The following is a 72,089-nucleotide window of genomic DNA, read 5'->3' on the forward strand; positions in this document are numbered from 1 at the left end:
ATGCACGATTCTGTAGCATCCGCTAAACGATCGCATAGCTAATGCTACGCAATCATGTAAAGTGTTTACTTGATCGTGTTGCGTTGACTGCATGTTCGTGTAGGCACCCAAGGGGCAAACAATCACACGGTATTTGATACTCAATGCAAGGCATGCGCGCTAAACGATCATGTAGACCATCATGCTCATCGCATAGTCAGTAGCTACACGATCGCATTGTATATGATACTCGGTGCACGCTACTCGATCATGTAGCCTATAATTCTCATCACATACTCATTAGCTACACAATCGCATGGCATGCGTTACTTGATGCGCGTTGCACGATTGCGTGGACTTTCATGCTCATCGCTTAGTCCAATGCTACGCGATCGTTGCTACATGATTGTTTACACTCAACGCTCGTTGCTCAACGATCAGAGGATTTGCTACACAATCAAGCTGCAAGGCTTCAAGACGAGCAGTTCAAGATCTAGTTCACCTGTTCCGAACTAGTTGACTCAAACTTGTGTGTAATAGATTAGCCTGCATTATAATATAAGAGTTATAATATATGCACGCATTATAACTATCCATGCATAATTTATATTATAAATGTTATAATGTAAGGTTGTATGTTAGCATGGAATGTATTTTTAGTTCATTACTTGTTTATAAGAGTTATATATTAGTAATAAATGAATATTGCATGAAACATGGCACTACCTTAGGTTAATTTATAATCGTTATAAATGCCTTATGTATGTCTAGCTAGTGATCTTGAATGGTTTTAATTGTTTCATTTTTTATAAAAGTTATAATTAATGAAATTAGAATTAAAATCAATAATAAAGAGTTGCATACAAACCTTAGGCTTTAATCATCTTTTAAAAGTATTTTAAAATTTGACTGAGATAGACCTAAGATCACGTTTCTAATAAGATTGGAAATCTAAGTTTAATATTTTAAATCGGTTTAATAGGATTAAATTGATTCCTAATAAAATATTAAATATGTAACAAATGTGTCTATAAAGGACCTTTTGGCTAACACTGGTTTTGGCTAGGCTGGGGTATTTAAGTCGATGGAAACGTCATACCCCTACCTGGGAACCTACCTGGAAATGTGGATTAGATAGATTTGTTACGTGCATGCAAATTTGATGGAAGTCTGCTAAAGAGTTTAATATGACTTGAATCAAACTTGTTTAATCATCAAAAGAAAGTGTTGTTTTCTAGCAAATTAAACAAACCACTTTGTTAAAATCAGTAGCCGGATTTTCTAAGTTAATGAACCATAGGTAGAACATTCAATGGGAGGTAAATGGGGTATATGATACTTCAATTAAACCTCTACACGTTTCTCCCTAAAAGTCACCGTGAGATCTATCCTCAGCCTCAAGGCACTTTAGAAGTGTCCCCTTACGGGTGGCATCTGGGTAGGTCAATACCAAGATGAATGGAGAGAATGTTCATAGTAAGTGGGAGCGGAATGTGTGACAACATATCCCTCGGTCTCTCTCATTAGGTTGGATAAAGTGTTTGTGCATCGCCTCGTGGCATCGTAGGCGTCCCCCTAAAGGATGGTAGTTTTGCATAACTCTTTATTTGATCTCTAGAAATGGATAGGGTTGCTTTAGTCTCTTGTCCTAATCGGATTTTCACTAAGGTTGCTCATTAGGGCGGGACTTTAGGGCCTAAAATGAGAAGTTACATTTAAACAGAATTCTTAAGGATATTAACAAATTATGGGCCGAACAATGATGACTATTAGATTTAGTTACAAGGAGTTGTTTATGTCTAATGGTTAAGATTGTCTCATTCCACTTAAGGGGCACTTGATTACCCTGTAGTGACTTTTGTCCTGCCTCACTGGAGCATCATTGCAAAATAGATGTCTCTTGGGGTACACTAGAACTATTTTGCTAAAACTTAATTGGTTTCTAAAAGTGGTTTAATGCAAGTAGACTCATTTAAATTTTTTCTTTTTTCAGCAATTTAAAAAATGGCTACCGCTACTCTTTCTTTACTTGTCGTCGATAAACTGACTGGTGAAAATTACGCTAGTTGGAAAAATACCATTAACACGATATTGATCATCGATGATTTTAGGTTCGTCTTTACGGAGAATTGTCCTCCTATTCCACCTCCTACCGCTGCTCAAAACGTTCGAGAAGCGTATGAGTGCTGGACACGAGCGAACGAGAAGGATCGAGCGTTTATCTTGGCCAAACTTAACAATAGTTTGGCCAAGAAGCATGAGCCCATGGTCACTGCATGCGAGATCATGGAGTTTCTGAGGGGATTGTTTGGACAACCGTCCGTGCAGCTCAGGCATGATGCTCTTAAGTACATCTTCAACTCATGCATGAAGGAAGGAACATCTTTTAGGGAACATGTTCTCAACATGACGGTCCATTTCAACGTGGCAGAGATGAATGGGTCGAGCATCGATGAGGCCAACTAGGTTAGCATAATTCTAGAGTTGCTACAAGAAAGCTTGCTTCATTTCGTAAGCAACGCTTTTCTGAACAGGGTTGACTATAATTTTACAACTCTACTCAATGAGTTGCATACTTTCCAATCTTTGTTAAAAAGCAAGGAGAAGAAGGTTGGTGAAGCTAATGTTACTTCATCTTCCAAAAAGTTTCACAAAGGTTTGACCTCTGGAACTAAGTCTGCACCTTCTTCCTTCGGCACCAGAAAGTAGAAAAAGAAGAAGGGTGGTAAGGGGAAGGCGCCTATTAACACACAACCTGCTACTCCAAAGGGTAGGCATCTAATGAGGGTTGACAAAGGAAAGATTTCCCAATGCAACCAGGATGGGCACTGGAAGCGAAACTGCCCCAGATATTTGACAGAGAAGAAGAAGGCCAAATAAGGTAAATGTGATTTACTAGTTTTGGAAACTTGTTTAATGGAGAATGAGATTCTGCATGGATTATTGACTCTGGGCCACTAACCATGTTTGTTCTTCATTTTAGGGAATTAGTTCCTGGCGGTAGCTTCGTGCTGGTGAGATGATGATGCGAGTTGGAACCGGGCATGTCGTCTCAACTATGGCAATGGGAGGTCTCCGGTTGACTTTACAGAATAAATTATCATTTTGAATGATGTATATGTAGTACCCGAGTTAAAGAGGAACTTAATTTCTGTAAAGTCTTTGCTTGAATGTAAATATCAACTCTTTTTCTCTATTAATAAAGTGTTTATTTCAAAAAATGGTGTTGATATTTGTTTTGCACAACTGGAAACTAACTTTTTTGTGCTAAGGTCATTAACAACAAATGCCCTCCATAACATAGAGATGTTTAAAACTGTCGTAACTCAAAATAAGAGACTTAAAATTTCTCCTAAAGAAAAAGCCCAACTTTGGCACCAAAGGTTAGGACACATTAATCTTAATAGGATCGAGAGGTTGTTGAAGAATGAACTTCTAAACGAGTTAGAAGAAAACTCTTTACCTCTGTATGAGTCATGTCTTGAAAGCAAAATGACTAAAAGGCCTTTTATTGGAAAAGGCTATAGAGCCAAAGAGCCTTTAGAGCTAGTGCATTTAAACCTTTTGTGGTCTAATGAATGTACAAGACATGAGAGGTTATGAATAGTTCATCACTTTCATTGATTATTATTCAAGGTATGGGCATATTTATTTAATGCAACATAGGTCTGAGTCCTTTGAAAAGTTCAAAAAGTTCAAGGCTGAAGTTGAAAACGCATTAAATAGAATGACTAAAACACTTCGATCTGATTGCGGTGGATAGTTTTTAGATTCTAATTTCCAGAACTATATGATAGAATATGGAATAGTTTCCCTACTCTCAGCACCTGGTACACCTCAACAGAATGGTGTATCAGAGAGAAGAATTGAACCCTGTTAGACATGGTTCGGTCTATGATGAGTTATGCTTCCTTACCTGACTCGTTTTGGGGTTATGCAGTGGAGACTGCAGCTTATATCCTAAACTGTGTTCCCTCCAAGAATGTTACCAGAACATCTTTGGAGTTATGGAATGGTCGTAAAGCTAGTTTACGTCATTTCCGTATCTGGAGTTGCCCAACAAATGTTCTTGAGGCTAATCCTAAGAAACTGGAACTACGTTCAAGGTGAAGGAACTCTGTTAACAGAGAATCTTTAAGTGGAATCGGATCGTCCAAATCCTATTGTGAATGAACGCATACGCTTAGAGTCATACAAACCAGATTATGCACTAAACTTAAATCACAGCATGCTTTCAAATAAAAACAAAAAATCAAGAGACTATACCTTTGAAGAACCGTTCGTCAAGTAAACTGCTCGATCATTCACGAACACATCGAACAACAAGATCTCCCTCGATCAGCAACAGGTAGCAACTCGATCCTCGAACAAACTGGACACTACCACTTGGATACCTTAGTATTCTCAGTGTGAGAATCTAGGAGTGGTAGGCTCTGGCTTATTTTGGTTAGAGGGAAGATTTGGGGTGGAGGAGGAAGACAATTGAGATGAGAACAACACTTTTGTGTAGATGACAAAGTCTATCGCATAGATTATACTGCTCGATCGTTTAGTCTCACAAGTGATCGTATAGGCTCTCAACAATCATGTAGTTAATCGATTGGTTATAACGTCTATTTTTTGAGATTTGAAATCAAATTTTATTTTATCCCAAATTTGCCATTGAACTAAAAAACAACCCACTAAGGGTGATTATTGAGAAAAAGAAGTTAATTATCAAATAATTAATAAATATAAATAAATATGATAACTAACTTATCATATTATATTCATAACCTATAGTTTTAATATTGCATCATACAATATATAAACCATAGTTCTTTTTCTCTATTTTATGACATTTAATATAATTCATATTTATATTAAATTTAATTAATATGAATCTTAGAAATATATTTGAATCATATTCAAATATTTGTTCCTACAATTAAATAATAATGTATCAAATACATTAGATCAATTATATCACATATAATGGAATTAGTTTAATTATATCATATATAATCAAATTTTCTCTTATTAATTTGAACATTTCAAATTAACCCAAAAACTGATTCTCAACTTGAATCCATTGAACTACCAAGGGGACTTTATAGACTTGTAGCTTGAAGTTCCAATGGTACATGAATAACTGACTAAACTCTTTAATCAAATTTTCCACCATCTATTAACTGTCGGGCACTCCACTAAAGACTGACAGCTGCACTCTTCGCACTACAAATATATTTCTGTGCCCATTGGATATAACCAATCAACAGTACGATGACCCTTCACAAATCGCTCTTAAGTACAACTGGGCCAATTTACCCTTTTTCCCCTGTAGTTATATCTAACTCCTTAAGTACCACTAATCCCTCTATTGAACAATAGATCATAGTCCCACTATGACTAAACCCCTCTCGAGACAAGAGAGGGTGTGACGCTACATTGTTTAAGACCCGGAATCAGCACTTAAGGGAGCAATTTATCTACTTACCCTTGCTTCGGGGAAGAAGTGAATTCCATCATGTGTAGCTAAGTTCCTAACCCTCATAGGTAGGAATTCACAACTCACTCAAGATTAAGGTCATGTTACCTATGGTCATCCTAGTGAAATGAAAGTCTCAATTATGAACGGCATTATATAACAAGACTAAACATTTCGTGGTCCAGTCTTATACAAACTCCTTTGTATAGAATATTCCCTCTCGCATGTCTAATACATGAATGATCAGGATCAGATCATTTGTAGCACTTTACAACATTTGTGACACCTACAAAACAGGCCATACTTGTAGTGTCACTAGGATAAAGTATCCAGTCTTATCCATATACTACAAACTATTTAGGTTATTACTTAAAATATGATCCACGTGTATGTCTCCACATACATGTTTAAGTTACAACGATAACCATGGATCTTAGTTTATTGGTTTGTGGTTAATGCAACTAAAATATCATATATTTTATAGACATAAGTGAATAAAATGTCATATATATTATAAATCAAAGAATGTTTGTTCATATAAGTGTTTACAAACTACAGAATCCTACGAGATTTAAGGCATCAACCCCAACACAAGGTTATGCCTATTTGTAGGCTACCCCAAGGGAACGAGAGAAGGTTATTTTTGTGATCCTAAAGAAAAAAAAGTGTTTGTATCAACAAATGCTACTTTTCTTGAGGAGGGTCATATAAGGGAGTACAGACCTACAAGCAAAATCGTGTTGAATGAGTTTTCAAAAGAAACTATTAAATCTTCAACAAGAGTTGTTGAAGAGCCTGGTATCTCAACAAGAGTTATTGAATTAGGTTCATCTAGTAGGTCAACTCCACCTCAAGTTTTGAAGGAACCTAAACGTAGTGTGAGGGTTACGAACCCACCTATTCACTATATGAGTTTAACTAAAATCCTAGCTATGGTAGCTGATGGCGAGATTGAGGATCCACTGTCTTATAAGAAGGAAATGAAAGATGTTGACAGAGATGAATAGATCAAAGCAATGGATCTCGAAATGGAGTTTATGTACTTCAATTCAGTTTGGGATCTTGTAGATCAACTTGATGGCGTTAAACCTATAGGTTGTAAATGGATCTACAAGAGGAAACAGTGTGCTGATGGAAAGGTGCAAACCTTCAAGGCTAGACTAGTGGCAAGGGGTTATACCCAGGTAGAGGAAGTCGACTATGAGGAAACTTTCTCACCTATTGCCATGTTGAAGTCTATTCGGATCCTCCTATCTATTACCTCATATTTTGACTATGAGATATGGCAAATGGATGTCAATAGTGCTTTTCTAAATGTTTCTATGTATGGTTCTAAGGATTTGATCCTTACAGGATACACGAACTCTGATTTTCAGACTGATAGGGATTCTTGGAAATTCACTTCAGGATCATTGTTCACTCTTAACAGAGAAGCAATAGTATGGAAAAGCACCAAGCAAGGGTACATCGCAGACTCCACCATGGAGGCTGAGTATGTAGCGGCTTATGAAACTGCTAAGAAGGCCATTTGGCTCAGGAAATTCCTGACTGGTCTGAAAGTTGTTCCAGACATGTCAAAGCCCATCACACTTTATTGTGATAATAGTGGTGCTGTGACTAATTCCCGTGAGCCTCAGAGTCATAAGCATGACAAGCACATTGAGCGAAAATACCATCTCATTCGAGAGATTATGCATCGAGGGGACGTGATTATCACCAAAATAGCTTCAGAGCACAACGTTGTTGATCTGTTTACGAAAGCCCTCATGGCTATAGTGTTTGAGAGTCACCTGTTGAGTATGGGTCTATAGGACAGACCACGACTGAACTAGGGCAAGTGAGAGATCTTGTATTAGGCATATTATGCCCTAGTTTATTGTTTTGTGTACTTGTAATTTGATTATCTTGTTCATCCCACTAGCTTTAGGACAAGTGTGAGATGGGGTTGATTCCCTAAATCTCATAGGGTCCAATAGTTTATAAACCTTGTATGAACAAACATTTATGTGATTAATAATAGTTGATATTTTATTCACTTTTTCTATGAAATATATGATATTTTAGTTACATTAACCACAAACCAATAAAAAAAATATCCAAGGTTATCATTGTAACTTAAACATATATGTGTAGACATACAGGTGGATCATTTTTAAATGATAACCATGGACAAGGTTAGATACCTTATCCTTGTGACACTACGAGTATGGTCCACTTTGTAGATGTTACAAATGTTGTAAAGTGCTACAAATGATATGATCCTGATCATTCATTTATTAGATATGCAAGTGGGGATATTCTATTTAAAGGAGCTTATATAAGACCGAACCACGAAATGATTAGTCTCATTATATAACGTCGTTCATAATAGAGACTTTTATTTCACTAGGATGACCATATGTAACATGACCTTAATCCTAAGTGAGTTGTGAACTATTGCCTATGAGGGCGATCCTTTGATTTGCATGGGTGAGAATGGCCAGATTGCTGACTAACCAAACCTACCATTTTAGGGATTTTTCTGATTGGGGAGCTAGGAACTCAACTACACAAGATGGAATTCACTCCTTTCTAGAAGTAGGGGTAAGTAGATAAATTGCTCCATTAAGAACTGATTCCGGGTCTTGAACAATGTGGTGTCATACCCTCTCTTCATCGGAGAGGGGTTTAGTCATAGTGGGACTATGATCTATTGTTCATTAGAGGGATCAGTGGTACTTAAAGAGTTAGATGTAACTACAGGGGCAAAACGATAATTTGGTCTAGTTGTACTTATGAACAATTTGTGAGGTAATTTGGTCTAGTTGTACTTATGAGCAATTTGTGAAGGGTCATCATACTGTTGATTGGTTATATTCAATGGAACAGAAATATATTTGTAAGGAGAAGAGTGCAACTGTCAGTATTTAGTGGAGTGCCCAACAGTTAATAGATAGTGGATAAAGCAATTCAAGAGTTTAATTATTTATTCACTTACCGTTAGAGCTTCAAACTATAGGTCCACAAGGTCCCCTTGATAGCTCAAAAGAATTTTGTTGAAAATCAATTTTTGGATTAATTCGAAATGTTCAAATTAATAAGAGGGAATTTAATTATATATGATATAATTGACATAATGTATTTGATACATTATTGTTTAATTGGAGAATTAGATATTTGAATATGATTCAAGTATAATTGTTAAATGTAATATAAATATGATTTATATTAAAAGCCATAAAATAGAGAAAAAGAATTATGGTTTATATATTGTATATGATGCAATATTAAAACTATAGGTTATAACTATAATATGATAAGTTAGTTATCATATTTATTTATAATTATTAATTATTTGATAATTAATTCTTTTTTTTTTTCTCTCTAACCACCTTAGTGAGAAGTTAATAAGTTTTTATGACAAAATGGAATAAAATAAAATATAATTTTATTATTTTGGTGGACAAGTTACACGAATTATGAATCTTCTACATGATTGATTGAGAGCCTATACGATAGACTCCTTTTACTACACGATTGGAGAGTTTATCTATGCAATAGAGTTTTTCCTCCTCCATTCGTCTTCCTTATCCAACCACAAATACCCTCTAACCAAAATAGCCAGAGCCCACCACTCCTAGGTTCTCACCCCAAGAATATCAAGATAAATAGGTGGTAGTGTCTTCTCCCTTTGGTTCGAGTTTGGTTACTGCTGTTCAAGGAGTTCGTGTTGTTCGAAGTGTTCGTGGAAGTTTGAGGGATTAACTTGAAGAAGAGTTCTTCAAAAGTATAATCTCTAAACTCTATTTCTTATTAGAAAGCATGCTATAATTTATATTTTGATGCATAATTTGTATTGTTTACTGTAAATGTTTGTTTCAATAGGAATGGGATTTGGACGATCCGGTTTCGCTCATAGGTTCTCTGTAAAATGAGTTCGTTCAAGGTTACCTCTGAATCATTAAGTACCAGTGCTTATCAAATGATCAACTTGTTTATGGTCTAACCAACAAACAGTAACCCTCTCGGGCCAATGAGAGGGTAGGGTCCTTTATTTAAGTCTCGGAGACACCACTTAAGAGAACACTCATCTACTTACCCTCAAGAAGGAAAAAGTAAATTTCATCTTGTATTATTATGTTCCCAGCTCCCCATGCAGTCTCGTACCAAAATTGTTGGCATATTACGTAGACGAATTCGCCACCCTCACCCATGCAAATCAAAGGACAATCCCTCGTGAACAAGAGTTCATAATATACTCAGGATTAAGACTAAGTTGCCTAGGTCATCCTATTGAAATAGAAACCTAACTAGTCAACAGTGTTATATCTAGTGGTTACTGTTTCTCGATCCAGTCTTATGTAAACTCATTGCATAGGATACCCCTACTCGCGTGTCACCTACATGAACACGTTGGATCACTACGTTTGTATCAAATACAAAGTAGGTCTTATTCATAGTTTTACCAAGATAAGGTACCCAATCTAACCTTATAATATAGACCCTTTAGGCTGTATCTTGAACATCGATTCCTATATGTCTCTATATATAGTTTAAGACTCATAAGGCAGCCTTGGATGTTAGTTTATTGGATTTAGGGCTATTTAGATAAAATATACAACAATACAAACAATAACCTTTATTGATTTAACATCTATAACTCTTTATTGATGACGGTCAATTAATAACATTTACTATCTACGAGTTTTAGGGCATACAACTCAATAATATTCATCTCAAAAGTTGATATTTGTTGATTTTAGTTGATCTTGTTATCTCTGGCAATTAGCTTTGACTGATTTGAAGAATTATTGTTCAACACGACTACATCACCAAATTCACTGCGGCCGCACCAAGAGGCCCTAAATTTTTAGATTTTAACCTAGTCGCTGAAAGTTGTGATTTTCTTGTTGAAGCCCGAAACTACTTGGTAAGGCCACCTTTAAGTTATATTTCCAACATTTTTAATTCGTTTATCTGTATTTTTCTTTTTTTCCTATTTTCTCAACGAGCATCATCTTGTAGCTATGATTTCTAATTTAATGATGGTCATTATTTTATCTTTAGTCATGAGCTAAATTCTTTTAGAGGTTCAACAATGTGGATACCCCAGGGTTCTTATGGCTTGAACAATGCATGTACCTCATACCACCATGTTTCACACGTTTCTTTTATTAAATTTAAGGACAAAATTGTTATATTAAACTTGTCATCTAATTTAACAATCTAGGGGAGTCCTAATATTGAGAAGGTTAAGGGTATATATAGATGTCACAAAGGGATATGAGACTAGGAGCCTAGAAATAAGAATATCACATCGCTTTAGATATAAGGGATACCATAGGATAATGAACTTGTATGAAAATTAATCTAGGATCCAGCTAACCATAAAATATAGGCATTAGCTGTTTAGAAATCCTAAATGAACTTAACACAAGACTGAATAGGAGATGACTTCGGTCCATGAGTAATTCATGATTAATTCACTATCCTAGTATGTTGTGGCTGCATAATCAAGGCACAACACCCAATGGTAAACATTGTTATGCCCATGTTCATCCATTCTTATTTATTATTTTTAAGTAACACCTCTGCCTACTCATTATCTAAATCACAACTTGGTTATTCTTGGTCACATTGGTTCATGGTCTTAAATAACATTAAAATTGATTTTAGTATGGTGGAATTCGACTCTTAGAATACTCCAAGATTTATTACTTCACCAATAGTGTATGCTTGCACTTAGACCTCTCTAGCTTTATTTTTGACCGCTCATACATATTTGGTCTATCAGAAGGTGCTTCTTTCCGTCTGTCTAAGCAAAACTCCATTAAAAAGAGAACTCTGAATCTAACCTACATGTAGGAGATGACTTAGAATTAGAAATATGAAAATCTCGTGTAAAGGTAAATAGGGTGTTAAACAAAAGGGGAAGAATTTTCTATCTTTTGTCATTGTTGTAGCTCTAGATGGGATTTTCTTCCACATTGAGGATAACGTGAAAATGCGGAAATTTATGGTTAATTATTGTATAGCCGTGGAGAAAGAATTATAATAACAAGCACAAGACTGCATTGAAATTGTGGAGTTACTGGTGAAGGCTGATTTGATTAGGACTGTGTTGAATGTTGGACCTTATTATCCCCCAGCTTGTTCGTGAACTTTATGTTAATCTCCCACGTCAATTCGACAATGTTGATAGCCCCGACTATCAGAAGGTTCATGTTAGAGGACATTGTTTTGTATTCTCTGGCAATCCTTATCAACAAGTACCTAGATCATCATGTAGATGAAAAGGTGATTGAGTAGTGTTCTTCGATGTCTGAGTTGGTCTTTGAGCTTACTGGTGGTGTGAGTAAAGATTGGGTTAAGAGTGGGCAGTTAGAAACCTTTAATTTAAGTGTAGAGTATGCTCTCTTGCATAAGATTTGAGTAGAAATTGGTGCCCATCCTCTCACAAGTCTGGCCTTTCCACGACTCTTGCAAGCTTGCTTTACTAGATAGGTAATTATACCAAGTGAATTATCGGGTTTTCATTATCAATCGAATCATCAAGCATATAGGGTCTCAGGCTATCAAACAACCCTTGTGTGTTCCTCGACTGATTTGTGGTATATTGATTGCTCAAAAGCATGATATTTTGTCTTATTTTTATTCTCCTGGTCATGCTCCACCTTTGCTATCCTTCAGTTATAAGTTATACACCAAGGTAAACATGTGTATGATACTGAGTCTCAGGACACCAAGAGTCCTAGTCAAGCTTTTATGAATACCTCTTTCAGGAGGAAGATTATGTTTAGATTTATGTCCAAAATCTCGTAGTCTGTGAGTTTTTTAAACAAATTATTAATTAATAAATAAAGAGTTTATTTAATGAATAAAGTATTCTACATTATTTGCATAATCCAAAATCCAATAAACTAAGATCCGATGTTGTTTAATGTAACTTGAACAATATGTAATTGACATACAATTGGATCGCGTTCAAGGAATAACCTGAAAGGGCTATAGTATATGGATAAGGTTGGGTACCTTATCTTGGTAACACTATAGATATGACCCACTTCGTAAATGTTACAAAAGTTGTAAGTGTTACAAATGATTTGATCCAAATCGTTCATATGAGACATGCAAGTGGGGGTATACTATACAGTGAGTCTGTATAAAATCGGACCACGAAATATAAACTCTTTTTATAACACCGTTAATTGAAGAGATTTATATTTCAAACAATAACAATGTACTTCGATCTCAATCCAAGTGAATTATGAACTTATATTCATAAAGTTCATCTATAATTTGTATGGGGCCTCACACTCTTACAAGCCCGAGAGGGAATTTGTTTATATTTAGATCATAAACAAAGTTGTTCATTAGAGGATTAATGGTACATAAGGTACAAGAGGTAACTACAGGAGTAAAACAACAATTTGACCCAGCCATAATTATGAACAATTTTTGAAGGGTTGACTTAAAAAATATGGTTAATTAAAATGACATATAAATATACTGCAATTCATAGGAGTGCAACTATGGGTCTTTAGTGAAGTGCCCATAGTTAATGAATGATGATTAACTTAATTAAAGAGTTTAACTAGTTAATCATGAATCATTTGAGCTTATAACTGTAAGTCTATTTGGTCCTTTTGTTAGCTCACAAATGAATTAAACAAGGATTTTAAAGTAGAAAGAATTTGAAGAGTTCAAATTATTGTAAAGGAAATTGATTGTATATGATACAAAAAAAGTGTTAGTTGCATGTGATACAATTAATACACATTATAATGTAAAATTAATTTTGAATTAGATTCAAAACTAAATAAAGTATATAATATGAGAGAATTAATATTTGAATAAGATTCAGATATTCAATTAATATAGATTAGATTTGTATTAAAATTATTGGTTATAATTAATCTGAATAAGATTCATATTAAAACTATAAGTTATGTGAGAACTGCACATTTAGGTTACGATCAAAATTATTTAAATTAAATATTGGATATTTCAATTAATTAATTGATTTTATTTATTTAATTAATTTATTAAATTAAATTAAATTATACTCCCCTCAGAGTGGAGAGAGGCTCCCTCTTTGTCTTTAATATGCAGAATAGTCTATAGTTGAAGAAGTTGTTACTTGGATAAGATTCAGGTGAAACTTTATTTTCTCTCTCTCTTTCAAACATTTTCTCCATCTCACATACTCTTACAAAAAACAATTCTTTATTTTTCTCTTGCCTTCCACAAGATTCCTACAAACCTCCTTGTCCAAAGAGGATAGTAGAGAAGATCTCTCGGTAGTGTCCTGCTTGTGGAACCAGTTCATGCAGTGCTCTACACTTAGTGGGTGAAGGTTTTGAAAGCTGATGTAACGACCCGGCCCCTTAGGACTCAAGCTATGCCGTTACTAAACACAAGCATGCATGACACTTAAAACAACACCCTTTTATAGTGAAATAATGCTAGATAATTAAGGTAAATTTAAAAGACCTCCATTTAAAATTCAAATATTAAAAACAAATGATAGGGTACCCATAAATCATAAATGATAATAAATAGGTCTAAAAACAAATCTTAACAGTAAGTTTCAAACATCAAAACTAAAAGTTAAAAAATATGAAAAGAAATCTAAATATCATGAGCGGAAGAATAAAACTGGTCCCTAATGGCTCGATCATGGATTCCGCTTGTCATTCGCTGGTGCATCCCTACTCTTAATTGAAACATCGACATGAGAAAGGATGATTATAAAATACTCAGTAAGTAACCCCACTACTAGGGACAGGCTAGGCATCTATGTCCTCTGGATGCCTATCTCTGGTGGAACGTAAGCACTCTCCTAGTCTTAACGGGATACATACATACATGAAGAACTGAATTTCATCTTGTTGTAGTTAAGTATACCCACTACCTCAAGTAAGTCCTGCAGGACCCACAACTTTTGGTGAACCCCGAAGGAGATACCACCTGTAGTGAATCTCAAAGGAAATACAACCATTGGTGAATCCTGAAGGAAAGCACCACCTCTAGTGAATCCCAAAGGAGACACAATCTCTAGTGAATACTGAAGGAAACCACCACCTCTAATGAATCCCAAAGGATGCACAACCTCTAGTGAATCCCGAACGAAACCACTACCTCTAGTGAATCCTGAAAAACACAGAACCTCTGGTGAATCATGAAGAAAACCACCACCTCTAGTGGATCCCGAAGGACACACAACCTCTAGTGAATCTCGAAGGAAAGCACCACCTCTAGTGAATCCCGAAAGACACACAACCTTTAATGGGCATCTAACTAATTAGTGAGGACACTATCACGATCCCAACATCACAAGTATCATAACATGGTTCTATAACATACATATACATCTCATCATCATGGTTCTACAACATACATATACATCTCGTCATCCTAGTCTCATAACATACATATACATCTCATTATCATAATTTTATAACATACATAAAGATTTCGTCATCATAGCTCTATAACATACATATACATCTCATCATCCTCAGATTCAACAGGATCTCCAAGAATAATAATATACTCAAATCATGCTAGCATTCAAACATCTCTATGCGCATCTAGTCATTTAAATACTCATGTCAGCAAGGCATACATAAACATCAAACCATCAATATATCCTAAGTAAATCATAATTATCAATACTTGGCTCTAGTACTTTCAAATCTCAGTCAATGAAGGCATACCTAAATATCATGCAAACTAATAATTCTCAATACATCATAATTATGATTTACTGGCACCAGGGGAGTTCCAGTAGTAAGATTACTTACCTCTAATGTTGGTCACAAAAATATGGTCCACAAAAATAATCTCCTAAAAAATCTCGTAGGAGTTGAATCGACCCAAAGTTATGGCTTAGTTCGAGATCAGTTCCAAACTGACGCGAACGGCTTTAGCGAGCAGCGCGCAACGACTAGAATTTTAATGCCGAACAGATTTGACGCACGTTGTTGGGCTGGACATGTGACAGACGAGACTTGCGACCCGAGGGGGCTAAGTCGACGACGGACATGGCCTGTTGCAGTTGGGTTAGGACGAAGAAGATTTTGGGGGGGAGGGGGATCTCGGCGGTTGGAAGAAGAAAAGGGAGAAGAGGGGGGAAGAAAGAAGAGAAAAAGAAAAAGGAAAAATAAATAAATAAATAAAAACATAATAAAATAAAATAAAATATCTTTTTTTATTTTATTCTATTATGTTTTATCTTATTTTATTTTAATTCTCTTTCTCCCAACTTTTAATTCCTTTTTTCTCCTTAAAATTTCAATTAAAAAAAAAAAGTTAACCAACCTCCTCCTAAAATGAAATTAATTCCTGACATTAATTTCAAATTAAATTTGTGTGACAAAAAAGTCCAATTTCCAAAATTTCCCTCTGATTAAACAATTAAAACAAATCACCCCTTTCTTAGCGATCAAATCACAATAATTATACTTAAATTTCCAAAATTTTAAAAATGCCCTTTAATACTAGAAAATACTAAAATTACATTAAGAACAAAATTCGGGGTATTTCATTCTTCCCACCTTAAAGAACTTTCGTTCTCGAAAGTTCATTCCTAAAAAAGCTCTGGGTACTAGGCTCTCATCTTATTCCCTCGCTCCAAAGTGGCCTCCTTGAACTGGTGATTCTTCCACAGGACTTTCACAAATGCAATCTCCCTACGACGTAATGTCTTTACCTCTCGGGCGATAATTTCTACAGGCTTCTCTTTGTAGCTTAAGTTGTCATTCAACTACAATGGCTTAAAGTTATCTACATGGGACAGATTTGTCACATACCTTCTCAACATCGAAACATGGAATACATTATGAACTAAAGAAAGTGATGGAGGCAATGTCAATCGATAAGCTATAGGGCTAGTTCGCTCTAAGACCTCAAAAGGGCCAACAGATCGTGGACTTGGCTTCTCTTCTTCCAAACCTCAGAATACCTTTCATAGGTGCTACTTTCAAAAATGCTTTATAATTAGTTTAAAACTCTAGGTCTTTACACCTAACGTTGGCATAACTTTTCTATTTGCTCCGAGTTGTTTGCATATGAGTTGTAATCTTTTGTATTGCCCCCATTTATGGTTTGTACTAGCTCAGGTCCTACACCTTCCCCTCACCAACCTCATCCCAGAAAATTGGAGACCTGCAACTCTTTCCATACAGAGCCTCAAATGGCGATATGCCAATGGTAGTCTAATAACTGTTATTATATATGAATTCCATTAAATGCAGGTGAGAATCCCATCTTTCTGAAAACTCTAACGCACAAACGCGTAACATACCCTTCATTGTCTGGTTCAAACGTTCTGTCAGACCACCAGCCTGTGGGTGAAAAGTTGTACTAAATCCCCATCGAGTACTGATAACGGGAAGAAATGCATGTTATCATAGTGCTAAATTCTTAAACAATGTTGGCTTGCGTTGATAAAATATATTAAATTGCGTCTAAAAAACATTAAGTTTATTATTTTGCAGTCGCATGCATTCATTGCATAAGAACAGTTGATTTTTGTATTTTTATGCAAAATATGAATTGACGGAAGGGGAAAATTGCGATCATAGGAAATCATTGGTCGAGCACAGCATTATCGCAAGGCTTTGCGGTGATCGTGTTCGCAAACATTTGCTCGAGAAGGAGTGCTGCAAGAGATTGTCCACATAATGGCTTACCAGACTACCTGCAGATGGAGATCTTTTACCAAAGACTGAATCCCTCTTCGCAGACCGCTGCCAATGCGGCAGCCACTGGTGGTTTGCTCGATAAAACATATGAGGAGGCAAAGAGTATACTTGATTGCATTTCCAAAAATCACGAGGATTGGCGGGAAAGCGTTCAAAGATTAAGAATTAAAGAGAATGAAGCAAACAACGGGGCCATCGCATACCTGCAAAACTAGATGACTGCAATGATAAGTTTAATTCAAGGCATCGCAATTAATAACACGGGAGCAAAGAAAGGGTAGGTCAATGCAATTGCTCAAACGACCGCAAGTTATGTCATTTGCGAAGATGCCCAGTCGATGGAAGAATGCCCAACAAACCCACAGTCGGTATGGTTCATGAGAAATAATCCTTATTCCGATACATATAACCTTGGGTGGTTTCTGCATGGAAAAATCAATAACAAAGCTTTCAACCTGTGGCACAAAAAAGAGGGCCACCCAAATTTTTTACGCAAAACAACGGTCCAACGCATAGTTAAGCTAACAGCTCGCAATCATCGCAATCTTCGTCCTTAGAGAGCATGCTAAAGCAGTACATGGAGAAAAACGAATTAGTGCTTCAGAATTAAGCCAAATCCATTCGAAACCTCGAAATGCATATGGGACAGATTGTGGGCGAGCTGAAAAATAGGTCGCACGGAGCGCTGCCGAGCTCAACTGAGCTTCCTCGCAACGCTGGGGGTACTGGGAAGGAACAATGCTTAGCAGTCTCCTTGCTAAGCGACAAAATGACTGCGGAAGTAGGGGAAAAGCCCAATGCGACCAACTCAAATGCGGTGACAACCGAAGATCCGTTGACCTATAGTTTGGAAAAGCCCGAGAAAATAAAACTTGAAGCTACATCCACCCTCAAGCCTCTAGATTTTGAAATAGCAGAAGACCAACCACCATAAACTCCGCAAAGATTGAAAGAGGAACAAAATGAGGAAGAAAAGATCGCAGCAGTGGCTACAACGCAAAATGTTATGATCTCACCGAAAATGGGCGACCCAGAAATCTTTACGATACCATTCTCCATCGGAGGGGTCTACAGTGGCCAAGCGATATGCGATCTTGGGGCAAGCATGAACATAATGCAATTATTAATCTTCCAACGATTGAGTATTGGAACACTCACGCCCACAAAAGAAACTCTCCTGCTCGTGGACAGATCTCGAATACATCTTGAAGAGAAGCTGAGAAATGTCGCAATCTCAATTGATAAATTCATCTTGCCGGTATACTTCCTCATTTTGGATTATAAAGCGGATGAAGATGCGCCCATCATATTATGACGACTATTCTTTTCGACCGATCGTGCTCAAATTTATGTGCACAAGAGGGAGATTGTAATGAACATTCATCGGAAAAAAACTCCGGATTAAGGCAGTGAAGATTCCATAGGACAAAGAAAAAGAGGGAAAAGCCACCGTTGACGTAAACAACCCGGCTTAGAATAAGCGATCCCTGAGTTATAATATGATTCAACCTCATCAGGGACGCAACTCTTTTGAATATCCTTTTTTTCCTACATTAATACTTCATGAACTTTCATCATACTCGTTATTATCTATTATCGCAATTACTTTGTGCTATCTGCACTTTCCTTATTCCAAAAAAAAAAAAAAAATTGCGGTACAAGAATGTTGTTTTGTTTAAAATTATTTGGCCCTCTCTCTATTTTTCTTTCAACGATCGAGGCGCTGGATTGTGGAGATGATACACGAAGAAGAAACTTACTCTATACCATCACCGCAATCCAAAGAAGATAGATCGCCGCGAAGATGGATGCATTAATACAAAATGCGGGCGACAGTGTAAATTTGGGGGTGTATTCTTCCTTATCTCTATTTCAAATTTTGCACTATCGCATCGCATTTTAGTTTTCAAAGTTTTATCACCTCATCCTCTTTGATTACCACAATCATTTAACATTGATAACTTTAGTAGGTTACTGCATGCTGTCTCTTTGCCAATTATGCTTTCAATGATGAAAAACATACTTCTATTTCTTTCTTATATACTAAAGTCAACTTAACTTTAAGATAGTCGCCTCATGAAATATTTCTAGAAGTTAGGGGTTTGCTAGCTTTCTTCCAAACTCTCTTTAAGAAGCTTTCTAAGAACATCGCATGACTTATTCCAATCTTTTGGCAATGAAGACATTGCCGCATTTTAGAATTGAAGGTGAGGTATTTATTTTCGACCTTGCTATTCTACAAAAAAAAAAAAAAAAAAAAAAAGGAGAGAAAAATTTTGAGAATAACAACTCCACTGTTAACGCAATAGGAAACCCATGTTGATAAGAGTTAAGTTGTGAAAGACACTTACCTGTAGTTGGATGTCCGCATGACACACGTGAGGGCAAGCCAAAACGAAAGCAAGTCACCATGATCAACACATAAATAAATGACCACAACTCCGCTGCCAAGTAGGTATGAGTTTAGTCTGAGGAAGAGCGCATTATTCGTAGTTGGATGTCCGCATGACACACGTGGGGGTAGGCCAAAACGAAGGTAAGGTACTTAGATCAACGCAAGGTCAGGAAAAAAAAATGATAGGAATGTCAAGAGATATGCAAGGGTAAAATCATTTGACACCCTAGTGGAAAATTTTTCTTTCTAAAATAAATCATGCGATGTTCTGGAAGTTAGTAAAGTCTTTTTGAAGCTTAAGCTTGCAGTCCCTAGGTCCTAGAAAAATTTTGAGAGGAGACTTAAACAAGACTGAGGAAAATTTTGGTATATAGGATTTGAACGAAGTATCTTTGAGAAATATAGGATAAGAACATTGCGGTTAACATTCTAAAGGAAATCTTTTTCTTATGCTTGTGGACAAGCATTGTTTAAATTTGGGAGTATGATAACGGGCAGAAACGCACGTTATCATAGTGCTAAGTTCTTAAACAATGCTGACTTGCGTTGATAAAATATGTTGAATTGCCTCCAAAAAGCATTAAGTTTATTGTATTGCGGTCGCATGCGTTCATCACATAGGAACAGTTGATTTTTGTGTTTTTATGCTGAATATGCGTTGAAGCAAGGCGAAAATTGCGATCATAGGAAATCATTGATCGAGTACAACATTATCGCAAGGCTTTGCGGTGATCGTGTTTGCAAAAATTTGCTCGAGAAGGATTGTCGCAACTTGGTCAGTGCAATTTTGTGGGCACATCTGGGTGACAGGCATAATTAATCGCGATGGGACAGAAAGGTGATGACAGTCAAATCCGAATTAAGTTGACAGTCATTAACGATAATAAGTACATTCAGTTTTTCGGTGACAAATATTCGGCGCACCAGTCAGGGAATTAAAGCTGTCTCATATGTGCAATCATAAGAAAGAAGCCACCTTCACCCCGAAGCTCTATAATATAGACAGCATCCTTCAGAAAAGGAGTTCGGAGACTTAGATAAATTTCTTTAGAGTTTAGCCATGTTCATAGTTTTCTTTTATCCTTAAGGCAGAGCAAGGGAAGAGCCGATATACCGGAGATCGCTTAGGGCAACTCGAGAGAGAACCTTTAGGCGAAGAAGCAGAGAGCAGGCCGACTCTCGCGAGAGTGAGATTATCTTTCGAACACGAGTAGAAAACACGGTGTAAAAGCCTGGGAAGCAAGAGATTGCTACCAGGCTCTTTATTCTATTCTTGCATTGTTATTTTGTACTTCATTTTTATATTTATGCAATGGAAGTTTTATTTCTACGTCTGTTCACTCTCTTAGCACGTATGAGTAGCTAAACTAGTCGAATGGGTTGAGAAGAACTAGGCTAACATGACCTAGGAAGTTCATTGCTTGCGATTGTCTTATTTTATGCTGTGCAAAATACCCTTTAGAGCTACTCGAGAGAGAATCTAAAGAAATAACCTAATGACTCGAGAGAGCTCGATTAAAATCTGGACTCGAGAGAGCAAGATTAGAACTCCATAAACAAGAGATAGGGACTTAGAGATAAACTCTATTTGTCAACCTGCATTGCATGCATCCCAGAGATGGGAATGATATTATGTGGTCGCCTTATTTGTGTGTGTGTCATTTTGTCATCTCCTAAATAAGAATAGAGGCTTATGTGTAGGTCCTATAGACTTACTAGGAAAGTCAGTGGAATTTACACTTGGATTCCGCTGAGGAAACTTGAGTGCTCAACGCAATTTCACCATTGCATCATCCATAATTCACTTCATAAAACAAAGCATCAAGTACCCAATGCTAATTGGAGACTCTTCCAAAAAAACTATATGTAAAACAATGGTCGCCGTTTGACATAGCTGAAACAAGTACCAAAAGAGGTGTAACAACCCCTTCCATAAATAACTATGAAACTTAAGATGCTGAAAATAGAAAACACTTTTACATGTCCAAGCTGAAAACGGTGAAAACAGTCATGAAATTAAGAAAGTATTATACACTAAAAATATACATTTGAGCTTACCATTTTGTCACTGGTAAAACTTCATACGTGCAGTGAAGAAATTGATCATGCTATATAATGCGTCACTTGAAGATACGTACCAGAACAAATCTTGTTAGCTGAAAACTGCTTTTACTCTAGAAGCACCGATTGTGATGTCTTTTTTAAGGTCTATATGTCTGAGAATACCTCTTCTAATTAAGTCTCATATTCATGATAAACTCTTCATGAGGTGCTATGATATCATGGGCTATAAAACTTGTTCGAGTCAATCCTCATGTTATTTTATTAATATTATTATTATTTTGCCTTAACAATCATATATCATTACTTAGACCCTACTAGGAACGAGTCCAAAATTCCCTCTGAAAAATGAGGTTTTGAAGTCCCTGGATGCTAAAGCATAAATCAACACATTTTCATAATCTCTTAATAACCGTAATTGATCTCTGAAGGTAGTTTTCTTTTTTTCGATAAGACCTTCTTGATTCATAAGCCCTAGCTTGAATTACTCGTACTCCCTAGAGCTAGTTAACTCATTGCCCATGCAAGAGAAAACATACTATCCTGTACTGCCCAAGATCCACATATAGCAACTTCTTGTTATCAACTCAACCTTATTACCAAGTCTATCCTTTATGGCAATGGTGATATTAAGAGGTCTAATTTACTTGCCTTTTGTGTATATACCACTTTTGCGTACCTAGAGCTGGATTAATTTCCTTTTTCAATCAAATTAATGGTCTTGGTAGTTCATGTTTCCAACTTGCACACAAAGTCAAAATCCCTTAAATCTTACTAATGCCCTTAATGATTTACCTCTTAACTAATGAAGCCTCAACATACCATATTAATAGTTCTCGAACATCTACTTCTACTAGTAACTCCATTTTAGCTTATCTCTTCTCGACCTTCTATTTCGGTAACAGATTTTTGTGTTAAAACAAAGTTCCATAATGATCACCTACATAAGCTATCTTTCCATCCAACACATATTGTCCTAAAGTTCCGCATGATAATGAGGTATTCTTCTTTTACACCAGAATAAATATCTTGTAGCCCCTCATATCAAGACTTCAGACCATACTTAACTCTCCCATAAGTCTTATTTCTATCTTACATAATTCTCCTTTGGAAATTTTCATGCTTTTAAACTCCAAAAAACTTTTGTTTGTTCAAACTTGCGCAACTTGGATCTCCTCATCACAATAAGGCTATGGATGTAATCTAAGTACCCTAAAATAATCCTTTAGCCCAAACAAATAACACCTTGCTTTTATCCCCTTTAAGTCCAAGCTCATGCTCAATTATTTTGGCTTCCTTTAATGACATCAACTTAGTTAGATATTCCCAAAGAATTCTTCATATCATCACATATACTTTACCTACTCCATCAAGTTCCTAGTATTACCAAAGTACTTATGACTCATTAATCCTTTCCAAAGTTCCTCTCGAAACATTTGATTTAATCTCAAAACCTTCAATAAATCTAGTCTCTTCTTCTTCCTTCTTTTTTGTAAAACAACTTTTAATTTTATACTTGAGTACATGGCCTGTGTATTTATACTACCACCAATTGCACTAACTAACACAAAACATAACACTAGTCCTAGATGAATTCCTGCCTCGACAATTTTATTCCTGGGCTTAAACATATACATATCTTTATTCCTAAACTGTCATAATTCTACATAGTTTCATCAACCTTTAAGATCTCTGAACTGAGATATATGTATTTGTTCGTTTCTAACATAATTTCTATGAGATAAACTAGTGCCGAGTGACCTCTTAATTTATTTTATTTTATTTTCCTCCTTTTGTAGTGTCATACCTGATAATCCTCTTATAATAACTTCTATCGTGTCACTGCCCTAGCATTAAAACATATTGGTGCATTTAAGCTAAAAAAATATTTTAATGCACAACTATCATATAACTTTTAATTGATAACACATATGTTGTGATGAGGAATCCGTTCATGGGCCATAGGGATAATCTGTACTTACATAGTAAGTTAGTCTACAGAACCTGAAACATGGGCTCTGATACCAACTGTAACAACCCGACCCCCTAGGACTCAAGCCAGGCCGTTACTAAACACAAGCATGCATGAAACTTAAAACGACACCCTTTTATAGTGAAATGAATGCTAAATAAATAAGGTAAATTCAAAATACCTCCAGTAAATTCAAATATTAAAAAACAAATGATAGGATACCCATAAATCATAAATGATAATAAATAGGTCTGAAAACAAATCTTAACACTAATTTTCAAACCTCAAAACTGAAAGTTGACAAACATGAAAAGAAATCTAAATATCATGAGCAAAAGCATCAAACTGGTCCCCAGTGGCTCCACCATGGATTCCACTTATCATTCGCTGACGCGTCCATGCTCTTACCTAAAATATCAACATGAGAAAGGATGAGTATAAAATACTCAGTAAGTAACCCCATTACTGGGGTCAGGCTAGGTAATTATGTCCTCTAGATGCCTACCTCTAATGGAACGTAAACACTCTCCTAGTCCTCATGGGATACATACATACATGAATAACTGAATCTCATTCTATTGTAGTTAAGTATACCCACTACCTCTAGTATGTCCCGTAGGACCCACAACCTCTGGTGAACCTCGAAGGAGACACCACCGCTAGTAAATCCCGAAGGAAACATAGCCTCTGGTGAATCCCAAAGGAAAGCACCACCTCTAGTGAATCCCAAAGGAAACACAACCTCTGGTGAATCCCAAAGGAACTACCACCTCTAATGAATCTCAAAGGATACACAACCTCTGGTGAATCTCGAAGGAAACCACCACCTCTAGTGAGTCTCAAAGGATACACAACCTCTAGTGAATCCCTAAGGAAACCACCGCCTCTAGTGGATCTAGAAGAACACATAACCTCTGGTAAATCTCGAAGGAAAGCACCACCTCTAGTGAATCCCGCAGGACACACAACCTCTAGTGGGCATCTAACTAATCAGTGAGGACACTATCACGATCCCAACATCACAAGTATCATAACATGGTTCTATAAGATACATATACATCTCATCATCATGGTTCTACAACATACATATACATCTCGTCATCCTAGTCCTATAATATATATTTAAATCTTATCATCATGGTTCTATAATATACATATACATCTCATCATCATGGTTCTATAACATACATAAAGAGTTCGTCATCATAGCTCTATAATATACATATACATCTCATCATCCTCAGATTCAGCAGGATCTCCAAGAATGATAATATACTTAAATCATGCTATCATTCAAACATCTCTATTCGTATCTAGTCTTTTAAATACTCATGTCAGCAAGGTATACATAAACATCAAACCATCAATATATCCTAAGTAAATCATAATTATCAATACCTGACTCTAGTCCTTTCAAACCTCAATCAATGAAGGCATACATAAATATCATGGAAACTAATAATCCTCAATAAATCATAATTATGATTTCCTGGCACTAGGGCAGTTCCAGTAGTAAGATTACTTACCTTTAAAGTTGGTCACAAAAATATGGTCCACAAAACTAATCTCCTTAAAACTCTCGTAGGACTTGAATCAACCCAAAGTTGTGGCTTAGTTTGAGGTCAGTTCCAAATTGACGCGAACGGCTTCAGCGAGCAGCGTGACACGACTAGAACTTTGACGCCGAACAGATTTGACGCGCATTGTTGGGCTAGACGTGCGGCAAACGAGACTTGCGACCCGAGGGGACTGGGTCGATGGCGGAATGGCCTGCCACGGTTGGGTTAGGATGAAGAAGATGAAGATTTTAAGGTTCTCAGCGGCTGGAAGAAAAAAGGGTGGAGGGGGGATGAAGAAGAAAGAAAGAAAAAGAAAAGGGAAAAATTAAGAAATTAAGAAATAAAAATATAATATAATATAATATAATATAATATTTTATTTTATTTTATTCTATTCTATTATGTTTTATCTTGTTTTATTTTAATTCTCTCTCTCCCAACTTTTAATCCCTTTTCTTCTTAAAATTTTCAATTAAAAAAAAGAATTTAACCAAACTCCTCCCAAAATAAAATTAATTACCGACATTAATTTTAAATAAAATTTGTGTGACATAAAAGTCCAATTCTCACAATTTTCTTTTGATTAAACAATTAAAACGAATCACTCTTTTCTTAGCAATCAAGTCACAATACTAACACTTAAATTTTCAAAATTTAAAAAATGTCCTTTAATACTAGAAAATACCGAAATTACGTTAAGAACAAAATTCGGGATGTTACAATTGATCTTCAAAGGTAACGTCTTTTGCCTTTAAATTTCTTGATAGCATGTTTAATTCTTCAATGTTATTATTCTATTTAAAATTCAACCAACATAACTAAGGCAAACAGCGATCGCACACTTTTGCACAAGGAATTCGATTCGTTCAAATTATACATGTCTCTGCCACCAAATCTAGAGAGCTTAGTCTTCTCATGCAATAGTGCTGTGAACGTAAGTCTGAGGTTATGGGGTTCTTCAGGTATTGCTTTTTGCTTCTCGCACTGATCTGGGTTCAGCTTCTGGTGGGCAGGATGATGTGTTGGATGGTATTATTACTCTTAGTGCTAGTTGAGTGCTTATGTTGGTGTTGTGTGTTGGTCTTTTGTTTTGACTGGTGTTGTAGTTTTCTTTTTTAGTTAAACAAAGAGGGAGACTAGTCCCCGTGTGTGTTCTTGTTGTTGGGCAATATCAGTGATGATATAATTTCCGTGTCTGCTCTGTTACTGTTTAAGTTATGTTAACGATATAATTTGTGTGTTGGGAATAGCTTGTTTGATGTTGGCTTATGTTGTGTCGGGAATAGCTTGTTCGATTGTTCTTCCTGATGTCCATACATTAGCTATTCCATAAAGGAATACGTGTTTTTACTCTAGATTATTAGTGTGCTTTTTCTTATGTGTTATTCCAAAAACAACATTGGTTTATACTTCAGCATCTTGGAAAGGATTCTAAAATTTAGGGAAGTCTAAGTTCATCAAGTAGGTAATTTTCATTTGAAATTGGAAAAAGAAAAGTCTAGGTGAGAAGGAGGCTCACACTTAGGGGAGCCTAAATATTCGGTCACTAGCATTTAAACTCTTAGGAGAAGTCTAAGTTCTTTGAGAGGGAATCTCACATTTAGGGGAGTCTAAGTGATCTTGAAAGGAGTTGAGCTATTTGATTGTCACTGTATTTCTTACGTCTTTACAAATAAGTACGATATTATATTGCTTGACATTAGATTAGTGAGAATCTCTTTCCACGGGGACATTGTCCCCCATCTGTAAGTAGTATTTCAACGAACTGGGTTACCAAACACGTGTTTAGTAATTGTTTCAGTTATCTGACTTTACCTCTTTTGTTCTTTGTATTACTGTGACATCTTGCTTAACTAAAATTGTTGTGTGTTAGATTACCTCATTTTGCATAAGGAAACATCTTAAAGCGAAGTAAAAACTACAGAATATGAAACATGTTGCAGAAATATTTTGTGTGACACAATATAAGACATGTTGTGAATTATGTTGCTCAAGTTTTGTCTGTAATAAAATCAACCAAACATATTGTCTCAACAAACTATTACTAATTAATTTATGAACTTGTTTTATGTTTATTTTTTTGTATAATTATTATTTTGTAATATCATATAATATGTAATATATTATACAATACATATTTTAACTTAACAAAATTAATTGAGTTTATAGGATGAAATTTTATATTTATTATTATTTTTATTTTTCCTAATAAAATTATGTATTTTAAAATTTTAAATTCAAAATCTATATACACTACTAATATAAATTTTTGTTTTCAAAATTTGCATCATTTGGATCAAAGAATGCGAAAATAATTTCCGAAAAATATAATATGATTGCCTACTAAATGCAAATTCGCTGAATTGAGTAAATCGGAAAACATAAAATATATTTTGAATTGCCCATCAAACGGGATGTAAGTGTTTCTTTAACAAAATTGAAAACTAAAATTGGAAAGTTGGAGGAAAAAAGCATAACTTTCAAAAAAATAGAAAATGAAAAATAAAATTATTACCAAATATGAACTCAATATTAGAACTTTAGTATGTAATGATTCAAGAAATGTATGGATTGGGTAATTTGCTATCTTTTAACCTAAAAAAAGGTTTTCATCTCTCAAAACTAACCTTTTTAAAAACTACTTATTTTAACTTCTTTATTACTTTTTCATATTTTTAGTGAAGAACCTTACCTATACTATTTTGTCTCTCATCCAAGTGTCTTCAACTCCAAACTAATAACGGAAAATTTAAAAAAAAAAAAATCTATGGAAAAATTTCTGGTAATATCCCTGTGAAAAATTCCTGTTAAGATCCTAGGGAATTTCCTACTAAGTTTTTTTTTTTAATAAAAAAAGTTATTTTTATTACACTTCCTTTATGGAAATTCTCGAAAGTCTAAGATTAAAAAAAAAAAACTAACTTAACTTACAAGAGAAAAAAAAATAAAAGAAAAAAACTTTTTAAAAAAATTTCCTGGTAAGTTTCTTACCCAATTCCAATTTTTTCCTCATAAGTTTAAGTTAGTCTTTTCTATATATTTGTATTTAAGAAAAAAAAAAAATCTTACGGAGATTCTCGTAAATGGATTGTTTAAGTTTTTTTTTTAAAAGTGTTTTTTGTTTGTCATTCTTAATTTTAAGTTAAAAAGACAACTATCATGCATTTAAAAAATTCTTCCCAATTTTTCAATTTTTACAAATAAATTCATGTAAAAAATGACAGGGAAATTCTTAATTCTTATGAGAAGTCTCAACCATTTTTTTTTTTAATTCCAAAATTTTTTCCTTTAAAAATAACAATAAATGTACCACAAGGATTATAGTTGAAACTTACCATAAACATGGGACAAACAAAATGAAAAACTAAAGTTTAAAGTTTAAAATTGAAGTTGGGTACGAAAAGTAGGGTCAGATATAGGCAAAATTGAAAATACTGGAATGAAAGACAAAATTATATTTTCATTTTGTGTGGCCTTCGACTTATAATATGATACGAAAGATATTGGAAAAAGTAGTTTTTAGAAAGGAGGTTAGTTTTAAAAGGTAGATTTGAAAGATAGTTTTGAAAGATGAAAACCGAGTTTTTGGTACGGATGACCAACTGGCTCCTTTATATGGTTAATGACTCGCATCTCATAAATGTATGAAATTTAACATTCCACTTACGTCAGAGTGCACTATCGCATTTTATGCATTAGGGATGATCATGTCTATCGTAGCCCTAACGCGATAACCATCTTTATCACAATATTTATTTTTCTATTGTGTTCCCCATTTTTCTTAGAGTTTGTTGTTTTTTGAGTGAGAAAAATAAAAATCGTGATGGAGATGACCTTCACATTAAGGTTACATGGCCATCCCTAACGCAAGATGGTATAAAATGTTTGTTGTGTTTCCCCATTTTCTCACTGTTTGTTGGGTTTTCGTGAAAAATATGAAGATTGCGATAGAGATAGGTATTGCGTTAGGGTACGAAAAATATGATCATCCCTAATGCGATAAGTTATAGAATGCAATAGTGATTTTAACATAAGTAGAAGATTAGATTTCATACGTTTGTGAGAGGCATGTCGTCAATCATAATGACCCTTCTGAAAGGTTCATTCGTACAAAAAAAAAAAAAAAAAAAACTCACTTTTTTTGGTTAAAATTAGCAATTTCACTATGGATTGACTAGGAAAAAATTGTTTTCAAAAAAAAAAAAAAATCATTTAAATCATTTTGATAAAAACTACTTCAAATAAAAACAATTAGCTGTTTGGTTTTTCTCAAACAGTGCTTTTATGTATAAGTTGGTTTGGTTTGCTATATAATAAAAAAAAAATTATATATAAGTTTGTTTAGTTTTATATATATTATAATTGTTTCTAATACATCAAATTACCATAAAGGACGACTATTAAACAATATGAACTAATAATTTCAAAACACTTTCATTAACTGAATTTTTTTTAGCATATGATTGATCTTAGTGGTCAGTATTAGTTCTTAAGAATTGATTGTGGGAGATAATCAATATAGTTATTGATCGCTAAAGTTGGCTATTGGAGGTGTCTGTTTATTGAAGTTGATTGTTAAAAAAGATCGTTGGAGTTAGCCGCCAAGTTCGATCGCCAGTGGTGGTCAATTGAGGTGATCGTTGGAGTTGGTTTTAAACCGACATTAAAGGACTTTAATGTCGGTTGTCAACTGAAGCCCATAATCCATTAAAGCCCTTTAAATCGACATTGAAGCCCATAATCTATGTCTGTTTTTTTCAATTATTGCCCCTTTTTTTTAAATTCTGTTGTCGAATCCATTTTTAATATCGGTCAAAAAGTTAAAAACGACATTATATGTCTCGTGTTGGGTCAAAAAATGTCTGTCATTGTTTTCTATTAAAAAATATAAAAAATGTGCATGGCAAGTCATCAATATTTTTCTTCCCCCTATGAATTCACTGAAGTCAAACATGAGATAGAACAATAGATAGAACAATACACTCTACCACAAAAGTAAATACAAAGTTACCTGCAATGAAGCACACTTCTATAATAATTTATCCACAAACAAGAATTAATATTTCCAATCCATTATATATACTCATCAAATATAAAATAAACACACTAATCACCAACATTTATATATCAATAACACACTTTCATAGAACAATAATTATAATTATCAATCACCTCTGTAATAATCATTTCTCTCATTCACAAATATCAATTAGTACTTCCATGAATACTTACACCAAATACCCCATAAAAAAAAAATTATACATAAATCTTCCAAATAAATAGATCATGGTTAGATAAATGATAATCATGATAGTTAAACTCCCATATTTCTTGTATTATACCATAAAAGGTCATATATGACATGACAGGGCTTTTGTCCTTAGTACTAGAGACTTGCATTGTGATAGCCATTATACTAACTACACTATTTTGAACCGTCCTAATATCATCGCGATTCTTTGTGTCATAGCAGTAACCATTAACCACGTAACCAGAATATTTTGCCACAGTTGGACAAGGTCCATTAGCTATCCATCTTAAAGAAGGCGATATGGAATTTTTGGGAACTTCGAGAGCTAGTTCAACCTACGATATATTTTATAATAGTTTAGTAGCTAACATTTAATTATACATCAAACAATAGGCCTCTAGAGATTACCCGTGTGCACAACCACTAACTGAATGTACGATTATGCTCTTCTTGAAGCCACTTTCTACTTTTACTTTTACCAGAATTGAGCCTAGACAAAATATTCATATGTTGCCTATTATAAATGACAAAGTTAGTAAATTATTGAATAATCAAGTAACCTAAAACGTGAATAAGATGGAGATCTACATACTCGACGTAAGGAAGCACATCATTTACATTTTGAATGACATAAAGATGAGCTTGATCCAACTCATCCTTACTCGGTCTGATAAAAGAAACAGCTGACAATGCTCTATCAAAGTTTGAGTTTTCTTTCTTTGTTGATGAGTTTAGCCCAATAGAATTAAAACTAGATACAAATTCAGAACAAAATTCTATAGTCTCTTCGACAATATAATTTTCTCCAACACATCCTTCTGGTCTATTTCTATTTCATACATAACTTTTCAACACTTTCATGTATCGTTCAAAAGGATACATCCACCTCAAATAAACAGATCCACAAAACTACACTTCTCTTACGAAATTCACTACAAGATGTACCATTATTGTGAAGAATGATGGTGGAAAATACTTGTCTAAGAGGCATAGAGTGACAACTATATCCTCTTGCATACCATCTTTAACTGAGATGAATCGATCGCCTTGCAACATATAGCATTAAAGAAGAAGCATAGGCGAGTAATTCCAAGTCTTACATGTTTGGGTAAAATATCACGAATGGCTACAGGTAATAATTATTGCATAAGAACGTGATGGTCATGCGACTTAAGTCCATAAAGTTTCAAATCTATGAGCAACACTAAACTTTGAATGTTCGATGAATAGCCTTCAGGTACTTTAATTTCTGATAGTATCTTACAAAAGCTCAATTTCTCAACTCATGTTAATGTATAACATGCGGGAAGTAAAAAGTTTTTCTCTCCTACTTGAGGGGCTAACTCTAATCTAATGTTCAGTTCCACCAAATCTAATCGAATTTTTATTCCATCCTTCATTTTACTAGGAATATCAAGCAATGTGCCAATAAGATTTGCACATACATTATTTTCAACGTGCATCACGTCTAAATAATGTTGCATGTCAAGATACCTCCAGTATTCTAACTAAAAAAGAATAGATTTTTTCTTCCAATAAGTTGAAGGGCTATCTCCACTATTCTTTTCTGTGATAGTTTTCTTACCAAATGAATATTGATACTTATTTGTTTCTGCAAGAATTTCTTTCCCACTCAATGGGTCTGGAGAAAATTCTAATTCTTGTGCACCATTAAAAGCTTTCTTTTGTTTCCTATATAGATGATGGCATGGTAGAAACTTGTGATGCTCGAAGATATGCCATCTTCTTCCCTTTTGGTAAATAAGTGGATGAAGTTTTCTCTCCACAAATTGGACATGCATGATATCCTTTAACCGTATAACTACACAAGTTACCATACGCAGGAAAATTATTAATGGTTGAAAATAAAATAGCTTTAAGCATGAAATATTGTTCTTCATATGCATCGTAACATTCTACCCCATCTTTCCAAAGTTTTTCAAATCATCTACTAATGGAGCTAAATAAACATCTATGTCATTTCTCGGTTGTTTAGGACTAGATATTAGTACAGTCAACATAAAAAATTTTCACTTCATGCACAACCATGGAGGTAGATTGTACGTCACTAACATCATTGGCCAACAACTATATCTACTACTAAGATCTCCATGTGAATTTATCCCATCTATCGAAAGAGAAAGATGAAGATTTCTAGGTTCTGACCCAAACTCTGGCAATAAATTGTCTATTTTTTTTCCACAATAGGGCATCTTTGGGATGTTCTAATAAACCATATGTTTCTTTTTTTTTAGCATGCCACGTCAATAAACTTGTTGTTTCTTTACATCGAAACATTCTTTCAGATCTTGGAATTGGGGAGAAATACCACATGACTTTTGCTGGGATATTCTTAGCCCTTTCCTTTAAATTTTTATGAAGCTTCCATCTTGGCGTACCACAAATGGGGCATACATTTGCATTAGAGAGTTCTTTTCTAAACAAGCAACAATCGTTGCTATATGCATGAATCTTCTCATACTTCATTCCAAGAGTACCCAACATCTTTTTTGCTTCATAAGTAGAAGTTGGAATTTCATTAGGACTAGGTAATATGTCATGAATTAATTCCAACAACTCAGTGAAACTCTTATCGCTCCATCCAAATTTAGCTTTCAAATATATAACTTTACCAATGTAGATAGTTTGGAAAAAGTTTTACAATTTGGGTACAATGATTTCTTCGCATCATCTAATAATTCTTCAAAATTATCGAAATTTTCATTAAAATAGTTGTATGCAGCCTCAAACATTCCAATTGTGTCACCAACATCAACATCATCGTCATCAACTTTGTCTCTTTCACTAGTAGACACATTTTCATTGTTTCTCTTAATCGGTAATGATTCACCATGAAAAATCCATGTCTGATAACTTTGATCTATACCATTAAAAAATAAGTGATCTCTTATTGTGTTCACATTTATAGTCTTTGCATTCACACACTTCAAACATGGACAACTCATGACATTCGGTATATTTGAATGTTGTAGACCATTTTTAATAAACATCTCAACCCCTAAACCATACTCAGGTGACGTTCTATTTATTTTATCCATGACTTATCCATGATTGTAAAATATGCAACTTAATCTACGAAAAAGACAAACAATAACAAGGGAATATTACGTAATAGTAACTTTTAAATTTAACCATGATCAACAATAAGACCAAAAAGATTAACAAATTGGTTCTGATATACACTTGAACTACACCAAGCAAGACTATCAATCAAGTACATGTTTTTTAACTAATTTCATTCAAACATTAACAAATTTCAAGAAGCTTAATCATTGGAACAAAACATAAAATTAATGAAATAACACTTGAACCACACCAATCAAACTTAATCATCCAAGTAAGACCAAATTAGTTTATATATAATTGAAAGAAAAAGGATTTTGATATACACTTGAACCATACCATACAAGACTATCAACCAAGTACATACTTTTGAACTAATTTCGTTCCAACATTAACAAATTTCAATAAGCTCAATCATTGGAACAAAACATAAAATTAATGAAATAACACTTGAAACACACCAATCAATAATCAACAAATTTCAAGACTACCAACCAAGTATATATTCTTCAACTAATTTAATTCCAACATTTCAAAATTTCAATAAGGTTAATCATTAAAATAAAAATAAAATGAATGAAATAACTTTAAATTACTAAATTGAAAATTTATATGAAAATAAAATTTTCCCTTTCCAAGCAAACAACTTAAACAACCTACAAACTTGAAGAGATCCGAACCAGAGCTCGAAGATTGGAATGTCGGTGAGCACCGGACCTTTGCAAATAGAGTTGAGACGACAGATCTAACAAACTGTGAGTTGAACACGATGTCGGTGACCCACCTCTACGATCGGAACCAACTGGACGAATGGCGAGCTGACCCACTGAAAAAACAACCACGACGAACAACACTGAAAAACCAACTGGAGAACAACGACACTTAAGGGCCACGCGCCAACGAAGAAACCCAAAAGAACACATGAAGAACCACCATAACACGCAAAGAACCACAAAGAACCCACGCGTCGGCGAATAACACCCTGAGAACACCACGTGCCAACGAAAACCAATCGAAAAACAACCGAAGAACACCCACAACGATGACCCACCACCAGAAGAAGCCCACGACGACGAAGATCCAAGAAAAATCAGTGACGTCAACCCACAGGAACACCTCGAGAACACCCACGTGCCGACGAAAACCAACCGAAAAACGACCGGAGAACACCCACGACGATGACCCACCACCGAAAGAAGCCCGCGACGACGGAGATCCAAGCAACACTGGTGACGAAAACCCACAAAACTGATGTACACGACCAAGCTGAGAGAGGAGAGGGTTTTGGTAAGAAAGAAGTGAAAAGAGAGAGAAGATTTCATTTAATTTGAAATGGATTTTTAATAAATTAAAAATAAAATAATAAATGAGAGGCCTTTTATGTCGCTTTTAAACTGACATTGTAGCCCATCTTCAATGTCGATTTAAAACCGACATTAAACATCTATTTTTTTTAAAAAAAATCGACATTAGCTTAAAATTCTTATAGTGACGTTGGGTAAGTGATGGTGGTTGCCGGAGTTGGTTGTTGGCAGTAGTATCCAATGTTGGTTGTCAGAAGTGGCCAACAGAGTTAGTGGTGGTGGTCGTTGAAAGCGATCATCAGGGTTTATCATGAGAGGTGATAGTCAGAGCACGGTGGTAACTAGCAACAACCGTGGTGGAAGTGAGGTAGAGGACTAGTGAGGGTGTTTTTTTTATCATTTTATGTATTATACAAATTAGGGGGAGATTAACCATCAAACACTCAAAAGTCATTTCTTTAAAAGTTGATTTTAAGTGTTTCTCTCAAACCATTTTATTTTAAACACTTTTTTTTCTATTTTGAGTAATTGTCAAACACTCCAACTTTTTTCCAAAAAGACTTTTATTCAAAATTAAACACTTGGAAACCAAACACTTCCTTAGTTCATATACTTCAAAATTTGTTACAACTTAGTCACTAAACTATAGCATGGAACAACCAAGTCCGTATATTTTCAAATTTCTAACAATTTAGTATATATCGTGATAAATATCATCAAAATAAAGTTTCAACTTCTTTTTTCTATAACGACTTAGTATTTATAAATTACAAAAAAAAAAAAAAAATTGATCCCTAATTATTATTAGTGTAAGTTGCAAAACTACCACTAAAATATGACGATAGTTGTAATTATATCATCAAACTTTCAATTGTAAAATTGAGCCCTTAAACATATATAAGTGTTAACATTGAATCCTCAAACCTACAATAGTTATAAAAATTGGACCCCAAACAACAAAAATTGGACCCTCAAATAAGTTTATGATCAATTGGAGGTCCAATGTCTACAACTATTATAAGTTCGAGGGCTAATTTTAATGCATGTATAAGTTTAGGAGCTCAATTTTTACAACTGAAAGTTGGTGTAATTGCAACTACAACCATATCTCATTGAACGCAGTGAATTTGAAAACATAAAATATATCCAAATCTTCTACCAAAGAAGCCCTTAGGTATCATAACCCTTTCCTTTTCAGATTTTAGTTTCTCAAATTTATATTTGTTCTCTCTGAATTTCTTTGCCATGATTTTTTTACTATTCTTAAAGAAATTTTTGAATTCTTAGTCAAAATCATAAAACAAAATGTTTCAAAAAAATCGTAAAAAAGAAAAACTAATTTCTTTTTTTTACCCTAATTGGAAATCATTTGGTTTTTGGTTTACTGTTTTAAAAAATTAAGGCTACAAATATCACTTCAATCTATTGGTTCCTATGTTTTGTGGTCTATATTTTAGGTGCATTTTAAAATTCAAAGATAAATTTTGAAAACTATGCTCACATGATATTTCAATAGGGAAATTTATCGTGGAAACAAACTTGATTTTATTGATTTGTAGTAGTGTTATAATATATAATCCTTGATGCTTTCTCTCAAATGTTGACCTTTAATTAAGGCTTGCTAGCTTATTCTCAAATCAAATAAGATGAACTTTCAATTGTAGATGGTGAAGAGACGATGAATTTATTGAAGTCTTCTAGTCTTTGAATCTTCTAAGTCTTGAATCTTCTAAATTTTGAATTTTGGAATTCTTTGGATTCTCTGACTTAAGGTTTTAACTTCTAGTTGAATGAGTGACAACAATGTTGGGTTTTATGCTCTAAAACTCATAGATAGTAAATGTAAAATTTAACCGCTCATTAATAAAGTGTTATTAATATTTATTACAATAAATAGTTATTGTTTATCTTGTATTTATCTTGCCTAAATAACCCTAGTCCAATAAACTAACATCCTAGACTGTTGTATGAGTCTTGAGATGTATATGAAGACATAAGGGGATCAGGGTTCAAGTTATAGTCTAAATGGTCTATGGTATATGGATCAAGTTGGGTATCTTATCCTTAGTGACACTATGGATACGACCCACTTTGTATTTGGTACAAATGTAATGATCCAATGCATTCATGTAAAAGACATGCGAGTGGGGTACCCTATCAATGAGTTTGCATAAGACCAGACTACAAAATAGTAACCTCTAGATGTGACTTCATTGACTAGTTAGGTTTCTATTTCACTAGGATAACCTATGCAACTTAGTCTAAATCTTGAGTGGATTATGGACTCCTGTTTGATAACACCGAAAATGTGTTATTTTCCTCTTCGTAATTCTAGATCGTTACTATGTTTAATGTGTTTATCTGATGATTTTATAGGTATTGAGCATCTTGGAGGTAGAATCAGTCGTTATGAGCTATTCGGGGTTAATTTAGAGCAATTAGAAGCTAATTTAAGCAACCAGGCTTCAAAAGAACGTGAATGAACGAAAACACCCCTGGACAGAGCGTTGTGCAACGCTATAAGGCAATAGCTACCTATTTTGGGAAAAACAGGGCAGCGTTGCAATGTTAAATGTAGTGTTGCAATGCTATGAATTGAAGACGGAAGAATGCTACAAGGAAGTGTAGCGTTGCAATGCTCATATGTGTAACATTACAGCACTGCGACATTACTCTATATATAGTTTTCTTCGGTTTAGGTCAAAAGAGGACGCCCACCTTCGGCCCCCAGTTGAATTTTCCCCCTCTTCTCTCTTCCACTTTGTATTTTGGGCGTTTCTTTGCTAATTTATCGAGCAAATGCCGGATTGTTGCCTCTCTATCTTCATGGGAAGGTAAGATTTTGGTTTTTTAACTTGGGGATTTGGAGGAACTCGATTTAATTTTGTGATATTTTGATTTATTGATGTATACAAACTTGTCTATGAGTTTTAATTCGAATTTACATTTATAAATTGCATGATTTTAATTGTTGATTGACGCCCAATGATTTTGTTGTATAATTCTAATGCTTTGTGATTAACTTGTAATATGTGACATATAATTATAAATTATTCCCAATGGAAGCAATAGGTTAGTTAGGCAAAAAGGACTGCTCCTATCAACCTAGAGAAAAACCATATTGATTGTTTAATTAGACATTGAATGTTAAACACTCATCTTAGCATAATCCCTAGAACTTAATGCGATTTGTTAATTTGTATGGAGTGGATTCGTTTTCTGTGCATTTTGATTAATTAGATAATTAGGACAATTGGTTGGGATTCCAATCAATTGGGCTAAGCATAAACAAGAAGTTTAAGTCATAAATTGGTCCAATGATCTAAATTACATTGGGTGAATCTATTCGTCTAAGCTAAGATATCTCGATTAATTGTGCTTCTATCTATACTTTTCTTGCACTTTATTTTATGCAATTTTATTTATCAATCCACACCAAACCCCCTTCCCCCCATTTATCTCTTTAACTAAAAATGAGCTTTGATGAACTAATCTTCCCCACTTCCCTGAGGTTCGACCCCAGACTTGCCACTTGTACTACTAGTTAGTATAAGTAGTTAGTTCGGTGATTTATAAATATTATTTGTGTAGCAAGGGTTTACGGGTGACGGTAAACCCGACCCTACCAAATTGATGCCGTTGTCAGGGAAGCTAATTAGTTATTCTTATTTATTTTTTGGTTAAAGTTTCTTTTGCTTTGATTTGTTCACTTTTTGTGTCAGTTAAGCATGACAGGATTTTCGAATCAATCTTGGACGTAAAAAAGCCAAGTTGCAAAATTTGATGATGAGGTAAGTGGTCTTTGCCACAAGCTTGCCGAGTTGACTTCCTTGGTTGGCCACTTGGTGAAAAGGAGATCGAAGCAAGTAGAGGTGTGCAGGAGTTTCCTACTCGAGGGGCATTCCACGCAAGCATGCCCAAGGCTGCAGTGAATGTCAGCACCATGTGGATTCGATGAGGAGGGGTATTATGGTCTTTGGGACTACGAGCCTCACCATTCTTGGTGGGGGGAGTCCTTTAACTATGGATACTCAGGATGGCAACAGAGCTTTGGCGAGCAAGATTCACAGCACCACACATGTTGACTCACGCTCAATCTTCAGGGTCAGGTAAGTCTTTAAAGGATTTGGTTATGGAGTTTGTTGAAGAGGTTTTAAGATTAAGCAGGACAACCTCCGTATTCAGCAAGAGTTCGAGTGCATCCAATAGAAAAGTCTTTGCCCTAAGGCGAGAGTAAGATTGACTTGCAAAGTCTGAGTGTAACAACCCGACTCCCTAGGACTCAAGTTAGGCCGTTACTAAATACATGCATGCATGGAAGTTAAAACGATATTTTTTTTATAGTGGAATAAATGCTAACTAAATAAGGTAACTAAGACATTTGCATTAAATTCAAATATTTAAACTCAAAGGATAGGGTACCCATAAATCATAACGGAAACAGTTAAGTCTGAAAACAAAACTTAAACAGTAGTCTCAAATCTCAAAACTGAAAAATTTAAAACATAAAAGAAGTATTAAAATATGAGCGGAAGCATTTAAACTGATCCCAGTGGCTCGATCACGGATTCCGCTTGTCAATCCCAAGTGCATCTCTACCCTTACCTAAAACAACGACATGAGAAAGGATGAGTATAAAATACTCAGTAAGTAACCCCACTACTAGGGTCAGACTAGGCATCTATGTCCTCTAGATGCCTTCCTCTGGTGGGGCATAAATGCCCCCTCTAGTTCCCATGGGACACATATCAACATGCAAAACTAACCGCTGATCCTACTGTAGTTAATTGTACCCACTACATCTAGTAAGTCCCATAGGACCCATGACCTCTAGTGATCCCAAAGGAGACACCACCTCTAGTGAATTCCAAAGGAAACACAACCTCTGGTGAATCCTGAAGGATGAGACCACCTTTAGTGAATCCTAAAGGAAACACAACCACTGTTGAATCCCGAAGGAAACACAACCTCTGGTGAATCCCGAAGGATAACACTACCTCTGGTGATTCTCGAAGGAATCACAACCTCAAGTGGGTAACCAGCTAACAGTAAGGACGCTATTACTACTGCAACATCAGAGCATGGATTTATAACATACATGTACATACACCTCAGATTCTTAAAACAAACATAATCTCATAGGATAACCTATACTTGTCTCATGCTAGCATTCAAACATAATCTCACAGAATATACATACTCATCTCATGCTAGCATTCACACTTAATCTCATAGGACAACACATACTCATCTCATGCTAGCATTCAAACATAACCTCATAGGACAACACTTACTCATCTCATGCTAGAGTTCAAACATGAATAACACATACTCATCTCATGCTAAAAATCAAACATAATCTCATAGAATAACACGTACTCATCTCATGCTAGGAATAAAATATCTATAAGTGCATTTAATCCCTTAGGTCTTCATATCGAAGAAGATGTACATCAATCATACCATCAACCAATCATGTTATTAATTAGTTATACTATCAACTTATCTTACTAGTGTACATCTAGTGTCTGGCCCTTCTTTCTTAAAAGGAACGAAATAAAATAATAAAAATAATAAAGGAATATAATATAATAAAATAAAATATCTTAATTTATTCTATTATGTTTTCACCTTATTTTATTTTTATTTTCTTTCTCCCAACATTTAATCACTTCTTTCTTAAAATTTTCAATTCAAAAGAATTTCACTAATCCTCTTCAAAAAATGAAATAAATTCTTGGCATTAATTTCAATTTAAAATTTGGGGACATAGATTTCCAAAATTACACTTAAATTTCCAAAATTCCAAAAATGTCCTTAATTAATATAAATTACTGAAATTACATTACAACAAAATTTTGAGATTGTTACATTCTTCTCTACTTGCAGAACTTTTGTCCTCAAAAGTTACTCCTAAAATAGCTTCGGGTACTGGACTCTCATATCATCCTCTCGCTCCCAGGTGGCTTCCTTGAACTGGTGATTCTTCCACAGGACTTTCACAAATGCTAACTCCCTATGGCGTAATGTCTTTACCTCTCTGGCAAGATTTTCTACAGGCTTCTCCTCGTAAATCAGGTTGTCATTCAACTGTAAGGGCTCAAAGTCAACTACATGGGACGAGTCTGTCACATACTTTCTCAGCATCAAAACATGGAAGACATTATGAACTAAAGACAGTGATGGAGGCAATGTCAATCGGTAAGCTATGGGGCCACGTCGTCCAAGACCTCAAAAGGCCCAATGAATCTCGGACTCAACTTCCCTTTCCTGCCAAACCTCAAAACACCTTTCATAAGTGCCACCTATCACTAGTCTCAAATTATAGGTCATTACGCCTCACATCGGCATAGCTCTTCTATCTACTCTGAGCTGTTTGCATACGGGCCCTGATCTTCTGTATTGCCTCATTTGTAGTCTGCACTAGCTCAGGCACTAGCAACTTCCTTTCTCCTACTTTATCCCAATACACAGGAGACCTGCAACTCTTCCCATAAAGGGCCTTAAAGGGTGATATCTTAATAATAGACTGGTAGCTATTATTATCAAAAAATTCAATCAAATGCAGATGAGCATCCTAGCTTCCTCAAAACTCTATGGCATAGGCACGCAACATATCTTGAAATATCTGATTCAAACATTCTGTCTGCCCATCGATCTATGGGTGAAAAGCTCTACTGAAATCCAATTGAGTTTCCAATGTTGTCTGAACACTCTTTCAGAAGTTAGACGTGAAACGAAAGTCTCTATCCGACACAATGGACACAGGCACTTTGTGCAATCTCACCACCTCTCTCAAGTATATCTATGCCTAATTATTTACTGAAAAAGTAGACTTCCTAGGTATGAAGTGCGCTAATTTAGTGAGTCTGTCTACCACAACCCAAATCACAATGATACCCTTTGCGGTCCGAAGAAACCCCACCATGAAGTCCATGGACACCTTCTCCCACTTCCATTATGGTGCACTCAATGGCTGTAACAAGCCAGCTGGCTTCTGTCTTGAGGCTTTTACCTACTGGCACACAAAGCACTTACTGACAAACTCCACAATCTCGCTCTTCATGTCATTCCACTAGTAATAACGCTTTAAGTCCTAGTACATCGTGGTGCTGCTGGGATGATCGAAAACAAGGAACTGTGACCCTCCGAAAAAAAACACATTCTTAAGATCACTATCCACTGGCATGCACAAATGTCTTTGATAGAGAAGGCCATCTTCTGCTTGTTGGGGTTGATGCCCTACACTCTTGTTGGGTTCGTAGTTTGTAAACACCTGCATTGAACAAACACTTGTGATGTAATAATATAAGATATTCTTTTCACTGTTGTCTATGAAACATGAGATATTTTATTTGCTTTACAACAAACCAATAAAATAAGATCCTTGGTTGTTGTTGTAACTTAAGCATGTATGTGGAGACATACAAGTGGATCATGCCTTAAGTGATAACCAAAATGGTCTATAGTATATGGATATAAGAGGGAAACCTTATCCTGGTGACACTACGGATGCGACCCTCTTTGTAGATAGTTACAAGTGTTGTGACGTGCTACAGATAATCTGATCCTGATCATTCATGTGGAGACATGTAAGGAGGGCGTCCTATACAAAGGAGTTTGTATAAGACCGGACCACGATGCGTATAGTCTCGTTATATAACGTCGTTCATGATAGAGACTTCACTTCACTAGGATGACCATAGGTAACATGACCTCAATATTGAGTGAGTTGGGAACTCCTGCCTTTGAGGGTGGTCCTTTGATTTGCATGGGTGTGAGTGGCTAAATCGATGACTCAAACCTACCAATTTTTGGATTCGTCTGATTGGGGAGCTGAGAACTCAACTACACAAGATGGAATTTACACTTTCTTTCAGTAGGGGTACATAGATAGATTGCTCTCTTAAGGAATGATTTCAGGGCTTGAACAATGTGGCGCCAGACAACTTTTCATGCCTTGAGAGGTCTCCACTCATAGTAGAACTATGAGATACTGTTCATTAGAGGGATTAGTGGTAGTTAAGGAGGTTAATGTAACTATAGGGACAAAACGGTAAATTGGCCCAACTATACTTACGAGCATCTATAAAGGGTTATCGCACTATTGACTAGTTATATCCAATGGACACAGAAATATATTTGTAGTGCGAAAAGTGCAGCTGTCGGTCTTTAGTGGAGTGCCCGACAATTAACGGATGGAGAATCTCGTGGCTAAACAGTTTAGTCAGCTATTCACGTACTGTTGGAACTTCAAGCTACAGGTCCATAAGGTCCCCTTGGTAGCTCAATGGACTCAAGTTGAAAATCATTGTTTGGGTCAGTTTGAATTGTTCAAATTGACGAGAGGGAATTTGATTATATATGATATGATTAGAGTGGTCCAATTATATATGATATAGTTGACATGATGTATGAGATATATAATTGGAGGAAAAAGATATAAATATGATTTATATCAAGTAAAGGAGAAAATGACTATGGTTTAAATGTTGCATATGATGTGATATTAAAACTATAGGTTATAAATATAATATGATAAGTAAGTTATTATATTTATTTATAATTAAAAACAATTATGAGATAATTGTTGGTGGTTTTCTCCTTAACCATGCGTGAAATTGGGAGGTTGCATTCAGTTTTCATAATTGAAAGGATAAAATGAAACATTTTTTCATTTTGGAAAAGATTGTAGAATCACTTCATAAGTTGTACACTGCCTATCGTTTAGCTCACGAGAGCCTACACGACAGCTCAATTGTTTTTTTCTAAACTATCGTGTACACACGCTTCTGTCTAAACGATCGTGTTGTTTTACTGAACGATCACGTGCCTAAACGAGATTCACTAGACGATCGTCTAAATGATCAGACTTTTTTTATTAAACGATCGTGCACCTTTTCTAAAGGATCAAGCATAAGTCTATACGATAGACACAAACCTCTTCCACTTTCTTTATCATTGAATACGATCGTTGTTTCCTCCTTCCCTCTACAAATCCAATAGAGCCCACACCTTCTGGATTCTCACTCCGAGAATACCAAGGTACTAAATGGTGGTGTCCTAGTTGCCACTTGTTCGTGGAGAAGTCTATTCGTGTGTTAAGTGACAGCGAGAGATTTGGGTAGATGATTGGCTTGACATTGCAGCGACAACGAGAGGTGTTGATCCAAGCGAGAGCGAGAGAAAAACAAAAGAAGAATTTTTTAAAGGTGAGTCTCTCGGTCTTTTGTATTTATCGTTAAAAGCATGTCATACTTTGTTCTGAAATGCATAACTTATATGTATGGTTGTGAATGCTTGTAATTCTGTCAAAATGAATTTGGAATGATCTTGCATCTGCTCATAAGTACTATTTGATAAGAGTTCATTCACTACTGATATAGAGAATTCACCATCCTGGCCTGACTCCACCTTACGAACTCTCTCCTCTAGATTAGGGTCACAACGTTGCACATCAATAATTCTCTTCCTTAGACTCGGCTGTACTGACAGCTGTGCTAACTATGTCGTTACTTTCCCCACTACTACTGTATTCTTGGCTCGTTCTAGTTCCTTACAAAAATGAGATTGTCTGGTAATAAAGGCTTTTGAATGGGCTACATTTTTACTTTGGGCATCTGCCACTACATTCACCTTCCCTGAGTGATATAAAATTTCGCAATCATAATCCTTCACCAACTTTAACCACCTTCATTGCCTTAGGTTCAACTTCTTCTGAGTGAAAAAATACTTTAAACTCTTGTAGTCAGTGAAAATCTGTAACTTCTCTCCATATAAGTAGTGCCTCCAGATCTTGAGAGTGAAAACCACTGCTGCTAATTCGAAATCTTGTGTGGAATAATTCTATACATGCTTCTTTAACTGATGAGAAGTGTAAGCGACCACTTTGCCTTGCTACATCCACACGCACCTTAATCCTTTCTTGGATGTGTCACTGTAGATAACGAAACCACCTGATCCATCTGGCACTATAAGAACTGGGGCTGACACCAACCTCTTCTTGAGATCTTGGAAACTCTTCTTACAAGCCTCACTTCAAACGAAAGTGGCTCCCTTCCGGGTCAACTGAGTCAAAGTGGAGGCTATGTGAGGAAAATCCTTCACAAATCGTTTGTAGTAGCCTGTTAACCCCAGGAAACTGTGCACCTCACTGACTGTGGTTGGGCAAGCCCAACTTGAAACTGCTTCAATCTTCGCAGGATCCACGGAGACTCCTTTCTTCGATACCACATGCCCTCGAAAGGACATTTGCCTCAATCAAAACTCACATTTAGAAAACTTGGCATACAGATTATTTGCTTGTAGCATCACCAAAACATTTTGTAAATGCTCTACATGCTTTGCCTTGATCTTGGAATAAACCAAGATATCATCAATGAAAACTATCATAAAGGTGTTGAGAATTCCTTGAACACTCTATTCATCAGGTCCATAAATGTTGTTGGGGCATTCGTCAGACCGAATAACATCATGATGAACTTGTAATGCCCATATCTCGAACAAAAGGCTATCTTGGGTATATCAGTGACTTTTATCCTCAACTGATGGTATCCTAACCGAAGATTGATACTTGAGAACACTGTAGCTCCCTGCAATTGGTCGAACAAGCCATCAATCCTAGGAAGTGGATATTTATTCTTTATGTTCACTTTATTTAATTCTTTGTAGTCAATGCACAACCACAATGATCCATCCTTTTTCTTTACAAGAAATACTGGTGCACCCCATGGTGACACACTGGGTCGTATAAAGCCCTTATCCAAAAACTCTTGCAACTTGACTTTAAGTTCCCTCAACTCTGCTGGTTCCATCCTGTATGGAGCCTTCGAAATAGGAGTTGTGCCTGGCTCAAACTCAATAGCAAAATCTATCTTCCGTTGTAGGGGCAGTCTGGGAAGATCCTCTAGAAAAACATTTGGAAAGTCTCTTACTACTGGCTCTAAAGTCAAGGTGACTTCAACCTCTCTAGTGTCAACCACTCTGGCCATAATACCCCAAACTCCTTGGTCAAATAGTCTATTGACCTTCAATGCTAAAAAAACTTTGGGTAGGACCACAGTCCCAACCCCCTTAAACTTAAAACTAGCTTCTATTGGAGGGTTAAAGATGACCTTCTTACGAGAGCAATTTATGCTGGCATGATTAGCTGCTAGCCAATCCATGCCCAGTATCACATCAAAGTTGCACATGTCTAGAATTATCAAGATTGCATCTAATGCATGATTCGTTATCTTTACTTGACATGCCTTTATCTTTTTAGTAGCTAATATGATATCTCTTGATGGAATGGAAATTAGAGCATACTGTAAGGATTTTGATCCTAACATGGCATGTTTTACAAAGGCTGGGGATATAAAAGAGTGCGAAGAACCGGAGTGAAATAAAACTAAAGCATGGTGTCCCAAGATGGGAAGCATACCTGTCACAACTGTGCCTGACTTCTCGACCTCACGCCGTGTAGTAGAAAACACTCTACCCTACTATTGTTGATGGCTTAGGCCTCCCTGAAACGAGCTTACGGGTTGGCCTCTAATCCCAAGCACGTTCCTTATCGGGCATTTTTCTGTCATATGCCTCTTCTGACCACATCGAAAAAAACTCCAATACTGGCCAAAAAACGTCTCCAATGACGTCTACCATAGGTTGTACAGATCGGCTTATCTTTCTTGACGGTTATGGCTTGAAAGCCCTACTGTTCCCACTGACGTGAAGCATTAACTACATTCTAGTTCCTTTGTTGAGGCTCTGGAGCCCTTGGTTCAGCCTTCCTTTTCCGACCTATAGAGGTCTCAATTCTGAGTGACTTCTTATACTCTTCTTCCTCTTGGGAGTCGCATCAATCCTCACGGTGGCCCGCAGTGCCACAGCATACGCCTTGAGGTCCAAGGTATGTACCATACCTCATAATCCACATCCTCAGACCCTGGATGAACCTCTCTATCCTTGCTGCTTCGGTGGCCACTAGCTCAAGGGCAAAGTGGGACAGCTTATCAAATTCTTCTCATATTCCTCCACCGACATAACTCCCTGTTTCAAATTCAAAAACTCTGCCTGTTTATTGTATCGGGTGTTGGCTGAAAAATACTTATCAAATTCTTCTCATATTCCTCCACCGACATAACGCTCCTTAAACTGTTCCCAAGTTGCAAGTCCTCCACTAGTATCAATCATTTTCTTTGCTAAACGCCACCAAATCTTTGCGTTGCCAGTCAGCATAAAAACTGCACATTGGAGTTTGTGCTCCTCCGAGCACCTCATAAAATGGAAAATCATCTCAATCGAGACAACCACATCTCTGTTTTAGTGGGATCCCTCAATGATCCATCGAAGGAGCGAGGGTCAAACTTCCTAAAATCCCTCAAGTGTTTAGCCTTAAGAGATAGGTCCTGTATGTCTCGATTCTGCGATCGGGTCTACTACAACTGCTCAAGTGGCAATTATTCCTTCTGAGTCTGGTTCTGGGTAGTTTGTCCTGCCATCGCATTACGAATCAACTCCTATAGTCTTTCCATCAGAGAGGATGCAACAACTTCCCCAATTCTTTCCTCCATTGCCTTCTCATCAACTTGGGTCATAGGTGGATTCAAAGCTGTCAGGATGGCCTGGCTACCATCGGCCCCCTCTTCCTGTACCGTTGAAGAGGGAGGATCCTGAACTTGTGGATTTGCACTTGGCGATCTTGAACCCCTCCTCTAATAGTCTTTCTTGCTCTATGCTTAGGTGCCATGTCCTGTCATGAACTCACAAATCAACTCTCTATCTCTGGGTCTATCTGAAGAAAACATGCTATTGAAATATTACATCAACTAATCACATGTATGTAATGAAACCTTTCATTAGTAGGACCTACTAGCGATGACGAGGAATCTGTTACTAGGCCACAGGGACTATCTAGACTTATGTAGTAAGCTGGCCTTCGAAACTCAAAACATGGGCTCTGATACCGACTGTAACGACCCGACTCCCTAGGACTCAAGCTAGGCCGTTACTAAACGCATGCATGCATGGAAGTTAAAATGACATTCTTTTTATAGTGAAAGGATAGGATACCCATAAATTATAAAGAAACGGATAACTTTGAAAGCAAAACTTAAACAGTAATCTCAATTCTAATAATTGAAAAACTTAAAACATAAAAGAAATATTAAAATATGAGCGGAAGCATTTAAACTGGTCCCAACGGCAATCACAGATTCTGCTTGTCAATCGCCGGTGCATCTCTACCCTTACTTGAAACAACGACATGAGAAAGGATGAGTATAAAATATTCAGTAAGTAACCCACTACTGGGGTCAGAATAGGAATTTATGTCTTCTAGATTCCTTCCTCTGGTAGAACATAAATGCCCCCTCTAGTCCCCATTGGACACATATCAACATGCAAAACTAACCTCTAACCCTACTGTAGTTAAGTGTACCCACTACCTCTAGTAAGTTCCGTAGGTCCCACAACCTCTGGTGATCCCAAAGGAGACACCACCTCTAGTGAATCCCGAAGGAAACATAACTTCTGATGAATCCCGAAGGATAACACCACCTCTAGTGAATCCCAAAGGAAGCACAACCTTTGGTGAATCCCGAAGGATAACACCACCTCTGGTGATTTCCGATGGAATCACAACCTCTAGTAGTTAACTAATAATAGTAAGGACGCTAGTGCTAGTACAACATCAGAGCATGGTTCTATAACATACATGTACATACACCTCATATTCTCAGATAAAACATAATCTCATAAGATAACCTATACTCATCTCATGCTAGCATTCAAACATAATCACACAAAATACACATACTTATCTCATGCTAGCATTCACACATAATCTCATAGGATAACACATATTCATCTCATGCTAGTCTTCAAACATGAATAATACACACTCATCTCATGCTAAAAATGAAACATAGTCTCATGGAATAACACATACTCATCTCATTCTAGGAATCAAATATCTATATGCACATTTAATCCCTCAAGTCCTTATATCGAAAAAGATGTACGTCAATCATACCATCAACCAATCATGTTATTAATCAGTTATCTTACTATCAACTTATCTTACTAGAATATACCTAGTGTCTGGCCCAAGGGTAGTTCCATTAGTAAGATTACTTATCTTAATAAAAAATCCACAGATAAGGCCCGGCAACCAAACGATGATAGCGATCTGAAGTAGGGGCTCTAACACAGAAATAAAACCATTCAATTGTAACCCATACAACTAAATTTAGATCCTTGGACCCAAATCCAAAATACCCAATCCAACACAACCCGCAACTATTACCAAAACTTAAATGCCTAAAAGCTTACCCAATTGACGAAACCACTCCCAATTTTTTTTACAGCACCACTTTAACTTCCCAGCTTCTCTTAAATCTTGACCTTAAAATCCAAACAAGAGCGCATTAATAGATTGAAGCAAAACATCATCGGCCAAGAGTTCCAATTGGAATAGCATAAACTTACCCAAAAATGGATCTGACAGCAACCACGACAGCGGCAGGGCTAGGTGGCCGGTGGAAAGGAGCGGCGCTGGGGACGGCCACAAGTGGCGACGATTGGCAGTGCGGACGGAGGCTGACGGCTCATGGTTGTGGGTTGCATGGCTCGGACGAATGCATGGAGGAGGGTGAGATCAGCGCACGAGGACGAGAGATGGAAGAGGTCTGGTGAGCAGTAGAGGACAAAGACCTAGGCGACGAGATCTTTGGCGGTGAGGACGAAGACTAGCACAACGAGATCTATGGCGGCGATGATGAGAGTCGGCGGTGCGTCAACGGTGAGGAGAGTGAGGAGAGACATTGGAGAGAGATGGAGATCAAGGGGTCTCTCGGCGGCTGGGAGAAGAAAGCGTGACGGGGGAAAGAAAAAAAAAAGAAAGAAAATAAAAGGAAAGGAAAGAAAGAAAATAATAAAAATAATAAAGGAATAAAATATAATGTAATAAAATAAAATATCTTATTTTATTTTATTCTATTATGTTTTCACCTTATTTTATTTTTATTTTCTTTCTTCCAACTTTTAATCCCTTCTTTCTTAAAAATTTCAATTCAAAAGACTTTCACAAATCCCCTTTAAAAAATGAAATAAAATTTTGGCATTAATTTCAATTTAAATATGGGGACATAAATTTCCAAAATTACATTTAAATTTCCAAAATTCCAAAAATGTCCTCAATTAATATAAATTACTAAAATTATATTACAACCAAAATTTGGGGTTGTTACACTAAGTGACCTTGTTGCTCGACATGCAATTTCAATTGGGAGGCCGGACGAACCGTTGCCAGACCATTACTTTGATTTTCTAGAGGCCCAAAGGCATGAGGTAGTCCATGTCGACACAGAGGAGGAGTAGGAACCACTTCCTGGAGATTCGTTTTCAGGTATGACTATGAAGTTTTCAATTTATGAACTTGCTAATAGTACTCTTCAGTCTCAGCAGGATCTTCAAGCTCAGTTGCAGGGATTGATCACCCAAGCTCAGTTCAAGCTCAGTTGCAAGGATTGATCACCCAAGAGTGCACCAGAGCAGCTCATCATCTGTACCTTGGAGACTGAGTTCCTCGCAGAGTGCTACTACTCTAGTGATGATGAGGACGTCAGTCCATTCTTGCTAGTTTTTTAGTTTAAGGAGAATTTAGAGCCTAAATCTGACGACATCCAGCTGATAAAGTTAGAGGTCGAAAGACCTTGCCTTGTTCTAACTTCTGGTATTCCGTATACATTCCAATTTTGTTCCCCTAGTATTCATGAGTTTGTTGAGTCTTTTATTTGTTTCGACCCTTTTGGATCATTTGAGTCTTTTGATTCTTTCTTTTTGCCTTTTTTGCCATATTCTAACAAACTAGATTCGACCTGTCTGGTTCTCTTTAGAAGATGAGAAGCCTTATAGCTTTACCAAGCTATATTGACTCTGAAGGAACTCTTATCAAAGAGAACCTATGAGCGGAAGCATGATCAATCTAAATTCACTGTGACAGAATTACAAGCATTCATAAACATACAAATTAGTTATGCATCTTTAACAAAATTACAGCATGCTTTAGAAATTAAATACAAAATGAGCGAGAGACTTACCTTTGAAGAACTCTTCTTTCATAGGCCTCTCACTCTCATGAAAAACTTGTATAGCAAAATCTAGCTCTTGCCCAGATCGTCTACCCAATCGTCCAGTACTCACGAACACACTTCTCCACGAACAAGTAAAATCTTGGACACCACCAATCAGTAACTTTGGTATTCTCAGAGTGAGAATCCAGGAGGTATGGACTCTGTTATGAATTTGGTAGAGGTTTGGAGGAAATAACGATCGAACTCAATGACCAAGCAAGTGGAAGAGTATACTGTCTATTGTATAGACTCTGTGCTTGATCATTTAGTAGATATCAGCAGGTACACGATCGTTTAGGAAAATTGGCTTGATCGTTTACACGATCGTTTAGTGAATCTCGTTTGCCATGCGATTGTTTAGTAAAAAGCTACACGATCGTTTAGGCTCTCACTTAGAAAGATGTCGTACAGTCTCTCGTTAGCTAAACGATTGGCAGTGTACTTAATGAAGCGATGCTATAAAAAATGAAAACATTTTTCATTTTATCCTTCAGTTATGAAAACTGAATACAACCTCCCACTTCCACGTACAGTTAAGGAGAAACTACCCACAATTATCTCAAAATTGTTTTAATTATAAATAAATATAATTACTAACTTATCATATTATATTTATAACCTATAGTTTTAATCCAACATCATATGTAAAATTTAAACCATAGTCATTTTCTCATTTACTTGATATATATTATATTTATATCAAATTCCTCCAATTAATGTATCTCATGTTGGGAATGTCCTAGAACTCGCAGTTCGTGTTAAACATTCTATTTATCAACAATAATAAATTGTAGTTTGAATACTGTAACTTTATGTAGTGACATAAACGGGATCAAGCTAATAGTATATAGCCTAAATGGTCTAATAAGTATATGGATGAAATTGGGTAGCACATCCTGGTAACACTATTGGATGCAGCCCATTTTGTGGTTGTTACAAAGAGTTGTAAAATGTTACAAACGATGTGATCCATAGATCGTTTATGTTGAGACATGTGAGTAGGGGCATCCTGTGCAATGAGTTTGCATATAGACTGGACCACGAAAATAGTCACTTTTCTTTATAACAATCGTTTACTGTTATAACTGACTATTTCATCTATTAAGTAACTTAGGTTAACTCGATCTTAATCTTGAGCTAGCTATGAACTTCTATTTGTTTGGGATTATCCTTTGATATGCAAACGGTGAGAGTAATCCAACAACACTACTCGATAAGTCTCCCATTTTGGGGATAAGACAAGATGAATAGCTGGGGACATAGCTCTGTAAGATGGAATTCACTCCTACCCAATTTAAGGTTAGCAGATAGGTTGTTCTCTTAAGTACTAATTCCAGGTCTTGAAAAATCGGGGCCCCGCCTTTTCATGATAGAGAAAGGATTTGATTCATTGGGATTATGAATCAAAATTTTTCATTAGAGGGTCAGTGGAAACTTAAGGAACAAGATGTATTCACAAGGGTAAAACGGTTATATTGACCCAACTATGATTATGAACAACCTGGGAAGCATCGACTTACTAATTTTGGTTATATAAAGTGGACATAATATATCTTCAGTGAGGGGAGTACAATTATGGGCTATAGTGGAGTGATCCATTAGTTAACGAATGGGTGTTTGATCGGTTTAATGAGTTTAGCTGATTAATCTCGGATTGTTGGAGTCCATGAACTATAGGTCCGCGAGGTCTCTTTACTAGCTCATAAATAGATAAGCTTTATAGTAGCTTGAGAAGTTAATTTGAAATGTTCAAACTAGAATTAAATGGAATAGGAAAATATATATTTAAATATGATTTAAATATATGAAGATGGATTTGTGTGAAAATTAATTTAATATTTGATATTAAATTAATTAGAAATTTAAATAATTATTTATTAATTTTATTAGAAAATTAATTTATGAAATTGATTTTATAAAATTAATAAATTTTCAATTTTTTGAAAACCATTTGATATTGGGAAAAAATTGAAAAGTTGAAAATCATGTACAATATGGAAATCTAGTTTTTCTATTACCTATCTTCTACATGCTCACACAAATCCTATTTCCTCCTCTTCTTTTATTCCAAGCATGAGTTGCAACTCATGCAACATTCTTCTTTGCATATTCACCTGAAATAAATAAAGAATATTGGAGTGAATTTGAGGCATGCATTCAGTAGAAATTTTGGAAAAAATTTCTGGTTGAAGAAGAGTTCTTCAAGCAAGTGATGCAGTGAGCTTTTCTCTGGTTTTTCGTTGCTTCAAGCTGTTCCTGAGTCCCACAACTTGTTCTAAAGCTCCAACAGGATAGTGGGAAAGATCTTGAGGAGGTTCACGGTGATCTTTCGAGGAGATAACTGCTGTTCATCAAGATCTTGAAGAGTTCTACAAAGGTATGATTACAAACCATCCTATTTTAGGTGAGCATGCTTTAGTTTCTACCGAAATTAGTGAATTTGAATGCTTATTGATCCTTGTTGCTTCCGCTACATGTTGATACACTCTTATAATTGGTATCAGAACATCATATAAGTATTCAATTCGGTTTAATTTTGGAGTAGTGGGTGTTTTTTATGAGATATATGAACTGATGCACTAATATGGTTTTCTGAGTTTTGGCATTTTATTTATCTTTAATTTCTCAATTAAATTTATAATTGGCTCTTGTTTCATGAGCTTATATTTGTTATCAAGAGTCTATAATTTATATGGAGTCATTAGAGTTGAAATTAAGCTATAATTGAAGAAACAAGTGAAGAAGGTCGAGCTGCTGTTTCAGTTTTTTCAGCTTTTGCTCAAAATCATCGTTGAGGTTTAGATGTTAAACGATCGTCTAGTTCCAGGTGCTACATGCTGTGAAGAAAAGCTAGACGATCATGTACCTGCGGTAGCTAAATGATACGTTGAAATGCTATACGATAGCACTATGCGATCGTGTAGCTTTGTGTGGGAACTAAACGATGCATTGGAAATGCTATACGATATCACTGGATGATCATGTAGCTACGGAGCAAGCTAAACAATGTCATGAATTCTATGCAATGGAACTAAGCGATCATGTAGCTGGGCGCTCAACGAAACGATAACGTTCTATGCGATGGAACTAAGCGATCGTGTAGCTGCGGCAGACACTAAACGATGACATGAAGCACTATGTGATGGTGTTAAGCGATCATATAGTTCTACCAGAGAGCTAAACGGTGGCACTATGTGATAGAAAGAAGACATTAAGCGATCATGTACCTCTGCCCAATGCAAGGCGATGGTGTTAGACGATAACCTTCAATGTTACACGATCAACCTTAGCGAGATTTTGAGTTTGGATCAAGAGTAGCCGGTTTGATCGATTTTTCTCAAGGTCCAATCCGTTTCAGACTCAAAGGGTTTTTTGTTGGTCCGATTCAGACTTATCCAGTTTGGTTCAAGATGCTTGAGTTCGGTTTGGAGCAGTTCAAGTGGTTTAAAGATGGTTTTGAAGCTGTTTGTAATAGTTAGGCTTTCGTTTGCTTGTTTATGTCAAAAACTAAAACCATATCAGTTAATATTTAATTTTTTATGCATGTGATGTATGTAATAATTAAATAATTCATGTATGTGCATACAATATGCCATGTAGAGTTAAAACACCACCGTAGGAAGAAAGTATGTTATAAATGTTATAATATATAGTATGCATGTTAGGGTTATATTTAATATAATGATTATATTAGATATTGAATGCCTTTGTTGAATGTTGTGGATATTTAGCATGTCTAAAATTTTGTAAGCTATTTTAAAATTGGGTTAGATGTTTAAAATTCATAACAAAGAACAACTACATGCTCACTTAGGTTAACAACTAGTTTTAATCGTTAAAATAGATTGTTACCTTATAACATACAGTTACAAACTTATATCGGTTCATAAACCTATCTAAGGTTGGTGGTACTTAAGTTGACAGTTTACAAAACACCTCCTACTTGGAGATTATGATCGAAAGATTGAGAGTTGTTAACTGATTTTATAAGCTTGCATGACCGATGTGAGGTAATAAAATGGTTTATCACTTAGACATTGTAGGTTAAATTCAATTATAAGCATTATACTTGGTTAAACCACTTAGACTTCGGTTGTTTAAATTTAGCCATTACACCTAAGTAAAAAAACCCAAACATTTAGAACACTTCAGTGGGAGATTAACAATAAATTTGATATATAGTTATTAGCTCTCACGCCCTTAAAAGTTCACACCGTGAGATCCATACTCAGCTTCGTGTCGATTTTACCGCGACTGCTCCATTCGGAGAGTGTTTGCATGGGTTAATAACAAGGTGAATGAGGGAGGTAGTTCATAGTAAGTGAGTGAAGGAAATGTATCAACATTTTCCTACGGTCTCTTCCATTAGTCTAAACCGTGAGATTTCTATGTTGTGTTTGCTGTCGTTTTTAGGTGACATTAGCTAGTCGTTAATCGCGGCGATCCCCTTGGAGGGTTGTAACATAGGATTCAGAACAAACCAGGCATCACTAAAATGAATAAGGTCTTAGATTTCCATCTTGAGTATTGTCTTCTATTTCAGAGGCATATTCATACCGTTCTATAAGATCTGAAAATGGCGGGTCACACTTACAAGAATTACTAATTGTTAGTAAAGATCTTGACCGAAAACGATAACCAAAATAACTATTGGAATATGAGTTATTCTGGAGATAGTATTTGGTCAAGAATTGTCTTGCTTATATGAAGGAATTCTTGACTGTCCCTCGGTAGCAATTGTTCTAAATCACTAAAGTATCGTTGCAAATAAATAAAGATTTATTGGGTACTTTATTGATTTTTGCTAAAAATGGATTTCGATGCATATTTAATAGAGTTTGTTTAAAGTTTTTCAACAATATCGAACTCAATCATACAATTGCTTGCTTCTGATAAATTTAAGGGAAAAGGATATTCGAATTGGAAATTAAACATCAATACTATATTAGTTGTAGACGATCTGAGGTTTGTGTTGATGGAGGAATGTCCTCCAGTTCCCAGTTCAACAGCCACCCAAAATATTCTGGACGTCTATGATAGGTGAGTGAGAGCAAATGAGAAAGCTCGGGTCTATATCTTAGCGAGTATATCTAATGTATTCAATAAGAAGCATGAGGTCATGCCCACCGCTCGTGAGATAATGGCATCATTACAAGAGATGTTCGAGCAACCGTCATCTTTTGTTAGACATGAAGCCATTAAGTACGTCTATGTTACACGCATGAAAGATGGAACCAACGTAAAAGAATATGTTCTCGATATGATGGTTCATTTTAATGTTGCGGAGGCTCACGGGGTGATGATAAATGAGACGAGTCAAGTTAGCATGATACTAGAATCTCTCCCAGAGAGTTATCTATCATTCAGAACAAATGTTGTTATGAACAAAATCACTTGACAACGCTGTTGAATGAGTTACAGACTTATCAATCAATGTTTTTTTTTAGATTCTTTTATCTTACTTAAAAATGTATTCTATGCACCTAAGATGAAAAGAAATCTGATCTCCATTTCTTGTCTGCTAGAAAATATGTACAGTGTATCTTTTGAATATAATGAAGTGTTTGTTTATTCAAGAGGTGTTCATATTTGTTCTGTAAGACTTGAAAATAACTTGTACATACTAAAACCAACTGAATTGAGAGCCATTTTAAATATAGCGATGTTTAAAGCGGCCAAAACTCATAATAAGAAGTAGAAAATTTCTCCTAACGCCCATCTTTGCCACCTTAGACTTGGTCACATTAATCGCAACAAGATTGAGAGATTGGCAAAAAGCGGTCATCTAAATCAGTTAAAAGATAGTTCTTTACCTCCATTTGAATCATGTCTTGAGAGAAAAATGACTAAAAGATCTATTTCTGACAAAGGTATTCGTGCCAAAAAGCCTCTCAAACTTATACATTCAGACCTATGTGGTACGATGAATGTTAAAGACCGAGGAGGTTATCAGTATTTCATCAGTTTTATTAATGATTACTCGAGGTATGGCTATATTTACTTAATCAATCATAAGTTTAAAACTCTACAAAATTTCAAAGAATTTAAGGCTGAGACTGAAAATTTGTCAAGTAAAAGAATCAAAACACTTTGATCTGATTGAGATAGTGAATATATGGATTTACAATTCTAGAACTATTTAGTAGATCATGGAATTCAATCCCAACTCACAGCACCTGGAACACCATAACCAAATGGTGCTGTAGAAAGGAGAAATCGAACCTTGTTGGACATGGTTCGGTCTATAATGAGTTATGCTCAATTACCTCAATCCTTTTGGGGATATGCAGTACATACTGCAGTATTTATTTTAAATGTTATTCCATCAAAAAATGTTTCAGAAACACCCTATGAATTATGGAAAGGATGCAAAACTAGTGTACATCATTCCCATATTCGGGCTTGTCCAGCACATGTGTTGGTACAAAATCCTAAAAAATTGGAAACACGTTCGAAATTATGCCTATTTATAGGATACTGTTGCGTTATTTTATGTGGTGAAATAATGAAATGAATTGTGGTGATGGGAATGCATTGAGCAACTAGCATTCTCAATAGAATCCGAGTATAAATCCCACTGAGTTTCCTGGTAAGTCCATGGTCAAACTTAGGGACTAGGGAATACGGTATCCGGTGGTAATTTTTAAGAAGACTTTGAGGTAACCAATAAATCAAAGAGCTGTTTTGGGTTGTGGTTTGTGGTATAAAAAGTATGCGGCAGATTTGAGAAAAGATTGATTATGCGGTAGATACACTAAGTATGTGGAGGAATTGGTTGAGAAGGTCTTTAGCTAGCATTTCTCAGGAATGCATCAAACTATGCGATCATGCTACACTCATGCGACTGCAAATCATTTTCCAATGCAAATGCGGTGCTCCTACTTCTAGGACGCATGTGATGAATGCGATAATGTCCATAGAGCTTATTCCTAAGTCTCTACTTTTTGCCTATTCAATGATGCAAGATGCACACAAAGACAAGTTGGCCGCACACAATCTTAACCCATCTCTAGGATGCATGCGATGCGTTAATAGCAAATAGTGCTTATTCCAAAGCTCCTATCTCTTGATTATGCGTTCTAATCTGACTCTCTCGAGCATAGATTCTAACCTGACTTTTTCAAGCCTAGATTCTGTCCTCAGACTATCCTCCCGAGTATCTCTAATGGACGAATGATGCATACATAATATAAGATAATCGCATAGAATGAAGATCCTTAGTTATGCTAGCTAAGTGCTTCTCAACACATTCGACAGATTTAGCTACTCATACATAATAAACAGAGAGTGAACAGATATAAACAAGTAAATTCCATTTCTATAGATAAGTTTAAGTACAAAATGACAATTAAAGATAAGGATAGAGAGCCTGGTAGCAATCCCTTGCTTCCCAAGGCTTTTACACTATTAACTCTATTCTGTTCAAAAGATATTCCTGCTTCTATAGAAGTTGGCCCTCTCTCTGATCTCGACACTTCCGACACTCTTCCAAGTTCACCGGAATGATCTCTCGGCACAATCTCGCTTCTCTCTCTTCTGCCTTAAGTAAAAGAAAAACTAAGAATAAGGATACTTCACTGAAGGTTGCCTTTGAGTGTCTCATAAATATCTAACTATCGAACTCGACAATCGTTTATAGATCTTCGGGGTGAAAGGCTTCTTCTCTCTTATGATTGCACTGATTAGATGACATTAATTCTCTTTCTGATGCGCCGAATATTCGTCACTGAAAAGTTGAGTGTACTTGCTACAGTAGTTCGTTAGCAACTTGTCAACTTAATTCGGAATCGACTGTCATCAGCTTTGTGTCCCATCATGATTACTATGCGACAATCGTTCTTGAGCAGATATTTGTGAGCACAAATCACCCTAAAGCCTTGCAGTAATGGTGCGCTCGACCGTTGCTTTCTTGTGATTGCATTTTACGCCTTGTGTCAACGCATATTCTTCATGCAATGAACGCATGCGACCGCAATGTTATGAACTTAATGCTTTCTGGACGCAGTCTTATATATTTTATCAATGCAAACCTACATTGTTTAATAACTTAGCATTGTAATAACGTGCATTTTTGCCCGTTATCACACCCTCAAATTTAAACAATGCTTGTCCTCAAGCATAAGCTAAAGATTTCCTTTAGAAAGTCAACCACAATCTCTTTTCCTAGATTTCTCAATGATGCCTTATTCAAATCCTATACACTAAAAGTTCCTTAATTCTTATTCAAGTATCTTCTTAAAATATTTCTAAAATTTAAGGACCGCAAGTTTAACCTTCAAAAAGATTTTACTAGATTCTAGGTCATCGCATGATTTTTTCAAAAAAAACTTTTTCATTGGGATGTTAAATGATTTTTATCCTCGCTTATCTTAGACATTATTATTTTTTTTCTTTGACCTTGTGCTGATCCAAGTGCCTTGTCTTCGTTTTGGCTTGCCCCCACGTGTGTCATGCAGACATCCAACTACGAGCAGGGTGCTCTTTCTCAGACTAAACTTATATCCATTTGGCAGCAGAGTTGCGGTCATTTTTTATGCGTTGATCACGATTCCTACCTTCGTTTTGGCTTGCCCCCACGTGTATTATGTGGACATCCAACTACGAGCAGGATCCGATCGTAACGTTGTGATTTTTTTTTCATAGAGCTAAAAATAGCAAGGTCGAAAATAAATACCTGACCCCCAAATTTAAAATGCGGCAATATCCTCATTGCCAAAAGATTGAAAGAAGTCAAGTGATGCTTTTAGGAAGTTTGGTAAAGGGTCAGTTTGAAAGAAAACTAGCAGACCATTAACTTCTAGAAATATTTCATGAGGTGACTGTCCTAAAATTAATTTAACTCTAGTGTACACGAAAAAATAGAAGCATGTATTTCATCATTGAAATCATAATTGGCAAAGAGAAAGCATGCAGTGACTTACTAAATTAATCAATGTTAAATGATTGCGGTAATCAAAGAGGATGCGGTGATAACACTTTCAAAATTAAAATGCGATGCGATAACAAAAAATTTGGAATAAAGTCAAGGAAAGATACAACCCCCAAATTTGCACTGTCGCCCGCATTATTTGTTGACGTGCTTTGAGGTGATCTCCTTTCTTTGCATTGCAGTGGCGAAATAAAGTAGTTGTGTCTTCGTATAGCGCCTCCGCAATTGTTTACCTCGATCGTTTGCAAAGAAAACATTTAGAGGGTCAAATAATAATAAAAAAAATAAGTTAAAATTTTTCTTTTTTCTTTTTTTTAAAGAAGTAAAATGAAGATAGATGACTGATAATTGAAACAACATTATAGTAGTGAAAGTTCATGAATCAAAAGTAAGACAAAGGATACTCCAGAAGACTTGTGCCCCAGATTATTTTCTGTCGCATGCCAGCGCAGGGGCCACTCCATTTTCCTTCATTTCGGATTGCTTACGTCTATGGAGGTCTTTTCTCAATGAAAATCACACCCGCTATATGCCTTGACTCTTTACCCGTTAACCTTAAATGTAGGGGTCCCTTCCTTAGTGATCAGCTCAACCGCACCATGCGGGAATATTTCTTTAATTATAAAGGGCTTGGACCAGCGTGACTTTAACTTGTCAGGAAAGAGTCGTAACCGTGAATTGAAAAGTAAGACCTTTTGTCCGACGTGGAAATTTTTACCGCATAGCCGGCTGTCATGCCAACGTTTTACTCGTTCTTTGTATATTTTGGCATTTTCATAAGGTTGCGTTCACCATTCATCAAGCTTGACCAGTTGTAGTTTTCTTGCTTCCCCTATTGCTTTTATGTGGAAGTTAAGCTTCTTCACCACTCACAGCGCTTTGTGCTCCAACTCTAATGGCAAATGATATGCTTTACCGAATACCAATGCATACGGTGACATGCCTATCGGTGTTTATAGGCAGTCTGGTATGCCCACAGTGCGTCATCCAAATTTTTTGCCCAATCTTTTCGCGAAGGCTTTACCACCTTCTCCAATATCAGCTTAATTTCTCGGTTGGACACTTTAGCCTGACCATTCGTCTGCGGATGGTATGCCATTGCCACTTTGTGGAGGATATTATATTTTAGCACCATATTTTTGGCAGAGTAATTGACAAAGTCGGAGCCTTCGTCACTTATTATGGCATGTGGAGTGCCAAAACACGTGTAAATATTTTTCTTCTGGAATTTGGAGACTACTGCTGCATCACTTGCGGCGCATGCTACTGCTTCTACCCACTTGGACACGTAGTCGACGGCTAAGAAAATATACTTGTGACCATTCGAAGGTGGGAATGGTCCCATGAAATCAATGCCCCAGACATCGAACAACTCCAATTCTAGAATAATGTTCATGGGCATCGCATGTTTCCATGAAATGTTACCCGTGCGTTAGCACCGGTCACACTTAATTACGTAGTCTCTGGCATCCTTAAATAGTGTTGGCCAATAGTACCCACTTTGTAAGACTTTTGTTGCGGTGCGCTGCACTCCAAAGTGTCCACCATATGGTGAATCATGACATTGCGATAATTGAATTGATGAGTAGCATCTGGTATAGTCGCATAATCTGGTCTGATCCCCTCTTATACAGATTTGGCTCATCCCAATAATAATATCTGCATTCATGAGCCTCCTCTTTTGGTGGTCAGTATAATCTTCGAGAAATTACTTGCAAACCAAATAATTGACTATGTCTGCGTACCATGGCAATTCTTCAATCTGAAATAGCTGCTCGTTTTGGAACACGACACTCACTTTGGACTCATTACGGTCAACCTCAGAATTTTCCAATCTGGATAAATGATCCGCAACTTGGTTCTCCGTACCCTTGTGATCAATTATTTCCATATCGAATTCTTGATGGAGGAGAACTCATCTAATCAGCCTCGGCTTCGCGTTCTTCTTTGTCATCAAATATTTTATCATCGAGTGGTCAGTATGGATGAGTACTTTTGTTCCCAGCAGACATGCTCTTAATTTCTCCAATGCAAACATTATCGCAAGCAACTCTTTTTTTGTGGTGGTGTAGTTAGTCTGAGCAAGGTTTAAAGTCTTACTTGCATATGTGATGGGATGCAGTATTGTTTTTTTCTTCTGTGCTAGCACTGCTCCCATCGCATACCCGCTCGCATCGCACATTACTTCAAAAAGAAGTGTCCAATCTGGAGCGATCAATACGAGCGCAGTTGTCAGTGCATTCTTTAAAACCATGAATGCGTTGCGGCAATTATCATCAAAGTCAAATTTCCTATCGGCTTTCAACAACGCACTTATCGGTCGTGCTATTTTTGAGAAATACTTGACAAAACGTCTGTAAAATCCAACATGCCCCAAGAAACTCCTTACGACCTTTACACTTGTTGGAGGTGGGAGCTTTTCAATTGCTTCAATTTTTGCTTTGTCCGCCTCCAACTCGTCCCGAGATACCTTATGCCCCAGCATAATGCCTTCCTTCACCATAAAATGGCATTTCTCTGAGTTAAGTACGAGGTTCATCTCCTCACATATTTTCAATATCTTCTCCAAGTTGGCAAGACAGACTTCGTATGTGTGCCCATATACAGAGAAGTCATCCATGAATATTTCAACAGAGTCTTCAAGATATTATGAAAAGATGGCCATCATGCACCTTTGGAAAGTGCTCGGCACATTGCAGAGGCCGAACGGCATGAGGCAAAAAGAAAAATTTCCATACGTGCAGGTGAATGTGGTCTTTTCCTAATCTTCGAGAGCAATCATGATCGGATTATAACCGACTTACCCATCCAAAAAGCAGTAGAAGTCATTTCCAGCTAGACGATCCAGCATTTTGTCAATGAAAGGTAAAGGGAAATGATCTTTCTTCGTTGCCGCATCCAACTTGCAATAGTCCATGCAAATACATCATCCAGTTCTTTGCAGTATCAGCTCGTTATTTGCATTGGGGACTACCATCATCCCACCTTTTTTTGGCACGCACCACATAGGGCTAACCCACGTGCTGTCTGCTATTGGATAGATGATGTCCGCATCTAACCACTTCATTATCTCCTTTTTAATGACCTCTTTCATTGCAAGGTTGAGTCTACACTAATGTTTGATTGATCCTTTATGGTTCTCTTCGAGACGAATTTGATACATACAGTATGTGGGGCTAATTCCTCGAATTTCTACGAGCATTCAGCCAATCGCTCTTGCAAATTTTCTCAGAATGCTCAACAGTGCATTCTCTTGGTCTTCATTAAGTTCAGTGGAAATAAATACAGGAATCTTTTCATTCTGCCCCAAAAACACATACTTTAGGTGGTTAGGCAAGGTCTTCAGCTCTATTATTGGTGGTTGTTTTAAGGACGGTTGCGTTGTTTTTCTTCCTTCATGTACTGTTGGCTCTTCTTCTTGGGATGCGATCATCTCATCTTCCTTGTTTGTTTTTTCTATGATCGTATTGCATGCAACAATGGATGCGATCGCATCCTCATCTTCGTTTCCATCGTCAGGCTTTTCTTCTTCACTCAAACTCTTTTCGTCGTCAGATTCATTCAAGTCTTCTTCGTCAGGATACTTCATGGCACGGATGATGTAAAACTTGAGCTTTTGTCCATTCATGTTCAAGGTGATCTCTCCTTTGTGCACATCAATCTGGGAATGACCGATTGATAAAAATGGTTACCCTAGGATGATGGGCACATCCTTGTCAGCTTCGTAGTCCAAGACGATGAAGTCGGCTAGTAATACAAATTTGTCCATTGTAACCAGCACGTTCTTCACCTTCTCCTATGGATGTACCAGAGATCTATCGGCTAATTAGAGAGTCACTGTCGTGGGCGCAAGTTGCCCCACATTCAGCTGCTTAAAAATTGACAGAGGTAGCGAGTTGATGCTGGCTCCAAGATCATACAATGCTTGCCCGATGTACAGTCCTCCAATGGAGCAAGGTATAGTAATGTTCCCAGGATCGCGCATCTTTGGTGGGATTATAGCTTTCGAGCTCTACGTCAAAGCCACCGTGGCAAAATTACCAGTGCCTCTCTTCTTGGTCACCATATCCTTTAGAAACTTCGCATATGCGGGCATCTCCTCAACCGCTTCAGTGAACGGAATATGCAATTATTTTAACATAGTCATGAAGCGTTGGTATTGTACCTCATCATTCTTCTTCTTTTTTAGTCTCTTGGGAAAGATGGCAACTGTACTCTCACGATCCCCTGATCTTTTGGCTCTGAGGTGGACAAAATCTCTGGCTCTATCGCTTCTTTTTCTCCTTCTTCTTCTCGAGTCACGCAATCTTAGGATCCAGTGCATGAAGCATTCTGACTAGGCTTCTTTTTCTCTCCCACCATAGTCTTTCCACTCCGCAATGTCATGACTTGACATTGCTCTTTACCCGTACCCCCTGGGTTGCGTGGGAGTTCTGTTGAACTCGGCAGGGACCCTTGCGGTCTGTTCTTGAGTTTGCTTGCAATCTGGTCCATCTGTAATTCCAGGTTGTGGATGGACATCACCTGGTTTTGAAGCACAGTTTCATTCTTTTTGATATATTGCTTCAACAAACTTTACAAGGAGGAAGATTGTGACGGTTGCGAACTGTTGGCTTGACTACTCGTCTGATCGTTATTTTGTGGGAAAAATCCGGGTGGCCCTTTTTTTTGCGCCACTGAATGGAAATTTTGTTGCTGATTTTTCCACACAAAGTTGAGGTGGTTTCTTCACCCAGGGTTGTAGGTGTTAGAGAATGGATTATTTTTCACAAAATAAATAGACTATAGGTTCTACGGGCATTCCTTCATTGCGTGTCCTTCACCGCAAGTAACACACCTTGCAGCAATCTGACTAATTGCATTCACTTGCCCACTATGCGATGTGAGGTTGTTGATTGTGATTCCCTGTATTAAGTTCATCATTGCAGTCATCTGACTCTGAAGTGATGCGATGGCACCATTATTTGCGTCATTATCCTTTATTCTTAATCTCTGATCGCTCTCTCTCCAGTCCTCATGATTTTTAGAGATGCAATCTAGGAGGTTCTTCGCCTTATCATACGTTTTGTCTAGCAAACCTCCAGCAGCTGCCGCATTGGCAACGGTCTGTGAAGCGTGATTTAATCCATCATAAAAGATCTCCATTTGCAAGCAGTTTGGTAATTTGTTGTGTGGACAGTCCCTTACCAGCCTCTTAAACCTTGCCCAGGCATCGTTGAATGATTCGTCCATGTCCTGTTCAAAATTGGTTATTAATTTCCTTCTCCTAGCATTCTCAGTTGGTGGGAAATATTTCTTCATAAACTTTCCTACTACTTATTCCTAGGAAGTGATCTCCCTCTGTTCGAGAGAATATGCTCATTTTCGTGCCTGATCACACAGAGAAAATGAAAACAGAGTTAATCGAACTTCTTCGGTAGAGATATTCGGGAACACAAAAGTTTTGTAGATTTCTATGAAGCTCCGGAGGTGGGCATGTGGGTCCTCACCATGCCTTCCTCCGAACTGTCCAGTAGTCTGGATCATCTGCAGCATCACCGGTTTCATTTCGAATCGAGATTCATTAAGGGCAGGCCTCATGATTTCTAGAGAGAAATCATAGAGGTTTGGCGATGCATAGTCTTGAATGGGCCTATTACAATCGTTTGCCAGTAGGATTGGATTCGCCATGACATTGTTTTCATTTGGTGCTCCATTTCCAGGCTGCTCCGCTATATCATCTTTATCTTGTTGTTGTTGTTGGCGGCTATCTCTTAATCTACGTCGAAACGTTGATGCTTGATTTTATGAAGTGAATTATGGATGATATGCAATGGTGAAATGCGTTGAGCACTAAAGTTTCCTCAGTGGAATCCTAGTGTAAATTCCACTAAGTTTCCTAGTAAGTTTAGGGTCGAACTCAGGGACTTGTGAAAACAGGTTGCGTTGGTAATTTTTATGAAAACTTTGCGGTAACCGGATAAATAAATAAATTGTTGGGATTTTGGTTTGCATTATTGAAAAATAAAAAAATGTGGCGGAGTTTGAAAAGAGTTGATAAACGGGAAATGCAATGAGTATGCAGTGAATGGGTTGAGAAAAGTTTTGGCTAACACTTCCTAGGATGCGCTCATGCTATGCAATCATGTAACATGCATACAATAGTAAACCATCTCTCGGTGTGAATGCCACAACTTCTAAGGCTAGAACGCATGCGATATATGCGCTAAGTCTATAGAACCTACACATAAGCCTCTATTCTTATTTATGCGATGACAAAATGACCCACACACAAATAAGGCGACCACATAATATCATTTCCATCTCTAGGATGCATGCGATGCAGGTTGACAAACAGAGCTTATCTCTAAGTCCCTGTCTCTTGTTTATGCAGTTCTAACCTTGCTCTCTCGAGTCTAGATTCTAACCTAGCTCTCTTGAGTCATTAGGTTATTTCTTTAGACTCTCTCTCGAGTAGCTCTAAAGGGTATTTAGCACAGCATAAAACAAGACAATCGCAAGCAATGAACTTTCTAGGTCATGTTAGCTTAGTTCTTCTTAACCATTCGACTAGTTTAGCTACTCATGCGTGTTAAGAGAGTGAACAAATGTAGAAATAAAACTTCCATTGTATAAATATAAAGATGAAGTACAAAATAACAATGCAAGTATAGAATAAAAGGCCTGATAGCAATCTCTTGTTGACCAGGCTTTTACACTGTGTTTCTACTCGTGCTCAAAAGATAATCTCGCTCTCGCGAGAGTCGGCCTGCTCTCTGCTTCTTCGCCTCAAGGTTCTCTCTCGAGTTTCCCTGAGCGATCTCCAGCGTCACCACTCTTCTCTTGCTCCGCCTTAAAACGAAAGAAAAACTATGAACAGACGTATGGACTAAAGTGTGAAATTTCGAACTGCTGAACCCCTTTTCTGAAGGTTGCCTCTGGTATTTATAGAACATCCAAAGTGAACGATGGCTTCTCTCTCATGATTGCACCGATGGGACGACTTTAATTCCTCTGACTGATGCGCCGAATATTTGTCACCGAAAAGCTGAATGTACTTGTTCTCGTTAATCGGCTGTCAACTTAATTCAGACCAACTATTCTAATGCGATGAACGCATGTGAACACAATATCATGAAATTGATGCTTAATGGATGCAATTTAATATGTTTTATTAACGCAAGCTAACATTGTTTAAGAACTTAGCACTATGATAACATGCATTTCTGCCCGTTATCAAACGTCCTCTCAATCTCTGAGTCGTAATTTGCCAGAGATTGAGAGCTGCAAAGAAATCAGAAAAATTACCGTTAGCACACCGAATTGCCAAAGTCCCCGAAAACGGTGCCAAAAACTTGATGTATTATTTTATGTGGTGAAATAATGAAGTGAATTTTTGTGATGGGAATGCGTTGAGCAACAAGCTTTCTTAACAGAATCCGAGTATAATCCCACTGAGTTTCCTGGTAAGTCCAGGGTCGAACTCAGGGACTAGGGAGAATGGTATGCGGTGGTAATTTTTAAGAAGACTTTGCGGTAACCAATAAATCAAAGAGTTGTTTTGGGTTGTTGTTTGTGATATAAAAAATATGCAGCGGATTTGAGAAAAGATCGATTATGCGGTAGATACACTAAGTATGCAGAGGAACGGGTTGAGAAGGTCCTTAGCTAGCATTTCCCGGGAATGCATCAAACTATGTGATCATGCTACACTCATGCGATAGCAAATCATTTTCCAATGCAAATGCGGTGTTCCCAGGTCTAGGATGCATGTGATGAATGCGATAATGTCCATAGAATTTATTCCTAAGTCTCTACTTTTTGCCTATGCGATGATACAAGATGCACACAAAGACAAGGTGACTGTACACAATCTTAACCTATCTCTAGGATGCATACGATGCGTTAATAGAAAATAGTGCTTATTCTAAAGCTCCCATCTCTTGGTTATTCGTTCTAATCTGACTCTCCCGAGCCTAGATTCTAGCCTGACTTTTCCAAGCCTAGATTCAGTCCTCAGACTATCCTCCCGAGTATCTCTAATGGACGAATGATACATACATAATATAAAATAATCGCATAGAATGAAGATCCCTAGTTATGCTAGCTAAGTGCTTCTCAACCCATTCAACAGATTTAGCTACTCATGCGTAATAAACAGAACGCGAACAGATATAGAGAAGTAAACTCCATTTCTATAGATAACTTTAAGTACAAAATTACATTGGTAGATAAGGATGGAGAGCCTGGTAGCAATCCCTTGCTTCCCAAGGCTTTTACACTGTTAACTCTATTCTGTTCAAAAGATATTCCTGCTTCTGTAGAAGTTGGCCCTCTCTCTGATCTCGACACTTCTGACAATCTTCCAAGTTCACCGGAATGATCTCTCGGCACAATCTCGCTTCTCTCTCTTCTGCCTTAAGTAAAAGAAAAACTAAGAACAAGGATACTTCTAACTATGGAGAAAATTATCGAACTCGACGAACCCCTTCACTGAAGGTTGCCTTCGGTATTTATAGAGCTTCAGGGTGAAAGGCTTCTTCTCTCTTATGATTACACTGATGGGATGGCATTAATTCTTTGTCTGATGCGCCGAATATTTGTCACTGAAAAGTTGAGTGTACTTGCTACAGTAGTTCGTTAGCGGCTTGTCAACTTAATTCGGAATCGACCGTTATCAGATTTGTGTCCCATCATGATTTATTATGCTTTTCACTCAGATGCGCCCACCAAGTTGCGATGGCTCTATGCAGCAATCCTTCTTGAGCGGATATTTGGGAGCACAAATCACCGCAAAGCCTTGCGGTAATGCTGCGCTCGACCGTTGCTTTCTTGTGATCGCATTTTAACCTTAATGCACATTCTGCATAAAAATACAAAAGTTAACTATTTTCATGCGATGAACGTATGGGATCGCAATGTTATGAACTTAATGCTTTTTGGACGAAGTCTTATATATTTTATCAACGCAAACCTACATTGCAACCTAGCACTGTAATAACGTGCATTTTTGCCCGTTATCATATACTCCAAAGAAACAAAATGAGGATTGTTTTATGATTCTACAAAAACATCAACAAAAGTTGTTGATCAAGCTGGTCCATCAACAACTGTTGTATTTTCGTCACATCCATCCCAAGAGTTGAGGATGCCTCAACGTAATGGGAGGGTTATCCAACAACCTGAATGCTATATGGGTTTAATAGAAACTCAAAACATCATAGAGGATGATGGTTTAGAGGATCCATTAACCTTTATGAAGGCAATGGAAGACGTTGACAAGGAACAGTGGATAAAAGTCATGGACGATGAAATGGAGTCTATGTACTTCAACTCTATCTGGGAACTTGTAGATCAACCGCATGGGGTTACACCTATAGGTTGCAAATGGATCTACAAGAGAAAACGAGACCAAACTGGCAATGTGTAGACCTATAAAGCCAGACTCGTGGCAAAAGGTTTCACTCAAATAGAAGGAGTTGATTATGAAGAAACTTTTTCTCCTGTTGCCATGATAAAATCAATAAGAATACTTCTTTCCATTTCCACATATTATAACTATGGGATATGGCAAATGGATGTCAAGACAACTTTTCTAAATGGCTATCTTGATGAAAGTAGTTTTATGTCTCAACCAGAAGGGTTCATCAAAAAAGGATAGGAATAGAGAGTCTGTAGCTTAATCGATCTATTTATGGATTGAAACAGGCGTTCAGATCCTAAAATATATGGTTTGACGCTCCGATCAAATCTTATGGCTTTGAATAAAATGTTGACGAACCTTGTGTGTACAAGAAGATAATCAACAAAATGGTACGATTCTTAGTTGTTTATGTTAATGATATCTTGCTCATTGGGAATGAGAAAATTTTCCTTGCTGACATAAAGAGATGGTTAGCAACACAGTTCCAAATGAAAGATTTGGGTGATGCTCAGTGTGTTCTAGGAATGCAGATCTTTTGGAACTGAAAGAATAGAACATTAGCACTATCTCTGGCATCTTATATTGACAAGATGTTTTCAAGATATAATATGAAAAATTCTAAGAAAGGTATGTTACCTTTTAGACATGGAATTCATTTGTCGAAGGAACAGTGTCCTAAGACACCTCAAGATGTTGAGGAAATGAAAAGAATTCCATACGCATCTGCAGTAGGGAGTTTGATGTATGCCATGTTGTGTACACGCCCTGATATATGCTTTGTAGTTGGAATTGTTAGCAGGTTCCAATCCAATCTAGGACACAGTCATTGGGCTGCTGTCAAAAAATTCCTCAAATATCTAAGGAGAACGAGAGACTATTTGCTTGTGTATGGACCTAAGGATTTGATCCTTATAGGATACACTGATTCTGATTTCTAGACTGACGTAGATTCCAGGAAATTTACTTCAGGATAAGTTTTCACTCTTAACGGAGGAGCTATAATTTGGAGAAGCATTAAGCAAAGTTGTATCGTTAACTTCACAATGGAAGCGGAATATGTGGCTGCATGTGAAGCTACTAAAGAAGCAATATGGCTATGCAAATTCTTGGCTAATTTGGAAGTAATTCCAGATATGCACCTACCTATCACACTGTAGTGTGACAATAGTGGTGCTGTTGCCAACTTAAAAGAACCCAGGAGTAACAAACATGGAAAACACATTGAAAGAAAGTACCATCTCATCTGGGAGATAGTGTACAGAGGAGATGTGATTGTCACAAAGATTTCCTCTAAAGACAACCTTGCTGATCCATTCACAAAGGGCCTCTCGTCTAAAGTGTTCGAGGGCCACCTAGTTAGACTAGGACTCCGAGTAGTGTAATCTAGGGCTAGTGGGAGAATATCTATGGTAGAGAGATGCCCTAGTTTATTGTATTTTCCCTTTATGTTTCCCAACATTATATTGTATATATTTGTTTTCACTAGAGTTTTAGTTCAAGTGGGAGATTGTTGGTATGTCCTAAAACTCGCAGTTCATGTTAAACATTCTATTTATCAATAATAATAAATTGTTGATTTTGCATTCTATTATGAAAATCCAATAAACATATCCATGGCTATAGTCTAAATATTGTAACTTTATGTAGTGACATAAACAGGATCAAGTTAACATTATATAGCCTAAATGGTCTAATAAGTATATAGATGAAATTGGATATCTCATCCTGGTAACACTATTGGATGCGACCCACTTTGTAGTTATTACAAAGAGTTGTAAAGTGCTACAAACGATGTGATCCATAGATCTTTCATGTTGAGACATGTGAGTTGGGGCATCCTGTGCAATGATTTTGCATATAGACTGGACCACGAAAATAGTTACTTTTCTTTATAATGACCGTTTACTGTTAAAATTGACTATTTAATCTATTAAGTAACCTAGGTTAACTCGATTTTAAACCTGAACTAGCTATGAACTCCTGTTTGTTCGAGATTATCCTTTAATCTGCAAACTGTAAGAGTAGTCCAACAACACTGCTCAATAAGCCTCCCATTTTGGGGATAAGACCGGATGAATAGCTGGAGACATAGCTCAGCAAGATGGAATTCACTCCTACCCAATTTAAGGTTAGTAAATAGGTTGTTCTCTTAAGTACTGATTCTAGATCTTGAACAATCGGGGCCCTGCCTTCTCATGATAGAGAGAGGATTTGATTCATTGGGATTATGAATCATAATTGTTCATTAGAGGGGTCAGTGGGAACCTAAGGAACAAGATATATTCACAGGGGTAAAATGGTTATATTGACCCAACTATGGTTATGAACAACCTGTGAAGGATCGACTTACTAATTATGGTTTTATAAAGTGGATTTAATATATCTACAATGAGGGGAGTACAACTATGGGCTATAGTGGAGTGGCCTATTAGTTAACGAATCGGGGTTAGGTCAGTCTAATGAGTTTAGCCGATTATTCTTGGATCGTTGGAGCTCACGATCTATAGGTCCACGAGGTCCCCCTACTAGCTCGTAAATGGATAAGCTTTAGAGTAACTTGAGAAGTTAATTTGAAACGTTCAAATTAAAATTAAACGGAATAGAAAAATGTATATTTAAATATGATTTAAATATATGTAAATGGATTTGTGTGAAAATTAATTTAATATTTGAAATTAAATTAATTAGAAATTTAAATAGTTATTTATTAATTTTATTAGAAAAATAATTTATGAAATTGATTTTATAAAATTAATAAATTTTCAGTTTTTTTAAAATCATTTGATTTTTGGAAAAAATTGAAAACTTGAAAATCATGCACAAAATGGAAAATTAGGTTTTTCCATTACCATTCTTCTACATGCTCATACAAATCCCATTTTC

The sequence above is a fragment of the Benincasa hispida genome, chromosome 10 (genome assembly GCF_027475165.1).
Source record: "Benincasa hispida cultivar pf3 chromosome 10, pf3_genome.v1.1, whole genome shotgun sequence".
Taxonomy (NCBI): Eukaryota; Viridiplantae; Streptophyta; class Magnoliopsida; order Cucurbitales; family Cucurbitaceae; genus Benincasa; species Benincasa hispida.